Here is a 54495-nt window from a genome sequence, read left to right on the forward strand (position 1 = left end):
TCTTACATCAGATTTCTGGAAGGAAGATACCATCTGTTTCTGAAGTATTTGAGTTTTCATTATTATGACCACTATATTAAAAAATGTTTTTTTGGATTTTTGGGCCACATCCAGTGACACTCAGGGGGTGTACTCTTGGCTCTGTGCTTAGAAATCAATCCTGGCTTGGGGACCATACGGGATACCGAAAATTGAACCCGAGTCTGTTCTGGATCAGCCATGTGCAAGGCAAACACCCTACCACTGGGCTACTATTCTGGCCCCACTAAATTGAAATTTTAACATTTCATCTTTAAGTTCTATTAGAATAAAATAGGCTCTTATAAGGAAAACGGAAAATGGGATTTAAATATCATGACAATCAAGTACCATACTTAAATAGAATTAGATTTTTCTATTTAAATCACTTACTAATCATTTGAATTATTAAGTTATAAGAGTATTGAAACTAGGTTAATACAACTTTATTTTTATAATTCAAATGGCTTGATAACAACTAACTTAAACTTCTGCTTTTTTTGGCCTTTATTTAAAATTGCTCTGAGTCATTGATTCAAAACTAATAATGTATTCCTTTCATTTAATTTAGGTGCAAGCAGCGTCTCAAGAAAACTTAGACCAGTTAAGAGAGAATAATAATACTTGACTGAGAAGTATAATGAACTCAGAATTAAAAAGCTGGAATCTGAACTTTCTAAAATGAAAACTTCTAAGAAAGATTCAAATAAAATAGATTTAAAAACCTTTGCCGATATGGGGAGCTAAGAGGCCCCAAAACTAAGAATGCCTTCTACCGAGTTTAAAATGGGGCTATTGGGGCTTTTGCTCCTCCAACCGCCATCTGTGTTCTGCTATCTGGGTTTCATGGCCACCACTGGGCACCTTCCTGGAGGTGCCAGTGAGGATGGTGCCAGGGAGGACTTTAAAGAGGACCCCAGGCGTTAGCCTCCCTCCACCCAACACAAGCAGGGTGGGCTTGAGAATGCACTGGCAATCTTCCTCCACATGTCTTCATATATTCTAATTGTAATATATATTTTATATTAAAATATAGAATATATATATTACAATTACAATTTAAACCTAAAAGGTCAGATCCTTTTACTTCCAGCACACTGTGGTATTTAATAGTTAACTTTTTGATTATCATCTTTAGTTTATCACTGATAAGATGAACTTTATTTTTTAAGCAAAGCAAAACTTGATTCTGTCAGTTCTAATTCCCAGAGGAGATGACCAAGGTCACAAGCCAGTTTAGATAGGGAGGGGATGAGAAGGTTCTAGTTTCTTTTTTTTATATTAACAATTTTTATTTTGTCCTATGTGGTTTACAAATTATTCACAGTAGTATTTCAGGTGCATAGTGACATTGAATTAGAGGCATTCCCACCACCAATGTTGTCCTCCCTCCACCCCTATTACCAGCCTGCATCCCATATCGCCCCTCCTTTGCCTCCTGGGCTTCTAGTATAAGTGGTCCCTCTGTGTCTAGCATGTTGTAGATTGGGTATCATTTTTGATGATCTTTACAGTGATTGGCTATTGTCTAGTGTACCTTCCTATCTCTCCCTCATGGCCTTTTCAGATAGAATACCTGGTAATGCCAGATTGATCAGGGCAGTATTTATGGAAACTTAGGTTTGAGAAAGAGAAGCCTGATGTAAGGTCCTTTACAAAATGGCATTCCTTGTTCAGAACAGGATCCCACAGTCCCTCCTCCTCTTATGGGCCTGAGTCAAATCCTTGACTCTCCTTGAGGTTCCTCATCCACCTCCCTACTTATGGGCACATACTGGGACCTTAGCACAAGCATCTTTTGTTTGGGCCACACCTGGTTACTCAGGGGTTATTTCTGGTTATGTGCTCAGAAATAGCTCCTGGCTTGGGGGACCATATGGCATTAAACCTTGGTCCATCCTAGGCTAGTTCCAGAAAGGCAGATGCCTTACCACTCTACACCACCGCTCTGGCCCCAACACAAGCATCTTAATGGCACCTATGCATGCCTGAATAAAGTGGGTGCAGAAATTAATTACACAAGGACTTATTAAGAGTATCACAAAAAGCATATAACAAGGGTCTAGCCAGGGCAGTTATCAAGAATGAGTGAAGCACTGTTCATACTGAAAGGCAGAGTCTTTTCCCTCCTGCAAACTGGCCTTTACTTGTTGCAGCATGCCCCCAGATAACCCCTAGCCTGTTCCCCTTGGGCCATACACTGTTCACCTTATTCTTAAGCATCATGGGTCCAGACTCCTGTTCTGCATGGCCATTTCTGAGAAAGTGAGAGTGAGAGAGAGAGAAAAGAGAGAAAGAAATAGAGAGAAGAGAGCTCTAGAAGTATACACAATCAACGATCTTTGGCAGCTTCTGGGCAAATCTGATCCTAGGCTTTCTTCTGCTGCCCGCTTAATAATGATGGGTTTTCACTGGCACCATAGGCATATTGAACTGCTGGTTCCCTCTGTATTTGTCTTAACTGATGCTTCCCTACTAAGGAGTAAGTCTGGGCACATACTCTTCAAGGACCTACTGATTTGGGGCCAACACAGCTCTTGATAAAGCCCTCCCTAAACTCTTAGCCTCCAGGTCTGACTCCCTCTGAACTGCCAGGTAGCTCCCCTGACACATTCTTACACCCTATAGTGAAAGGTCACCTCTCCCCTACATTTTGGAGGTCTCTCTTCTGGACACGTAAAAGATGAGACTGCTCTCAAAGCAACTTCCCTATACCAGGACTCGCACTCATAAGGTGGTACCCACTTCTTAACACATACCTCTGTAGTGAGAGATCTTGTGGTGCATAATCAGAAACTCAAACAAATCACATAAGTCAAAATTTAAGTGAGAGATTCCTGTGGCAACAGTTTGACCCACAAACCCTCCTTCCACAGTTTGGGTAAGAGTTCAAGTTTAGTCCACAAGCAAATCAGGTGTTCATTCTTGCTAGTTGTCTTGCTGTCCCCACAGTCAGCAGGAGCAAGGATCCAGATGATCTGCATTCTGTTCTGGTCCTGGGAGCTGAGTCAGTGAATCTGCAGGGGCTCCTTCTCATTTGGGCTGTGACTCTCCACCACAGGAACAAGGTGGTTCCTGTGTCTTCTTCAATTCTGCAATTTAAAAGGCTGTTGGGCCTTTTAAATATATAAAATATAGGGCCCTACAATCCAGTTTCCTGAAGAGAGGGGCTGTGAGGGTTGTTTCCTTTTTTGCACTGGATCAAACAGAAATGCCTCCTGACATTCTTCAAAGAAGTATATCACACACTTTTGAAATTCATTTGGAACAATAAACACCCACGAATAGCTAAAGCAGCTCTTAGAAAAAAGAATATGGGAGGCATCAACTTCCCCAATATAAATTGCCCTAGCTGACTGTTAAGATCTCCATTCTGTACAAGGAGTAATCCCCACTACAGAGAGGAAACCTTCCTGTTTGTATTGATGCATACCAACATAATGCCATGAAGCATCAAAAATACTGAATGTGCTAAGAGAAAAAGCAATGTTTCTAAATTTACAGAATACACAGAACAACTCATGCATATAATTTTAAAACCAATTTGGAAAACCTTGATTTTCTGTCATTTGTGGGGGAGAATTTTTGGGCCACACCCATTTGATGCTCAGGGGTTACTCCTGGCTAAGTGCTTAGAAATTGCCTCTGGCTTGGGGGGACCATATGGGACACCGGGGGATCAAACCGCTGTCTTTCCTTGGCTAGCGCTTGCAAGGCAGACACCTTACCTCTAGCACCACCTCACTGGCCCTGATTTTCTGTCATTTCTAAAGTTCCAGCTTTCTAAGTGCACTATAACATGAACATCTAAGCTCCTTCCTATAGAATTCTTTGTACAAAACATTAGATCATTTTTTTCTTTTTTTTTGTTTTTGTTTTTGTTTTTGGGCCACACCCGGCAGTGCTCAGGGGTTACTCCTGGCTGTCTGCTCAGAAATAGGTCCTGGCAGGCATGGGGGACCCTATGGGACACCGGGATTTGAACCAACCACCTTTGGTCCTGGATCGGCTGCTTGCAAGGCAAACGCCACTGTGCTATCTCTCTGGGCCTGGTAGATCTTTTTTTTTTCAAGAGGATTTTAGTTTATTGATTACACATGATAATGGTACATACACAAACTTCATTCCCATCTATAATTTTATCTGATACCATAATTCAATTTAGGTATATTGCATAGGATGTGCCAACAATCATTAGAAACCAAATAAAAACTTCATTGACTGCTTGGGTGATCCCTTTCATTTTGAATTTCAGGGTCATAATATAGGGATAAACTGTCAGTTTATCTACACCAACGTTTCCGAAGACCATGGCTTCTCTGCCCAAGCAGGATATCAATAAATTTCAAATGGAACCTGCATCACCCTGAAGCATTCTAACTTCACACTGTTGGGTTAAATTTTTTTTATTTTAATTATGACAACAAAGATGCAAAGAAAGAGGACAGGGTAAAGTTACAGTGGAAGCTCAATCACCCATAAACAGGATTCTCGGTAGTCCTATCGATGATATCCCAGCCTTGAACTTTCAGCCAAAGAACATTAAGAAAAACAAAACTGAACCCATGTACAGTACAATTACTTTGTCCCTCAAATCCCCAGTTGTAGTACATACTATTTCTTAGCAGCACACCATATAATCTAAAGACATTAGACTTATGTAACTCCTTAAACATACAAACTACATTTATCTAGTTCCATGCACATGCTTACTGGTTTAAGTTAACCTCAAAAGTTTTAGTGGGTTGTTTTTCTTAAGGATTGGAGTCAAGGGAACATAGTAAAAAAAGATATTAAAGTGGCATTTGTTTGCATAAGCCCACCAAAACATAAGGGACATGGAAAGAAAAATTATGGTCTAAATACAAGGAGACCCTACCCCTGAAGTTTCCTGGCACAGGACTGACTCTAGGCTCCAGGCAAACTAGTTTGTCTAATTCAAGTCATCGTCTGTAGTAGCAATACACCTCCATTCCTCACATAGTCTCTGTTGTTGGTATCATGCTTCTGTATTAAAGATCCTAGAGTCTGCATATCCCATATTGCAGTCAGGATGGTGCAGAGCATCCTCTCATTTCACCTCACACTTACGGGGCAATAGAGAGAACCATGTCCTGTAGAGCAGGTCATTGTTGTTGTCACGTCTTCTCAGTGTAAACGGAAGCCTCTTTTTAGGAGGTCGATGTCCGACACTTGGTAGTGTCTTTCCTGGTAGAGGACTGCTTTCAGCTATTGCTATAAAAGACCTTGGATGTTTCGTAGATAGCTTGCCTGGTTCCGGTGTGAATGGAGGATGCCCATTCTTCTGAGGCCTGTGCCACGTCATTTTATCAAAGTTCAGGGTATAAGGTACATTGTACTGAGATTTATTAGATAAGAGCTTATCTGTATGTATAGTGTTTTCCCATTTTAATGTGTCTATGCAAACAAGGATCAATGCCATGAAGCATTATTGGTGCATCTGGAGGCAATAGGAACAAGACCAGCAATTTCCATGACATAGTTCAATCATAGTCATCAAACTGAGGGACAGTTCCACCAACAATCCTTACTGAACAGCTTACAAAGAAAAGACAAGATGAAAAGTGGATAGAAACATCATAGTAGAAGAATATAGAGAGAGTTACAGCAGTTAAAGAAAATACCCATAAAATATTCAAAAGATATATGTGTTCAATATGTGTTCAATTTGTGTCCTTCTAAATAGTTCTGGGATTTGTTAGATCTACTGTATGTCTTTGGTCAGAGATTAGAACTGTGTGTTACTGAAGTTAAGAAGGGTAAATCTGGGGTACTGATGGTTGGGAGGAGCATTTGTTTGCGCGGGGGCGCTAGCCCCCACGCAGTTTGCAAAATGTACACTGGTATGAAATTGCCAATGACAGCCTGAGTATAGCTGAGCAGTTATCTGCCACCCCCCAGATCAAACTCCACCCCCTAAGCCAACCTCTGGAGCCTGCCTGGGAGTGGGGAAAACCCAGGGTGCCCCATCAGCTCCTCCCAGAAACACACCTGGAGATCCGGAGGAAAGGGGGAGAGGGGGGTCGGGTAACCCAGGTCCGGGCCCCCCTACCCTAGGCCTGGCCAAGGGGACGCAGGCACATGCGGAGGTCTGCCAGCTGCCCGCCCATGCCGGCTAAAAATCCTGCTCCAGGAAGGGAGAGAGACCCTCCCAAGCCCGAAGGACGGGGATTTAAACTGTTGGGTTAAATTTACCAAGATGGCTTCAGAGTAGACTAACTTTAAAATGCACATAAAAAAAAGACATTTATTCAGCATAATGATCAGACTATTACATTTAGCAATCAACAGCATGGGTACAAAAAAAAATCTACATTGAAACCCATTTTTGGAATGCTTTACACTTTCCACAGTACAGAAACTAAAATAATCTGTTATACAATTAGTCACAAATACATTCCTTGAGGGGTTTTTTTGCCCATACACATGAATATTGTCTAAAACATGTCTTCTATGTAGCAGCTAGGCCCTGCCACCACTGTGCTTGGCTGAGTTCACAAATCTGTTGTAAATTTGTAGCTTCCCTGTCACTTCTCTGGCTCTCCTCTCTGCTAAGCTTTATTTCCTGGCAATTAAAACCTTCTGCCACTGCCATAGCTATTGCTACTGCTGGAACCACCAGAGCCAACTTGGTTGCATGGTTTGGCAAAGTATTGGCCTCCATCACCATAGGGGCCTGAGCTTAAACCTCCAAAGTTTCCTCTCTTCATGGGTCCAAAATTTGAGGACTGATTATTGTAATTGCCAAAATTGCTTCATCATTGCCAAATCCATTATAGCCATCCCCACTGTCACCATATCCACCACCACCTCAGCTGCTACCATAGCCACCACACCCACTGAAGTTTCCTCTACTGCCAAAGTTGTCATTCCCACCAAAACCACCAAAGTTTCCAGAGCCACTCGACCTCATTGGCTGGATGAAGCACTGACCATCTCTTGCTTAGACAGGGCTTTTGTTTTACTTCACAGTTGTGGCCATTCACAGTATGTTATTTCTGAATGACGATCTTGTCCACAGAATCATGATCATCAAATGTCACAAAAGCAAAGCCTCTCTTCTTGCCACTACCCTGTTCAGTCATGATTTTATTCACATCAATGTTCCCATACTGTTTAAAATAATCTCTTAGGTGATGTTCTTCCTTGTCTTTCTTAATACCACCAACAAAAATCTTTTTCACAGTCAAGCGAGCACCAGGTCTTTGAGAATCTTCTCTGGAGATAGCCCTCTTTTTAGTTCCACAACTCTTCCATCCACTTTGTGCAGCCTTGCTTTCATGGCAGCATCTTCTTCCTCCACTGTGGCATAAGTGACAAAACCAAATCCTCGGGATAGCTTGGTGCTGGGATCTCTCATTACCACACAGTCTGTCAAGGTGCTCCCATTGCTTAATGTAGCTTCTCAGATTTTCATCAGTCTTTTCAAAGCTCAAGCTTCCAATGAAGAGCTTCCATAGCTGTTCGGGCTCTTTGGGGTACAACTCCGACTTCACTATGATGGCTGGAGAAAACAAAACAAAACAAAACACGAAACCTCGATGATGCTGACTCAGAGGCGTCCATGAGGAGAAAAGAACATTCGATCATTTCTAATTTAGAGAAATACTAATAACAACCCAATTTGACCATAAAGTTTTTCTAACACAAACCTTGTGTACATTGTATATGTATTTGATTGCCAGCTCTGATACCTCTCCTATTTCATTTTATCCTAGAAGTTATTTCCCCAAGCGATTATAGTAAAATATTCAGTGGATTGTGTATGTGTGTATAGAAGCAAATGTCTATAATGGTTCTTGAAGAATTATTTTTAAAAATATATAAACTCATTTTCTGAACAAGTCAAGGATTCTATACATGGATTCATTACAGAAGGCTGCAAGTATTCCATGTTAACATCTACTTAGTTAATAACTGCCATACTTTGCATTAATTGTAGATTAGAAATCACCATAAAAACAGGACCCACAAAGGTGTGTGTGATAGACATCTTCCAATACACTGGCAGCATAAAAACACTTTTAAATGGGCAATTCTACTTACTTTGACCACTGAAAAATTAGAGGTTACTTAGGAATCATTTAAGGAACAAGGAAGCGGGAGTATTTGCTTTTTTGCAGTCTTCACAGAGATAATAAGAGGCTTGCAGAGATCATTAGCACTAAACTCATGGTGGAGAAACAGCAAAGCAGATCTGTGCTGAGTAGACTGCCAGGCCAGTTCTGTAGCCTACTTGTATGGGAAATATCAATAACAGTTCAGGGCTGCAGAGAAATCTGGCGCCAAGAGAAAACATCCTGTTTCCTTCTGCCAATCCACAGCTCCAGATGGCAGCACGGAGACTTTCTTATTCCAAGTTAGTTCTCATTGTCTTAGCCTTGGGCTTCAGATTTCAGATAGAAAACTTTTGTTTTAGATATCCTATTTTCTTTATACTTTTTCATAACTTTGCTCCCAGTCATCCTGAGACAAATGTATTATGATCAGTTATGTCAGTTATGATGCATTTTCTTTTAATAAATTTATTTAAAAAGAAAACTTTTGTTTTAATTAATTACTTCATTTAATCACTGTTTTCGTTTTAAAGAAAACTTATTTTCAAGTAGCTGAAATTTTCGATGTTAAATTAACTTATAGACACTAAGCAAAATTTAACCACTTATGCTAATAAAGAAAAGAGTTCAGAGAGATTGTAAAGAGGTTAAGGTACTTGCCTTGTATTCTGCAGGGCCATTTTGTCCATCCTCAGCACTGCACGTGGTTGCTTGAGCACCCTCAATCAGGGTGATCCCTGAGCTCAGAGCAAGAAGTAGGGTCTAAGCACAGGTGGTTGTGGTCCCAAATCAAAAACAAAAAACAATTCTAGGTTGAAGAGAGAGCTCCAAGGGCTGGAACACAAGGCTAGTGTGATTCAAAAATTCAAAGGATGGTCCAGAGATATAGCACAGTGGAGAGGGTGTCTGCCTTGGACATGGCTAACCCAGGTTCTATCCTGGCATCTCACATGGTCCCCTGAGCCTACCAGAGTTATTTCTGAGTGCAGAGCCAGGAGTAAGCCCTGAGCATTGTTGGGTGAGGCCTCAAATCAAAATCTAAAGACTAAACTGATAAAAAAGAATCAGAAAGCTGGAATGCATGGCCTGTATGATAAGAGAGTTTGATGCCCAGTTCCACATGATCCCCAATTATTACTGGCATTAGCTGTACAATACCACCAGGCCAAGATACCAGCCACTCATCCCTAAGATGAAGTGTCACTGGGAGTCAAAAGGTCACTGTCTATTTCATTGCTCTTTATTCATTACCTTGTTTGTGTTTTGTTTGTGGGACCATACCCAGAGTGCTCAGGGCTTACTCCTGGCTCTGCATTCAGGGATCAGTTCACGGATCACTCCTGGGGTCACTCCTGGTGATGCTCAGGGAACCACTTGGGATGCCGGGAATTGAACCTAGCTCAACCATGTCCAAATAAACTCCCTTCCTGTTGTGCTGTTGTTCCAGCCCCAAAGACCACATTTTAAATCATTATTAACCATTATAAACACGTGTTTTATTTTAGATGCAGCAAGAGTTGGAAAAGATATTACTAGAGAACTAGAAGAAGGTATGTTGTTCTAGATATCAATTTCTAAAATAAAGTAGAATAAGTTAAATTAGATATTGATTTATAAAATAAAATAAATTGTAAATAACATCCTTTGTATTAGTTGGACACTAAATTGCTATTTAAATAGCTAGTAAGGAAATATGTAAAAGCAAATATATACATAATAAATAGTATTCTTATTCCATACTTCATTGTCATGTTCCATAACTTAAAAGCAATCTCCTAATGACTGTGTATCTTTTTGTTTCAGGCTATTTACTTCTGCTATCATTGGGCCACCTTTCCCATTGTATACTTATCAGCTCCTCATCTTTCTAATAAGACCAAATAAATAATAAAAAAATGACTTAACACAAAAAAACAAACTAGACTCATCTAGTAGTACTAAAGCTATTAGAGTTTTTATAGCTGTCACTTCAGAAGTGACATTTAAACTTCCTGTTCTTAACTTTGTCTTTGGTTTAATTTTGCCCTCACTAGAAATTCTAGAATCTTTAGTATGTACCAAAAAGATCCAAATTAGGGGCATGAGAGATAGTACAGTGGGAAAGGCACTTGCTTTGCACTCAGCTTTCCTGGGTTCAATCTCTGGCATCCCTTAGGATCCTCTGAGCCCATATGAAAATGATCTGTGAATGCAGAACCAAGAAAAAACCCTAGAACAACCAGTGTGCCAGAAAAAATACACACCTACAAAATTAGTTTGACTCATTCTAAAATACATGGCCTTGTCTTATATTTTTTTTCTACTCTGCCCCTTTGCTCCAGCATCTCACTAGACTTGGCTATTGATAACGCCACAGTGAATCTCTCTACCTCCAGCTATTTGCCTATGTTTTTCTGTTCTCTGGTGTACTCTTTTCTTGACTTTAGGAAATTTGCTCATATACCATCTCCACCTTAAAGCATTAATACTGACATAAATCTTGGAATTTTCTCTTATGTGATCCTTTGGTTCCTATTTTGTGTAGATATGTGTTTTTTAGGTTTTCATCATTCTATGTAGAAATAAGATGAAGATAGTCATCATTTTGACAAGCTACTACAATGGCTGTGGTCAATATTTAACTTCACTTTGTTAGAATGCCATAAAATTCATTGTATCTAATTTTTAATTTTAAACACGGATTTACAGATTTTTTTCCCTCATGGAAAACTAAGCTATGCCAGGGGCTGGAAAGATGGCACAGTGGTAGGGCATTTGCCTTGCATGCGGCTGACCCGGGATGGACTCGGTTGGATTCCCAGCATTCCATATGGTCCCCCAGCCTGCAAGTGGTGATTTCTGAGGGCAGAGCCAGGAGTATCAGCTGAGAGCTGCTGAGTGTGACCCAGAAACTACTCAGTCAATCAATCAATAAAGTTTGAAAGAAAAGTAAGCTATGCCAAAGATTTTTCACCTTTTCTTTTTTTTTTATCATTGTTTGGAAACAGTCTTAGAATTAGAGAAAAGTAGGGGCCAGAGAGATAGCACAGCAGTAGAGTGTTTGTCTTGCATGCGACTGACCTAGGACACACCTTGGTTAGATCCCCCAGTTCCTATATGGTCTCCCAAAGCCAGGGGCAATTTCTGAACATATAGCCAGGAGTAACCCCTGAGTGATAACAGGTATGGCCCCAAAACACAAAGAAATAAAGAGAAAAAAAAAAACAATAGGATTAGAGAAAACTACAGGGACTTTTAGTGCTGTGGTTTACATCTGACCCAGGTTTGATTTGTGAAACCACAACTTTTGGGAGCATTTCTGGTTGTAGTCCTGGAACACCCCCTAGCATATCTAAGATAGCCCTGGGGATCCCTGATTCCTTAGAGCCAAGTCACATCACAGCCTTGGGCCCTCACTTTGAGCTGCCAGCCAGCCACACTTAAGAGAAATTCCTGATATTGTGTCATCTTCCCTGATTACAGTATTTTGTGTTTATTTTCTACAAGTGAGTACATTCTACATATCAGAAATTTTATGCTAAAATATCTATCATTTCATCTTCAAATTCTTTTGAAGTTTTTCCACTTGTCTGTAATATTTTTTTCTTTTTAGTGGGGGGGGGTGCCACTGAAGTTGGTACTTGGGCAGTTCCAAAAAAGTAAAAGTAAGTTGGAACTATGCCTAGGATATCACACATGAAAAGCATGAACTCTAGCCCTTGCTGTGGCCAAAAACCAAAGAAAAGAAAAAAAAGAGAAAAAAAATTGAAATTAATCTTGAGATATATCCTGAGTGGTGTACATATTGCTGTGAGGTTGGCATTGCTTTGAACTTCCCTCAGTGAACACCAGAGAAATAAATGATCTATATAAATATACGTACATAACTATTGTTATGCACCCATTAATCTATGGTACTCATTGCTCTTGCAAATGCTTAGTGGCAATTCTCAAGGCTTAAAATGAAGGTGGCTTCTTTTTGCTCTTGTTGGTTTCTGGGCCACACCTGGTACTGCTCTGGAGTTGTTCTGGTAGTACCTGGGAGACCAAATGCAGTGCTGAAGATTGGACTAGGGTTGGTTAAAAGCAGCCTTTTGCACAGTGAGGCCTTGGCTCTTTCACTCTCACTCCAGCTCTCTCTATATAAGGAAGTGCCTTCCTTTAGAGAATATTCACATTGACTTTTGCCTGTGCCTTAAACCAAATCCAAGTCTTCTGTCTTGAAATCTATCTTCCCTTCTCAATCAGAATGAAGACACATGTTTTTTCTCTTGCTTTTTCCTGCTACTGTTTTCCATAATAACAAAGCTCAATTTTTTTCCTACTTCCCTGAAGAAGATGAGAGAAAAGGTTGCTTTGGCTAATACCTGGGGACATATTTCATAATATCCAGTTTCTTATGGGCAAATTTTCCACACCTTGATTGGTGTGGGCCTTGTCTTCACTTAGGTTCTTCTCAAGATCATGCAACTGAAGTTCATGTGTGTTAGAATTAGAAAATGCCGGGTTCAGAGAGATAGCACAGTGGTGTTTGCCTTGCAAGCAGCCGATCCAGGACCTAAGGTTGTTGGTTCGAATCCCGGTGTCCCATATGGTCCTCCATGCCTGCCAGGAACTATTTCTGAGCAAACAGCCAAGAATAACCCCTGAGCACCACCGGGTGTGGCCCCAAAACAAAAACAAACAAAAAAAATTAGAAAATGCCTTAAAAAACGAAGTAGTTTTGATGTTATGATATTCTGTTTTTTTCTGGATTTTGTCTTTTCCATAGATATTTTGTACTATATTATCTACTCTTATAACAGAAAAATTATTATAGAAAAAAATTATTAGAGGCCTACAGCAATAGCACAGCAGTGGGTGTTTGCCTTGCAAATGTGGCCTACCTGAGATGAACCTTGGGTTCTATTCTGGCATCCCATATGGTTCCCCCAGCATGCCAGAGTGATTTCTGAGTTCAGAGTCGGAAGTAACCCTTGAGGGCTGCCACTGCCAAGATGTGGAAAAAAAATATTATTAGAAATAAATATTTGAATTTGGATTTGGATTTAAAACTGTATCCGGGAAAGTACTAAATCCTTGCTTGCCTAGTTTGCCATAGTTTGTTTTACCATTTCCTAAGAGGACATCCTGGATTAGTTTTATTGCCTTTGAGGGTATACTTATCCCTGAGTTATTGTGAAATATATTTGTTGTATGAGAGTTGGAATATAGTTATCTAAGCAAATACATCTTTTGAAAACATATTTTTGCTTTCCCAGAGCAGTGTTGCACTTATCAAAAAATCTATTGAAATTTTCTTGCTACCATTAGTAAACAGTTATGGGTTTAGGATTTTTCCCCCTTTGCTCTTTTTAATTTAACAATTATTTATTTGTACTTCATGTTTCCAAGTTGTTTATAAAACATCTGTTTTTGTTTTTCAAAGATAAAGTTGTTCATGTTTGAGTTACAGTTATACAGTGGACAACAACCTTCATCAGTGCACGTTTCCCAGCACCAATGTCCCCACTTTTCTACCTAGCCTCTCTTCCGTGGCTTTGGGGCAGGCTTTCTTCTTCTCTTTGTCTCTCTTCTTTTTAGACCATGTGGTTTGCACTACTGTTAATGGGGAGATGCCATACATGTCACTTTATACCCTTTCAATATTCAGTTCTTGTCCAAAGTAATCAGATCCAACCATCACTGTTACCATTGACCTTTCATTACCCTAACTGCCCTCTCCACTCTTTGTGGCAAGCTTCCTACCATGGACTGGTTCACCTGATCTTCATCTCTATTGTGTCTGGATATTAATACCATACGGTATTTTATTTTTCTTATATCCCCCAGATGAGTGAGATTATTCTATGTCTATCTATCTTCCTCTGATTCATTTCACTCAGTATAATAATCTCCATGCTCATTCATATATAAACAAACTTCATGACTTCACTTTTACTAATGGCTGCATAGTATTCTATTGTACCACAATGGAATTCTTTGGAAGGCACACCCAGCAATGCTTCTGGGTTAGTGTTCAAGAATTATTCCTGGAGGTTCATTGGATGCCAGTGATTAAACCTTGGCTGGTTGTATGCAAGCTCTCTATACTCTGTACTTTCTCCCTCACTCCCACCCTGTCTCCCTTCCTCCCTCCCTCTCTCTATCCCTCTCTCTCTCCCCCTCTCTCTCTTTCTCTCTCTCTTCTCTCTCTGCCCTCCATATCTGGCTCTTGACTTGAAACTCTGGCACAGTTGGCTGAGAACCACTGATAGAAACCTTCTTGTTCTCCTTCAAAAAATATTACTAAACATATTCAGCACAAAATATTTGTAAAATGAGCAGAAGAAAGAATACAACGGATATACAAAAACCATAGCCTATATTAAGAAAATAAAGACCTCTACATATATTTTGTTCTAAAAGTATAGAAATAGATGTAAACTTATTTAAATATGGATTAATTTTTGCATATTGTTTTCTTTCACTCCCAGATGCAAGGTTTAAAGATGAGTTTTAAGCTGACTTTTTTAAAGCTACTTTTTAATGTTTATAGACATTTTATATATCTTGTGTGTCTTTTTGGAAGGGACATGCCTAGAGGTGCTCAAATGTTACTCCTGGCTCTGCACTCAGAAATTACTCCTGATGGGCACAGACAACCGTATTGGATGATGGGGATCAAACCTGGATCCTCTGTTTACAAACAGACATCCTATTCTGCACTTAGATATCCTCTATGTCTTTCACCAAATAATTCACTGAACACTCCTTTCCCCTGGTGCCTTAACTGACATTGGATTTGAAACTTAAAAGCACCATTTTCTTAGTGCTATCACCTATCACCTGAGTTCCGAATTTTGGATATTTTTAAGTATTATAGGAATACAACTCTAAATAGATTTTTTTATGGTATTGAGGTATATGCTCAGAAATAAAACTGATGGGTCACATGTAAGCTCAATTATTAGTTAGTATTAGTTTTTGAACAGTGTCCATATTGTTTTCTAAATCTGTAGAACCAGTAGAGGATGAGGGTTGCTTCTTCTCTCCATGCCTACCAGTGCCTGCTGTTTTTGCTCTGTTTGAAGTTGTCCAGTCTCACTGATGTGAGGTAAAACCTTGTTGCTTTGATTTGCATTTCCTGTTGATTTTATGCAGAACAACTTTTTTCATGTACTTCTTGGTCATCTATATGTGTTCTTGGAGGAAATTTTTGATTGTTTGTTTTGGGCCACACCCGTTTGATGCTCAGGGGTTAATCCTGGCTAAGTGCACAGAAATTGCCCCTGGCTTGGGGGAACCATATGGGACTTCGGGGGATCGAACCACGGTTTTTCTTTGGCTAGCGCTTGCAAGGCAGACACCTTACCTCTAGCACCACCTCACTGGCCCCATGGAGGAAATTTTGTTGATCTCCTTTCCCCAATTTTTGATGGCACTGTTCTCTTTTTCTTGCTAAGATTTACAGATGCTTTAGATATCTTGGATATTCACCCTTTGTCAGATGAGTGGTCAGCAAATAATCTCTTCCAATCTAAAAAAAAAAAATCACTTCTTTTCACAAAAAAACTCACTTCCAGCAAAGCTCAAGGACTACAGTATATATTTGTCCTGCTGTGCATAATTGATAGTGCTGTTCTGGCCAGTGATGGCTATTAGCACCACCCAGGTAGAGGTACCATATGGTGGAGGGTCTCTGCATAAAATCTAACCTTTTAACTGATATCCTCTCTGTCTCCTCACCAATCATTCATCACCATTCATGCTAGTATATGTACTCTTTCCTCATTCCAGTAGTCCTACATCCCAGCAATTGGAAAGTCATGGATAACTTCTACACTGCTAAAACAAAATGATTCTTTCCTCACCCTTGTCTAAGCCTTTATTTTTTTGTTTGTTTGTTTGTTTGTTTGGGTTTTTGCCACACCCATTTGACACTCAGAGGTTACTCCTGGCTATGCGCTCAGAAATTGCTCCTGGCCTGGGGGACCATATGGGATGCTGGGGGATCTAACCACTGTTCGTCCTAGGCTAGCACTTGTAAGGCAGACACCTTTCTTCTAGTGCAAATGCTACAGTAAACCTCTGTTTTAAAAGGATTTTCAACAGTCATGTTACCCATTAACACTAGTTCATCTGCCTGTAAGTTCTGAATGTTTTCTGGAAATGGCTATATGAAAAGGACATCTCTTGTCTCAAAGTCAGAGGCAGAAGTCAACTAGAATTCAATTCTCTCTCTCTCTCTCTCTCTCTCTCTCTCTCTCTCTCTCTCTCTCTCTCTCTCTCTCACTCAAGCTCTCTGAGGAACTTCAAGCCTATAAGGAAGATGCTGGGCCAGCAACTATCATTAGGCCCCCATATTGATATATCTTCCATCTATTATATCTGCATGCACTAAAAACTCAGTTCTTAAAAAAATTCAAGGGGAGAGAAAATTCAAGGTATAGTCATTTGTAAGGAGAATCGGCTTTCTAAATTTTAATTATTTTAGCAGTAAGAATCAGCATATATTGGATGAATTCAATGAAGTCTATGATGAGAGAAACTGCTCCTCACCTAGCATTTTTACCTATCTATATAAGAACTGTTTTCTCTCAAGAATTATGTAGAAATACTGCCAACCTATCACTTTCATCTACCTGAATCATTCCAGAAATGAGGAAGCAGGAGTATTATTTGATGGAAGGTAATAGTTGCCCAACCATTGGTCCACGTTTCCCTGCCACTGAGATTAATGTATTTATCAGTGAGAACTCTTGCATTGCCTCTATCTTTCTCTCTCTCCTGGAGTCTGCTCAGTGTAAACCAGCTCTGAGATCTTCAAGCATCAGTTTGGGTAAGTGTTTATTCTGTGTACCAATGTAAATGCAGGTTTTAAAGTAAAAACTACAAAAAGTAATAGAAAAAAATATTTTTAGTCAAAGAGTCAAGTTGTATTCTAAACTAGTTTTACCAGGAATATTTTTGGATATATATAACTGATATCTTCATTTATTTATTTATTTATTTGCTGATGATTTTGTTTCTGGACCACAACTGGCCAAGTAAATACCTTCCCTGCTGTTGTATTACCACTTTGGCCTCTCTTTCTCTCTTTCTTTTCTCTTTCTCTCTTTCTTTTCTCTTTCTCTCTTTCTCTCTTTCTCTCTTTCTCTCTCTCTTTCTTTCTTTCTTTCTTTCTTTCTTTCTTTCTTTCTTTCACTTCTCTCCCCTCTCCATCTCTCTCCCTCCTCTCTGTCCCTCCCTCCCTCCCTCCCTTCCTTCCTTCTGTTCTACCTTTTTTCCTTCCTTCTATCTTTGTTGGCTTTCATTTACAGAAATGCTTTATGAATAATTTTATTTTTATGAAATTTTAAAAAGCACACTTAATAACACTTTTCCAAATCTGATTTATAGAACTTAACTCCAACCCCTTATAACAGTAACTCAGTATCTAATGCTACATTTATGTTCAGAATGCACAGAGTAGAGCAACGAACGTCTACGCCGAGGACAGGCCAGTATGTGATGAAGGCATGTCATTTTACAAACTGGGACAGACAAACAGCTACCTAAAAAAAGACAGATTTAGAAAAGCAGCCTCATCTGTAGAGGAATGAAAGCATGTTACAGACAAGAATTATACAAAGAACATTGACAAACACCACAGAAATTAAACTTTAGCATCATTTCCAGGGTAACAAAACCTTGCAAAATCTTTTTGCAAGTGAGGTATATAATTATGTTCTGGGGTCCAAGCAGATTGTTAAGTCTAAAATTAAGTACCTATAAATATAAGCATAGTCATATAACAACATAAATAAAAATATCCTTGAAATTACATTTCCACTTTAATAATATGAATATCCTTGATTCACATTCTAGAGTTGAGGCTTTGAGTAGTTGCTTTCTTTTTTAAAGGGCGAGTGCATTACACACATCAATACTTTCTATTGTAATTGTAATATTAGTTGGTTCCATATGGTTTAAGAAAAGCTGAGAGAAATAGGCCACTATTTTCCACTTAAAAACAAAACAAAACAAAACAAAAAAAAAAAAACCTTCTACACCTTTCTGCCCTGCTCAGGTTTTTTATCAGCCACTACCCATCAAGGATCTTGTGTCTCTATTGCCCTATTAGCTGCTGAGGCAGGCTCAGAACAGCAGGATAAATTCCCACATGTACAATGTATAATGCAAGCACCCCATGGTCCATTGGTAGCACCACCTGGCCATTGCATAGCATCATTACCACTTCGCAGGGTCTGGCGGCCTCTGGCCAGTACTCCTTGGAGTCAGTCCCTTGAGGTTAAGCACGCTTTCAATCTCCTCCCTGAGAACAGAGAAGACCTTGCCATTCTGCCAATTGCTGAAATTTTGTTTCTGAGATTTCTGAGCCTATATCAAAAGATCTTCACCTTCAGCATCACTTCATCATCAGAACAAATACTCAGAACATTTACCAACATTTCTGCCACCTTTTCTCCAACAAATGGCAAATACCAGGTAAAGACATCCATAAAATTGGGTAGCCAGTAAGGATGTGGAGAACAGTTAAATTGTCGGATATTCATCACTTTTTTTCACTTTAGTACTTTATTATTGTAGGCGTCTAAATAATTAGATGCCAAAAATTGTTATTAATAAAGGGAACTTTGTAGTTTGACTTTCTCTGTACATTCTATAGTCTACATCTTGAACTTCATGAGTTCTAATAAACAACAGAAAATTATTGTTTTGCCAAAATTCACACACACTTCTGGTTAGTTATAAAGATAAGAACAACCTCCAACTGTACTGTGACTAAAACGTTCCTGTGACTTTTCATGTCCAAAATCTTCAGAAGTCACACATTGGTCCAAATGCAGGTGGACCTTGAATCTATCTAATCTTCTAATATCATCCAGTGTATGTATGTCTGGTGAAAGTCCATCATGAACACAAGGAAATTAATTATTTAAAAGTGTGGCAAGACAGGGTATCAAAAGCTTCCATACAAGTTTCATAAACTCTTTCTGATTATTTAATTTGACATTTTTGCTTAAATGTAAAATATTCAGTTAGATGTCTACATTCATGGTTGTCTCTCAGAAGAAATAATGTACTTGGGTATAGAATCTTTAGGACCCATAAATATAAGACACACAGAATACTAAAATAACCTCTGTCCACATAATCATCAAGAAAAAGGTATCGTGTATTAGCAGGTGATCCTCCTACTTCAAAAAGTTTCATCAGATCAAAAAATTGGCCATGGATGTCACCACACACTGTAATTGGAGCTTCTACTTCTATCATGGTTTTCTCTCTCCAAAGGATGGCAGAGCCTTCATTGATAATTTTAAGTGTGATTTCTTCTTCTATTTGACCTTTGACTAAGTGATCTTTCAGAACATCAACCTTGGGTATTCCATCCACAACAAACACTTATTCAGAAGTCAACCAATTCATTGGGGGCGGGGGAAAGGACAGCTTTGACCACACGGTCCACACCTGTCAGGGATGGCTACAGGGCTGGGGAGGTGGGACCTAGACTGATTGGGAGGAGCATGCTATGCCTAACGTGGCTACCACAGCCCAGCACAGACAAACATGATGGCCACTCTTCCCAGACTCAGGGGTGAAGCCCCTTTGTTAGCTTATATCTAAATAGATTTAAATAACCCAGAGGTCTGGGTTATTTTTCTAAATCTTTAAAGCCCAGCCAACTCCTAGATTTGTTGAATGAGTTTGAATCCCTGAAAAGTAGACATAAGTTGTTTATCCCTGGTTAAAAAAGATTATTTTCAACTGTATTGTTGGCCAGAATCTGAGTCTGTACATTTGCTGGGGGGGGGGGGCAAGCATTCCATTCCATACAGTAATCTTCAGAAGAACAGGATGGAACAGACATTGTTTTCGTTTGTTTTGGACTATACCTGGTGGTGATCAAGGTTATTTATGTCTGTGTGCTCAGGGATCATTCCCGGTTTTATGTGATCCTTGGGATTGATCTTGGGCTGGGCATGGAAAAGACAAACATGCTGTGTACTGTTCTAGCTCCCTAGCCAAGTGAACTTTTAACATTTAGGTAAGAAGTTGTATATGCTTCTTTGTTGATACTTGTGTCCATGATAGAGGAATTACAAATATAAACGCAAGAAGTTTTTAAGTCAAACATTTAAACTCTTACCTCAGTAAAAGGGTTTCATATTTAATTGCTCAAGATAGTTTGCAATAATGACAAGAAGATTTGGAAATGATGACTAGTAAAAAAAAATACTTTTTTTGGCAGAAACAGGGAGTATAGTGAACAGGGCTCCTGCCTTGCACATTGCTGATCTGGGACTGATTCCCAGAAACCATGTGCCTGCCTGATTCTGCCAGGATTGATCCCTGAAATCAAAACCAGGAGTAAGTCCTGAGCACAGTCACATGTGATCCCCCCCCAAATTTAGAATTCCCTAAGCTTGGAGTTCCTTAATTGGAATCCGAATTCCCTATATGCACAACATCCACCCAAGCTACTCTTCATTATGTGGTAGAACCATGGGCACAATGTGATATGGACATAGTATTGTGAGGAAAATTATGATCTATATAAGGTTAGTTCAAAAATGAATGCAAAGTCAGGAATAAGCCAGGCTGTCCCCTCACCCAACCCAAATAAACCAAAAGCCTCTTCTGTCCAATATCTCTTCCCCTGAGGAGGCACATTACTGTTATTATCCAGTATAACATGTACAGCATGTACTACATGAATATCTTTACTTTGCCTAGAAGGGCCATTAGCCTAGTATTTGTTTGTCATTCAAACATCCTGGAAAACACCAAATAAATGATTTTATAATGTGCTGATATAATAGATGCAAAAGTGCAAAAGACTTATGAAGAATTGAGAGTTCTGAAGACTTTTGGTGAGTAAATTGAGTACTAGCCCAACCTCCCATTTATCAAACAATTCAAACACATTTGTTTTGTTGTTTGTTTATTTTGGGGTCACACACGGAGACGCTCAGGTAACTCCTGGTTCTGGGCTCAGAAATTGCTCCTGGCAGGCTTGAGGACTATTTAGATTGCCTGGGATCAAACTAGGATCTGTTCCAGTTCAGCCACATGCAAGGCAAATAGCTTACTGCTGTGCTATAGCTCTGGCCCTAAACATAACTTTTATTTATTTATTTATTTATTTTGGTTTATGAGTCACACCCGGCAGCGCTCTGGGGTTACTCCTGGCTCTGCACTCAGTCCTGGATTGGCTGTGTGCAAGGAAAACACCCTATGGCTGTGCTATCTCTCTGGCCCCCACAATTTTTATTGTTTACAATTTGATGGAAATTCAGGGATTTCACTTCAGACCTCTATGTGTGCCTCCTAACCACCACCAAATTTCCAATGCAATTTCATCCCCAAAGACCTCCATCCCTCCCATCCACTCTTTCCCCTAGAGACTCCCTCCTATGATTTTCATTGAGTTAGGAGTTGTTTTGTTGCTGTCAGTTCATTTGCACTACCAGTTATACTTCACATGTGCATGAGACTACATGCTGCTAGGAATTAACCACAGGCTGCTGCAAGCGTGTGTGTGTGTGTGTGTGTGTGTGTGTGTGTGTGTGTGTTTGTGTGTGTGTGTGTGTGCCTTTAGCCATCTTTCTGGTCTTCTTTTTTTTAATATTATTTCTCTTTAGTTTCTTGATTTTTGCTTTCTTTTTTATTCTTCAGTTGCCAAATGAATAGGACCATGGAAAAAGGTGATGAAGTCGCAATTGTGGGAATAGGATGCAATTTTCCAGGAGGTAAGAGTGATAATAGTGGAACAGCAGCAAGAACCTATGGCCTATGTATTGCCTAATAAAATCAATCTTTATTATCAGTAAATTATGCCACTTGCCATTAAAAAATGAGAAGTGCGTACCTGTGAGTTTACTTAGGGGCCAGAAGTACAATCAGTATGGACTGTCCGCAGTGAAATACTCACAGACATGATTTATGTCTTTGCTTTGAGGGAAGGTATCATGGCTTGGAGAAATAATGCAGTGGCTTAGAAAAGCCTACTTGATTTTTGGGTCACATGTGGTGGTACTCAGGGCTTACTTCTGGCTCTGCACTCAGGAATTACTCCTGGCAGGCTCAGAGATGCCATATGGGATACTGGGGATCAAACCTGGATCAGCTGCATGCACAGAAAGCCCTGCCTTACGGACCTCAGTAAAGTTACTTTAATAGATGGGGTCATGAGTTAAATGACTTGTGTACACATGTACCAAGCTCTATGCTGGCCTCTCTACTTGAGCCTGGCAACCATGCTCTGTGTTAGCCAAGATTCCAAGCAGTTTCTGGCTGCACCATTGCCAGGGTTATATAAGTGCACCTGATATGCACCAGAAATAGAAAGAGATGTGAGTGATGTGGGTAGGGAGTGACACCTCTGGGAACCACATCTGTGATCACTACAGTGATGACATTTTTTTTCTCCCATCCGACCTTCCTCCCTCCCTTCCTTCTTCTCTCCTCCCTTCTATCTCATCTCCCTTCCTCCCTTTCTCCCTCCCTCCTTCCCATCCTCCCTTTTCCCTTTCCTCCCCCACCTTCCTTCTTCCCTTCCTTCCACTCTCTCTTCCTCCTTCCCTTCTTCTAATCCTCTCTCCCTCCCTCCTTCTTTCCTCCCTCCATTCCTCTGTTCTTTCCTTCCTTCCTTCTTTCCTTCCTTCCTTCCTTCCTTCCTTCCTTCCCTCCCTACTTTCTTCCCTCCTTCCTTCTTTCCTTCCTTCCCTCCTCCCTTATCTCCTTCCTTCCCTCTCTACTTACTTCCCTCCTTCCTTTCCTTCTTCCTTCTCTCCTTCTTTCTTCTTCCCTCCCTCTTTCCTTCCCTCTTTTCTTCCTTCATTCCTTATTTCCTTCCTTTTCCCTCCTTCCTACCCTCCCTCCTGCCCTCCCTCCATTCTTCCCTCCTTCCCTCCTCCTTCCTTCCCTCCTTCCTTCCCACTCTCCCTCCTTCCCTCCCTTCTTCTCCCCTTTCTTCCCTCTCTACTTCCTTCTCTCCTTCCTTCTCTCCTTTATTCCTTTCTTCCCTTCCTTCTTCCTTCCCTCTTTTCTTCCTTCATTCCTTATTTTCTTCCTTTTTCCCTTCTTCCTTCCCTCATTCCTTCCCTCCCTCCTTTCTTCCCTCTTTAACTCCTTCCTTCTTACCTTTCTTCCTTGTTTTATATGTTTATTGTACAGCCAAGTGAGTAAATTTTTATGTTGCAATATTTTTTGTTTTAGGTCACACCCAATGACGCTCAGGGTTTTTTTCTGGCTATGAGCTCAGAAATCGTTCCTGGCTTGAGGGACCTATGGGACCCTGGGGGAGAGAACCATATTCAATCCTAGGTCAGCCAGGGGCAAGGCAAACACCCTACTACTGCACCATCACTCTGCCCCTTTATGTTACAATTTTTTTTAATAGGGGAAGGAGTTGATAATTTCTGGCAAGTTCTTGTGGAAGGAAAAAACTGCACAGTAGATATTTTACCTGAAAGGTTCAATATTGAAGAATGGTATGATGCAGATGAAACCAAACCAGGAAAATGCCGGACAAGGAGAGCTGCTTTCATTGAAGGGTAAGATCATTGTTGGCATTCAAAAATTATACTCTAGTGGCCAGAGTAATAGTGCAATGGGTAGGGTGCTTGCCTTGCATGTGGGCGACCTGGGTTCAATCTCTGGCATTCCTATCATTCTCCAAGCCCACAAGAATTAATTTCTGAGTATACAGCCAAGAATAACCCCATTACTGTCAGGTATGGCCACCCCCAATATATTATATAATATATAAAAATCTAGTATCTATAATATAGCTTTTTTAAAAAAAATATTATTATTATTATTATTCAAATTCTCAATGATTAAACTCTAACTTTTGTTTCTTCACCTATCATTTACTTTCTACCCAAATTTGACATCATTTTTTCTGACTATATGCATTCTCAATTTGCAAATGTTGTTTTTCAGTCTTTATTATTCTTAGAAGGCAAAACATGTTTGTTTGTTTCAAATACTGAAAACTGACATAAATATATGACTGCATATACAAATTCATGTTAGTGTACTGTGTGCTGAAAAATTGTACTTAGGTAATATTTAATACCAGCAATAGGTTCAGAAGCCATAGCCTACTTTATGAGGTATTAACTATCTTGTTTTAAACAAACTAAAAGGTAACAAATTATGGTCAGAGGGGGTGAAACTGTTATCTGAAAGTTGGAGAGTATCTTATGATGTTCATTTGCCTATCTAAGAACTTATTCTTAGGGGCCATTTAATGTCCTTTTGTTCATTGTAGGTTAAATGAATTTGACAACAAACTTTTTGGGATCAGTGACTCCGAAGCTGAGCGACTGGACCCTCAGCAGAAGCTGCTGCTGGAATGTACCTACCGAGCTCTGGAGAGTGCCGGGGTTCCTGTAGAGGAGGTGGCTGGCTCCAGGACCGGCGTCTTTATTGGTGAGAGAGCAGCAAAAACCAAAACCACAAGAGCCTAAAGTCAAAATGTTAGATGAAGCTTAAAGATACACAGGAATTACCCAATTACCCAAGGAAGGAAGTACGTCCAGAAATAGGGATTAGTGTCAGAGTTGATTTTACCCCGAAGGCAAGAAGGTAAAGGAGCCATGTTGAACTTGGAGTGGAAAGTCCAACATGACCAGTACTGGAGTGATATTGAATAAACAAGTCTGAATGGTTGGTGGCAGAGGCTGAAGACTTAATAAGGAGTCAGACTTATGTTGAGGAACAAGAGGAGATGACAAAGCATTTGGAAGTAGCAGAAAAGCTACTTCATTGGATCTCCATTTTCCTAAGGCCATTTTGGCCAGACAGTAAAATGGATTGAGGGACCAAGGGAGAGAACAAGGAAGGAGGAAAGTATGAAAATAATTCAGGAAAGGAAGTAAGATGCTCACTACTAAGTCTTAAAAGTTATAGTTTTGAGAGAAGAGAACCAAATAATGGACAAGACATGCTAAGTAATTAGATGTGATGTCTTATGAATGGATAAGAGTCAAGAGCTTGGCTTTTGTTTGGTTGAAGAAGTCATACTGTTAGTTTGGGATTTTTCTTCTGGAGAGTGCCACATCTGGCAATGCTCAAGGGTTACTCCTTATGGTACTTGGAGGACTATATTAGATGATAGATATGGAGCTTGGGCCAGCCATATGCCAAGTAAGTGATCAGCCTGCTGTGCTATTGCTCTGTTCCCAAAATAGTTGAGATTTTTAAGGGGTGAGAAACAGAGTTCAGTTTTGGATAAGTTTGTTGATATCAAAACATGTGAGTTTTGAATGTTTGTGGACTGTCCAAGGAGAGATGTCAGGTATACTTTAGAAATGTGTTTCTGGGGGCCCGAAGAGAGAGCACAGTGGCGTTTGCCTTGCAAGCAGCCAATCCAGGACCAAAGGTGGTTGGTTCAAATCCTGGTGTTCCATATGGTCCCCCGTGCCTGCCAGGAGCTATTTCTTAGCAGACAGCCAGGAGTAACCCCTGAGCACTGCCGGGTGTGCCCCCCCCCCAAAAAAAAGGAAAAAAAAAGAAAATAAATGTGTTTTTGGAATCTACCAAGAGAGAGATATGGGCTGGAGAGAGATGATATTGTGAAGTGTCATTGGCACTATATGGTAACTGAAGTCATTGGGATTGAATATGATTTCTCAGATCAGTAAAGAAATGAGAAGATGGCAGTCTGCAGAGATAGGACACTCCATTTTTAAGGGAAGTGAATATATTCAGGGTGTTGAATCCATGGTATTTAATGAGAATGCCAGCTCACCTCAGTCTGAGTGACTTTAAATTGATTTCTTCAGCTTTCCTAAGCTTCACTTTCCATGGTTCTAAGATAGCACTAGAAACATCTCTGTATCTATCCTTTAACCATGAAAAAATATGAAGAAGTCAGGTTAGATGAAAAAACTTTGTGTATCAGCTTTAGAAAACAGATCTGTGAGACCGAAGAGACAGTATAGCAGGTATAACTCTTCCCCTTACTGGCCAACCTAGTTTTGATCCTTAGCATGGTCTCCTGAGCTCTACCAATAGTGATTTCTGAGGACGAATCAGGAGTAGCTTTGACCAGTACCTGGTGTGCCCCCAAAAATCTAAAAATAAAAATTACAGCCAGAGTTAATGTACACAAAAGATACGGATATTTTGGGGGAAGAAAGCATGGTTTGGGCCACACCCAGCAATGCTCAGAGTTTATTTCTGGTTCTTCACTCAAGAAATACTCATGGCAGGCTTGGAGACCATATGGAATTCCAGGGATCAAACCCCATCCTTGCTATATGCAAGACAAATGTCTTGAACACTATACTATTGCTCCAGTTCCAACATCTCTTAAAATATCTATTGTAAGAGTAGGATTTATGTTATTATGATTTTATTCAACAAGAGCCTTCTAGACCTTTACAATATTTTTTATTTTGTTAACAATTTTTCTTACAGGTCTTATGAATAAAGACTATGAATTTATGTCACTTAGAAATCCAAGAACTGTAAACCATTATACTTCCACTGGATCTGCAATGAGCATTGCTGCTAACAGGATTTCTTACGTGTTTGACCTAATTGGACCATCTCTTGCTATAGATACTGCATGCTCGTCTTCTCTTGTTGCACTCTACTATGCCTTTCTTGCTATTAAACAAGGTATTCAAAGGTTAAATAACCAAAATATTAGAAAAGAAGAACACCAAATGTGAGTATTTTATACTCAACATAGAGGGCATACACTCAGAAATTATACAATTGATTTGACTAATAGCAATTGAATTATAAGGGATTCAAATTGACAAAAACAAGAGAATGATGAAAATAGGTCTCCCAAAAATCTCTTGACAAGTTCTTTAAAAGAAGAAAATTCTTTGATAATGTTCAATTTATATTTGCATACTGAAGTTGTAAGTCATATTAGAGCTCTTGGTTTAATCTATTTATTCGACAGCTCCAAGGAAACAAAGTCCAGGAAAGAGAAATGATGTGAGTCATATCTGGTTCTCAGTGGTAACCAAACTAAGGATCCCAATCACTGAGAACTCTCAATGCTGGTTTTCACAGGAGTTGAACCAGACAACATTCCCACCAAAAGTGGATGAGAGTTTCTCTTTCATCACATACCCACCAACACAGATTGTTTTCTACTATTTTTGATATGTGTCATTATCCCTGGTGTGAGATGATATCTTAGTGTTGTCTTAATTTGGATTTCCCTAGTGATATGTGATGCTGAGCTCTTTTTCCTGTGCCTATCGGTGACCCACTTGTCTTCCTCTGAGAAGTGTCTGCTCATTTCTTCTCCCCATTTAAAAAAATTAATTCTTTAAAGAATCACCATAAGATACACAATTACAAAGTTGTACATAATTGAGTTTCAGTCATACAATGACCAACAGTCTTCACCAGTGCACATTTCCCACCATGGAAATTCATATCATGGGAAAAGCTCCAGAAATCAAGTTAAATTATAGCAACTCTTAACAAGCTAAGACTATTCCTTGGAGGTCTAGATGAGTGAAATAAACCCACTAAGATAATCTAAGAATCAGCTCACTAGTCTGCAACTACTCATCTTAAATTGCTTGTGTGATGTGCATTATGATGATGCAAGAAGACAGGGTTTGTGTGTGTCAAATCCTGTTTTTTCTCATCTGGTTTACGTTTTGCTTCTTGGTTGCAGGTGACTGTGAAGCTGCTCTCTGTGGTGGAGTGAGCTGCATGCTAGACCCTACAATTAACGTCATGTTCAGTAAAGCCAAGATTTTGTCTCCAGATGGGATGAGAAAACCCTTTTCTAGAATGGCTGATGGATATGGACGTGGAGAAGGGTGTGGTGTTATTCTGTTGAAGCCTCTAAGAAAGGTCTGTCAGCTTCGAGAGCATTCCCAGAGTGATTCTTTGAATAGTTACTGAATGTGGGTGAAGGATGCTCTAGTCTGACTCTTTCCAATATTCATTTGGACTCTCCAAAGCTTTACTGCTCAAAGTTCTGTTTAGGATCTGGCTACACAAAAGCCAGGGTAGTATCATTAATATCACTAGATACTTGTTAGAATCTCAAGTGTAATCCCAAGACATACTGCATTTTTTTAAAGTGGTCTCACTAGGTGATGCATTGGAGGTACTCTTGACTCAGTCACTTCCAATGGTGCTTCGGGATTCTGCAGCATCAAGATCTGCAGCATCTGGGCCTACTGCTTACAAAGCATGCACTTCAGCCATTGCTCTATCTCTCTGGCCCCAACACTCTATTCTAACCAAGTCATTCCTGTGCAGGTTGAATTTCATAATCTGATGGTAATGCAGGAGTGGTGAGGTGGGTCTCTCTCAGTGTTGGTCCATGATTCTGGACTCTTCAGTATTATCAAGATTGAAAATATTGAGATACTTTGACTCAGAGTTAGACAGTGGAAAATTAAAAAAGAAGGAGCTCCACATATGGGGAGGAATTTAGCACAGAATTAAGTTAAGTTTAGCTCATTTTGTGGGGAGGGGTTTAATTAGAAAACTGAGTCTTTGTGTAGGCCTTAAAAGTCTCTTTGCCATTTTTTGGGGGGGGCCACACCAGTGACGCTCAGGGATTACTCCTGGCTATGTGCTCAGGAATCGCTCCTGACTTGGGGATCATAAGGAATGATGGGGGAATCGAACCACAGTCTGTCCTACGTTAGTGCATGCAAGACAAATCCCTACCACTTGCTCCACCACTCCAGCCCTTTTCATTCTTATACATTAATAAGAATGTTACAAAGAACTTCACAAAGGTTCCTACAGTGTAGTATAGTTGGTCAGGGAAATAAGCTCTTTCTAGCTGGAGATAAGCAGTGCCTGCTTGTATGAGTGATGAATAGTGCAGCCAAATGAAACTATCCTTTCTTTTTTTCTTTTATTATTGTTATTTTTCTCTTTTTAATTTGAGATTTATTAATTTATATCACTCTGTATTTTGGTGGTACAAGTTCACAGCACTCCTGTTTTCCTGGTGTGACTATTCAAGGGACTATTTGTCCCATTGTGTTGTTTCTCTTTGGTTTTTTGGGGTTTTTTTTGTGTGTGTGTTTTTGCCAGTTGGATTACTATATTTCTTGGTGTTGGTCTGTTAGAGTCTATTTTATTAGGGACTCTTTTTGCCTCCTGGATTTGTACAGGTGTCTCTTTTCAGAGGGTGGGAAAATTCTCTGCTAGTAATTCCCTCACTACTTATTCTTCTCCTTTCCCCTTTACCTCCCCTTCTAGTATTCCTACAATTCATAGGTTATTTCTTTTATCTTTGTTCATTAGTTATATAACTTTTTCTTCCAATGTTTTGTCTCTTGCTTTCTTATGGATTTCGTTGTCATTGTTTAGTAATCTTTTCGCAAGTTCCTTTATGCGTTCTTCTAAATGTGTAATTCTGCTATTATGGCTTGCTAACATATTTTTATTTCCCTTAGTTCCAATTGTATGTATTCTTTCATCTTTTGTAAAAGTTCTTCTTTGCATTGGCTGAATTGTTCATCTATAGATTTATTAATCTCACAGGCTAGTGATTCCTTGATTTCCATTGCTAGTGCATTCGTTGTCATCTTTACATTCTCATCTATTGGGCTCGTGCGTTTTGGTGGACTTGGAAACTTGATAGGATTTCTCTCCATTTCCCCAGTTGCTAGTGTCTTCCTTAGTTTACCCATATTTCTTTGCATTTGGTGGTTTTGAATGTTGAGTTTTCTGGTAGTTTAATAAAATGGTCTGCTATACTGTTTGTAGTAGGGGTGCTTGAATTAGATTTAGAGTTTTTTTTTTTTTTTTTTTTTTAGCCAGGTGGCTTGTCTAAGTATGCTAGGAATATTACAAGCTGCTTCAGTGTTTGCTATTCTGTTTTATAGGCTGTGGATTATCTGAGGAAATTGAATGCTAGGTCTGAGCTGAATAGACCTATGTGGTATAAGTTAGACTATCTGGTACATTTGGGTAGTTCGCCATCTGGGGGAGAATGATGGGCGGTATCAAACCTGCTCAAAGGACACAGGCCAAGGTGCGCACCTTTCCGGTCCTGTGGAGTGGTGGGGAGGTCTTAAACCTGCCCAAAAGTTCCCAGGCCAGATGAGGCACTTCCTGGTCTAGTGGAGGGGGGTGGCGGTCTGTCCTATTGTATTGTTAAAGAATTTTAGGTGGACTCTCAAAAGTTTTCCAGAGTTGTATAGTTCCTTAAAGCAGGCTAATAGTTCATATTTTTAAGGGCATAGAAGCTGAACTCCTCTGCTCTTTTACTTTGATGCTGTTTCTCCCAAGGTTCACAGATATTTAATTTCATTCAAAAATTTGTGAGCTGTTATGCTAGAAGAAAGGTGTTAAATTTCTTGAACTACCACAATTCCTAGTCTTAACTATCAAAGACTGCTTCATTATTTACTTATTATTACTCTTACCCTTAAAAAATGCATTTTTGAACAGGAAAGCTGAAATGTGTATAATTATCTCCTTTCAGGCACTAGAGGACCATAACACAATCTGGGGAGTCATCAGCGCCATCGCGATCAATCAGGATGGACGGTCAGTCACTCCCATCACCAGACCCTCTCAGAAGCAGCAGGAGAAGCTCCTGCAGAGTATCTATTCGGCTCAAGTTGACCCATTAAGTGTTCAGTACATAGAGGCTCACGGCACAGGAACATCTGCTGGAGATACCACTGAAGCACACAGTTTGGGGAATATTGTTGGAAGAAACAGGCAACAGGGGGCCTCTACTCTGATGATTGGGTCTGTGAAAGGCAATATTGGCCACACAGAATCTGCAGCGGGAATGGCAGGCCTCATCAAAGTGCTTCTTATGATGCACCATGAAAGGATTGTTCCATCTCTGCACTATTCAAACAGTGTAAGCAGCATTAACACTCAGAAGTTAAATCTGTCCATTCCAGTCAGCCTGAAGGTGTGGGAAGAATCCCATGACTTGGGAAGAGGAGCTGGGATTAGTGGTTTTGGATTTGGGGGAACCAACGTTCATGTAGTCATTAGGCAGTTGAAGCAGCCATCACAGAAGCTTCCTGTGAGAAGACCCTATGAAATGTTTTTACTTTCTGCAGCCTCCTGGAAATCACTGCAGCTCACAATGCAAGACACAGCTCATCACCTGGGCCAAAGTGTCCATGTATCACTACCAAATCTGGCCTATACGGCAGCTTGCAGAAGGAGCCACTTGAGATACCCATACAGGAAAGCCTTTATAACCACTTCCTCAGAGCAACTAAGGCAACAGTTAGAGTCTGCAGCCAGGGAGGAAATGGTTCCAACAAGGGAAACACCTCAACTGATATTTGTATGCTGTGGAAATGGGCTTTTCTACCCAGGTATGGGTAAAGTCTTGCTCAAGAACGAACCAGTGTTTAGAGAGAAATGCCAGGAAATTGCCAAATTGTTTCTCCAATATGATCCCAGAAATTTTCTCGAGCTGTTAGACAATGAATACAATGATTTTTTAAATCCGGAAATTGCCCAACCTCTCCTTTTTATACTTCAAGTAGCTTTGGTGAGCATCCTAAAATTCTGGGGTGTTGTGCCTAATGCCATAATGGGTTCCTCAGTGGGAGAGGTTGCGGCTGCCCACTGTGCCGGTGTCATTTCTCTTGAGGATGCTGTAAAGGTGATCTATTGCCGGAGCAAATCACAGGCAAAGGTTTCAGGAGGGAAAATGCTGGTGGTTGGAAACATTCCTATGGAAGAAATCTCAGAAACTCTAGAGTCCCTCTCCATCAAGGTGTCCATTGCTGCATTTAACAGTCCTTGTTCCTGTACTCTGTCAGGAGACGCAGCTACTATAGCCATGTGTCAGGAAGTGTTGGCTCAGAGGTATGGACAAAGAAATATATTTCTATACATCCTGTCAGTTTCGACAGCTTATCATAGTTACATGATGGATCCAATACTCAAGGATTTTGAAGAAGATATTGGGGTTTTAGTGAGGAGGAAAGCAGAAATAGAAGTTATTTCAACAGTGACAGGAAAAACTGCTTCCAAAGAGGACTTTACTACTGGCAAATACTGGTCCAGGAATATTCGAGAGCCTGTTAATATGATTCAGGCTTTTACAACTGTAGCCACAGGAAGGGAAAATGCCATTTATGTTGAAATAGCTCCTAAGAGATTCCTCCAAAGAAATATCAGGGAAACTTTAGGAGAACAAATAAGAATTTTTCCTTCTCTGCAGCCAAATAAAGAGTATGAAACTCTTTTCCATCTAGTAAAATCTCTCTTTGAATTTGGATATAACCTTAATTGGCCATGCTTTTATGAAGGATTGAAAGCAACTCCAACAGCTTACCCAAGATACCAGTTTGATCACAAGAATCTTAAAACTTATATAAAAAGTCTTCAGTTGCAGAACAAAATTGCTTTTCTCAATCACCCTCTTATTAGTAGTGCTAATGGAAAATTAGATTTCTCCTGTTTCATAACTCAGGATATGGTGCCTTATGTTTTTGAGCATATAAACAATGGGACTCCTTTGGTTCCTGGTTCTTGTTTTGTGGAACTTGGTTTAGCAAGTGTGAGGGACAGTTTGAAACCTTTGAGTACTTGTCAAGTACGAGTGGATTTTTTATCTCCTTGTGAAGTAAGCCAGGGATTCTTAGATATAAAAGTGCAGTTGGAATTAGGGGAAACAGAAGCAAAATTTGTAATATTATCTCCATCAGCAATCTATGCAACAGGGGAAGTTATAAAAACTAAAAAATCTTTGAATGAAAAACAACATATTTCTCTAGGAAACATCTCTCGAAGGTGTAAGACTGTTTTAACCCAGGATGAATTTTATAAGAAACTTTTGGAAGCTGGTTTTCAGTATGGAACCATTTTCAAACAGTTAGGTACCATTTCAATTTGTGATGAACTAAATGAAGGTATGACAACTATCAGAGTCAGTAAAGATCTTCAAAAGGAAATGTATAAATATCATATCCATCCAGTGTTGTTAGACTGTTATTTGCAAATAGCATTTGTTGTGGCCACAAAAGATGTTGAAATTGGAAAAAAAGCTAGTTTTCCATCAAAGATAGGAAAATTGACAGTTTTCAAGGATCTGGAAGAAGAAATGAATATATATGTAAAAAAGACCAAAAGTACAGAAAACTCCTTTGAAGTGTGTGGCTTCTTTACAGACACATTTGGATTTATTTTAGCAAAACTGGAAGAGATAAATTTCAAATCTGTTCAATTACAGTCTACTGATAACTTCCTCTTGAAAAACACCTGGAAGCAAATATCACAGATTGAGATGTTGGGGAGCCCTAGTGAAACAGCCCCTTTACTAGTACTAGCTGACACATTTGGAATAGCTGAACAACTTAAGAAATATTTGCCTTATAACTCCAAGTATATTGGTTTTCAGGAATGGGAAAGCCAAGATGTGATGAGAGTCGGTGATATGATCAAAAATGAAATTAAGGACTTTCCTCGTGTTTTATTTATGTGGGGAATTAAAAAACTAAATGAAGAGATTTCAGAAATACTTCTTCAAAATCTAGCAAAATGCTGTGAGGCATTTCGTCAAATTATCTTGGCCTTAAAAGACCAAAATGCTGATTATTCTGTAACAGTAATAACATACAGGACAATAAAAAATATAGATCATATAAATCCAGGATTTATTCTAGCTGGCATGACAAGAGCCTCTTTGATGGAAGTGCCAGGCATCACATTTCAGATGATAGATATTAGTGGTACAACTCCACAGGATATAGCAAGGCTAGCAGAGGTTATTATTAAGTGTCATGGGAAGGATTATCCAGAACTCTCTATTGATCAGGGGAAGATATTTATTTCTGAGATCAGACATACTTCCTTTGAAAAGATTAATGATAGCAAATATCTGGAAATCAAACAGAACTCAGAGATATTTACTCTATATACCTCCAATCCCTACAATGTAGTTGAGGTGACAGCCGAGACAGAAAATGATAGACAAACACTGCTTGAGAGCCGATATGTGGAAGTTGAGATAGACAAAATTTGTATCCACTCAGAGGATTATTTTCCTATTAGCATCTCTAGCAGTAAATTTGGCAATTCTTTGTACTGGGCTGCTGACACAACAGAGAAACACAAATTACTGGCACTGGATTTTAGTGGTACAGTAACTGCCATAGGCAAGGATGTTCAAGAAGTAAATATTGGTGATCACATTGCCACCTGTTTTCCTGTTGTGGCATCCTCCAAGGTCCTAGTTCCTGACATCATGTGCTTCCAAAGCAAAAAGTTTTTAGTATTTCAAAGTGTACCCTGTGTCTCATACTTCATAATAGCTTGGAAAATTCTTACCCAGATATTACCAAATGCCTGTCAACTCTCTTTGCTTGCTGTCCTGTCCTCACAGCCAGGGTCAGTTCTAGGTGAGGTATTGACCTTTGCTGCTAAGGAAGTTGGTTGGGAGGCTACACTTCTCTTTCCCTCTGCTGATCTACATAAACAAATAAAGCAATGCCAAGCACTTATTTTACTGTCCTGTCAAGAGGAACTCTTTAGAGAAATACTGTCTGACCTTCCCCACCTCCAAGATGTTGTATTCCTATGTGGCCAGGACCAGCCTGCATATTTACAACAATTTCTATATAATGGTCACCCTCAAATCAAGATCCACATTCTAAATCTTAGCCAGATTTTACAGAAATCCTGCCTAATAGCATCAAAAGGATCTGTCTGTAAGTGGCTAAAATCAGTGAATTTCAAAAGCAATTTCAAATTGGCTTCCACTCTTTTTCAACCGAAAGCACTGATCAATCCTGCTTTGAGTTCATATTTCACATGTGTGGCCATTCCTCTTGTTGTGTTGAAAGCCAATGTTTCAGAAGATCAACTTTCACCAATTCCTTTGTTTAAAGCAAAGAGGAAGCTTTTTAAGGCAAATGGAGTATATATTGTGTCAGGAGGACACTCTGGCCTTGGATTTGAAACTGTGAAGTTTATTGTACAGAAGGGAGGTGGTTCTGTTGTGATTCTTTCAAGGCAAAGTCCAACATATGAGCGACAGAAAGAAATAAAATTTCTGGAAAATCAGAACCAAGGATGCAGGATTATCAGTTTACAATGTAATGTTAGTTTTTATTCCGAGGTGGAAGATGCAATAAATTCCATAGGAAACATCTTCCCAAAGAGTAATATCAAAGGTATATTTCACAGTGCGGTAGTCTTGGATGATGGACCTCTTGAAGTTCTCAATATCTCTAGATTCGAGAAAGTGTTAAACCCCAAAGTATCTGGTGCAGTAAATCTTCACCTTGCAACCCGAGGGCAGCAACTGGATTATTTTGTGTGCTACTCATCTGTTTCTGCTTTTATGGGTAATGAATCACAAGCAAACTATGCCGCAGCTAACTCTTTCCTGGATGTCTTCTGCCATTACCGCAGAAACTGTGGTCTTGCAGGACAATCAATTAGTTGGGGAGCCCTGAATCTTGGATTGCTGCTAAACAAATACCATCTTCAAAGTGTTTTGGCTACCAAAGGAATACTTACTCTTCAAATACCAGAAATCCATGAATACCTTGAAAAGTGCTTAATTCTGAATAATTCTCAACAAGCTATAATCAAATTTGATTTCAGAAAATTACAAGATAATTTTAGCCAGTTTCCATCACTCCGAGTTCGTTTTTCCAAGCTTTTCCAAGATGAATCCCATCTTCCGAAAGTTTCTTGCCTAACTTGTACTCAACATTCCTCTCAGATGTCAACAGATGAGTATGTTACTTCCTTAGTAAGTGAATTCGTGAATACAGACATTAAAGACATTACAATGTCCACATTACTTACATCATTAGGCATTGATTCAATATCAGCTATGACAATTCAAAGTAAACTATTTAAAGATCTAAAGATTCAAATTCCTCTAATCAAACTGCTTGATCCAGACACAACTTTGGAAAAATTAAAGTTGTTTCTGGATGAGCAATCAAATCATGCTTGAGGGAAGAAAAAAATCAACAGGATTCATCAGAAACAAATGAACAAAATTCCTGCAGACTTTCAAATGCTTTAGAATTAGATGATAAGGTCCAGAGTGATAGTGATAGATAGATTAGTCATTTGCCTTGTACGCAGGTAACCCAGGTTTGATTTCAGACATCCTGTAGCATCGCCCTCAATCTGTCAGGAATAATTCCTGAGTACAGAATCAGAAATAGAAAAAGAAAACTACTTTGTTTTGGCTCAAAAACAAAACAAAACAAAAAAAGGAGAATTAGACTATAGAACAGTTTGCTAAGGGAGTAGATGGATTTGTGGTAGGGGACCTTGAGGCATCATTGGTGGAGGGACACTGACTCTGTGATGGTGGGTGTGATATTGGAATATCATGCCAGAAATTTTATTAATTGTAAATCATGGTGCCTAAATAAAATTTAAGGGGAAATAAATTTAAAAAGCAACACTGACCAAAATATTTCTTGGTGAACTATGGTGAACATAAATGTACAAGATTAAAAACAGTATCTAATAAGATGTGTGGCTTTTTGTTGTTATTTGTTTTATTGTTTTGTTTTGTTTTTAGGCAATAAAGGACAGCACTCAGAGATTGCTCCTGGCTTTGCACTCAGAAATTACTTCTGATAGATTCAGGGAAACATATGGGATGCCGAGGATCAAACCCAGGTCAGCCATGCACAGGGCAAACACCCTACCTACTGTGCTATTGCTTTGGCCCCAAGACTTATGTTAAACTTTACATTTTTCTTGAAAGTTTTAGAACAGTAATTATTATTGAATAGACATCCTAAATGAAATTCAATTAAATTTATAGAATTCAGTAGGTATTCTTTCTCTGTATTAGCTAACTTTATTAGATAAGGCTGTATGAAGAATAGGGGGGTGCGGAATTATAGCAAAGCAGATAGGGCATTTGCTTTGCACTTGGCTGACTCAGGTTATATACCCCCAGGTTTGATCCCAGCATCTCATGTGTTCCCCTGAGCCTGCCAGGAGTTATTTCTGAGGGCAGAGCCAGGAGTAACTCCTGGTCTATTCCCCCCAAATTTTAATGAATTTTAATTAAAAATTTAAAATAATTTTATAAAATAAAAATTTTATGAATTTTGATAAAAGTGATATTCAATGAAAAATTAAACTAAAATTTAGCACTTTTCAAAATAATTGTCAATCACTTATTTGTACACTGAAATTTCACTAAAAATAAATTAGTAGTAGGAATTAATGTTAAAAAATAAAAATATGGGGCCAGAGAGATAGCATGTAGGTTAGGCATTTGCCTTTCATGCAGAAGGTCATCGGTTCAAATCCTGGCATCCCATATGGTCCCCCGTGCCTGCCAGGAGCAATTTCTGAGCATGGAGCCAGGAGTAACCCCTGAGCACTGCCGGGTGTGATCCAGAAACCACAAATAAATAAATAAATAAATAAATAAATAAATAAATAAATAAATAAATAAATAATAAAAATAATAACCTATTTATCCAACTAAAAGGAAGACATAAGCTATCATACTAAATGAAACACAGTTAAAAGAATGTCAAAAGAAGTTCATGGCATACAGGTTCCTGTCAGAGAGCAAGAAATGCATTAAATAAATAGTTTTATCTCACATAACTAGAAAAGACAGTAGTGAATGAGTATATAGGAAATAATAAAAAGCAGAGCAGAAAGGAAACAAATCAAAAAGACCATACAAAAAAAACTCAATGAAACAAAGGTCTTTTTCATCAAAAGGAACAAGACACCCTCATTTATGCTCACTATAGAAAAAAATACAAATAAAATATAAAACATGCTAATACATAGCATCAGAAATTAAAAGGGAGAAGTTAAAATCAATATTAAAGAATTATAAAAGATACAAAGAATTGTAAGAGACTACTAAACCACTTTCACCATTAAGTTGGAACAACTAGAGAAAAAATATATTGTAATTTCTTATAATTATACAACCTCCATGAATAATACAGGAGAAAAAAGAAAACCTGAACAGGAAAATGATAAGCAAGGAAATTTAAACAGTAATCAAAAGTCTCCAAAAGCCAAAGATCACACTATTAGATACTTTTACTAGAGCTCTTCTACATATTCAAATATAACATATTAATAATCATTTACAATCTTTTCCAAAATATTGAAGACAATGAAATTCTTCTAAACACTTTTTAAAAATTTTTATTGGAACCATTGTGAATTACAAAGTCCTTCATAGTTGTATTTCAGGCATATGGTGACAGTGAATTAGGGTCGTTCCTACCACCAGTGTTGACCTCCCTCCAACAGAGTTCCCAGTATGCATCCCACACCTCCATCCTTAGCCCCTGGCCTGCCAATGTAACAGACTCATTTTAAGTTTAGATTGTTATAGTTCGGGTCTCTTGATTCTATTTTAGTTAACTTTGGCTTGAGTATAGTTCTGTCCCTTTTTTTCCTCCACCAATGCACTTAAAACCACTTGGCCCCTGGCCCCAATTCACTGTCTTTTTCTCAATTTTATAGAAAAATGCAGAAATATGAGGTAAAACAAAGTAATTCATGTCCCAAGGTTCTATGAAAAAGTCAGGAGTCCCTATATATAAGACAAAAATAAAAAAAATAAAATAAAATAATTAAAAAGGGGGGTGGCAGTTTTTTGGCTTTTTTTTTTTTTTTTTTGTGGATAGGTACAGAAAACGTTGGGGAAATTAGAAAGGAAATACCTTTGGCATTAAAAACTGGGTGTCTCTACCCATGAAGCATTTTGTCATAAGATTGACTACAGACTAGGGTCATACTAATAATCCAACCCCAAGGTCTTTCTCCATGGTACCAGAAAAAGTTTTCAATCATGATTATCACAGTCAGGCTTTTGTAATTAGAGATCATGGTTCTTGCACAGATCCTATGTTGAGGTGTCACGGTGAGTCTTCAGATTTTACCTCATAGTTAGGAGATGAGGCAGAGAAACCTGACCTAGAAGCAAGTTGTTAACCAAACACTTTTTCAATGAGGTAAACTTTTTGCTATACTAAAAGCAGACATGATCATTACAAAAAAAATTATAGACCAATATTCCCAAAAACATAAATACAAACATTTGTAACAATATCTTAGCAAACAAAGTTCAACAATGTGTTAAAAGGATTATATTAATGTAAATCATACACCAAAACAATCAAAAGTTAGATTTATCTAGGGATATACAGATGTTCCATATGAAAACCATATGGTTTTCATTATCAATGGATGCATATAAACTTTTGTCAAGATTCAGTATTATCCATTATTTAAAAACAACTGAGAAAAAATAGACATTAGAAAAGGTCATATACAACACATAGATGATACCATACTACTCAATTTTGAAAAAAATCAAGCTTTTTTCTATAACCAGGCACAAGATAAGGATGTCCACTCTTAACACTATTATTAAACAAAAAGTTAAATGTCCCTAGCAAAAGCAATATATTCGATAAGAGAATTAAATACAAGGCATCCAAATTGGGAAAGCTGTACTGTCACTGTAATCACTATCACTATCATCAAATGACATGATAATATAAATAGAGAATTATCAAGAACCCACAAAAAGCCATTAGAAGCAATGAACCCAAACATCAAAGAGGCAGGCTACAAAAATCATCGTACAAAAATTTGTTGCATTTCTAAAATAATCCAATTTTGAATTATATGCATATCACATGAGAAAGAATTCAGTACCTATAAATATCCTTAACAAGCTATATGAAAAGTTTTGTACAAAAAGAAAAAAAAGAGAGAATATGGATCCGGAGCAATAGTGCAGCAGTAGGGCATTTGCCTTGCATGCGTCTGACCCAGGATGAACCTTGGTTTGATCCCTGGCATCCAATATGGCTCCCCAAGCCAGGGGCGATTTCTGCGAGCATAGCCAGGAGTAACCCCTGAGCATCACCGAGGGTGGCCCAATAATCAAAAAAAAAAAGAGAGAGAGAGAGAGAGAGAGAGAGAGAAAGAGAGAGAGAAGACACAAGAAAATAGAAACCTAGTTAATCTTTACAAATTAGGATAATTAACATTATTAAAGTAACCATCTCTTGCAGATTCAATGCAATCTCCATAAAAATTTCAATAACTTTTTTTGAATTACAAGTCTTTCACAGTTATATTTACGGTACATAGTGACAGTGAATTAGGGCAATTTCTACCACCAGTCTTGACCCCCTCCGCCACTGTTCCCAGCATGCATCCCATACCTCCACCCTTAGCTCCCTGGACTGCTAGTGTAACAGGTTCCTTTTGTGTATAGCTTGTAGTAGTTTGGGTCTTTTGATTCTATTGTTGACTTTGGGTTGGGTATTTAGGTATGATCATTTTTTATTTTCACTCAATGCTCATGAGACTACTTTGTCCCTAGAGCATCCTTTTTTTTCTCAATTTGTAGAAAGACATAGAAATATGATGCAAATCAATATGATTTATGTTCTATGGTTCTGTTCAGAAACAAAAAGCTAAACAAAACAACAATAAAAAAAAGTAAGAAAGAAAATTAAGAAAGAAATTTATTGTGCTGAGTGAAACAAGTCAGAGGGGGAGAGATAGACACAGAATAGTTTCACTCATCTATAGATTTTAAGAAATCATTCTTGCAATAACTTTCAGAGACAAAAGAGAAAAGGGCTGCTGGAAGTTCCAGCTTACTACATGAATCTCACCATAAAGAGTGATGAGTACAGTTAGAGAAATAACTACATTGAGAATTATCATAACAATGTGAATGAATGAGGGAATTAGAAAGCCTGTGTAGAGTACAGGTGAGGGTGGGGTGGGGAGGAGGAAGATTTGGGACATTGGTGATGGGAATGTTGCACTGGTGATGGGGGGGTGTTCTTTACATGACTGAAACCCAACCACAATCATGTTTGTAATCAAGGTGTTTAAATAAAGATATTAATTTAAAAACAGAAAGCGAATGGGAGCCCCAATCTAGAAGATATAAGTATAAATTTGAAAGAAATAAGAGGGACAGGGGCTATAGTGCAGAAGTAGGGTGCTTGCCTTGCATGTGGCTAACACAAGATGGGCCTGGGTTTAATCTCTGGAGTCCCGTGTGGTCTCCAAGCCAGGATCGATTTCTGAGTGCAGAGCCAGGAATAATTCCTGAGCATCACCAGATTTGGGGGGTGGGGGGGTGGAGGAGTTGGTGGAGGAGGGGAAGAGAAGGAGAAAGAAGAAAGGATGGAAGGAAGGAAGAAAGAAAGTAGAAAGAAAATAAAGTATGAAAGAAAAAAGAAAGAAAGAAAGAAAGAAAGAAAGAAAGAAAGAAAGAAAGAAAGAAAGAAAGAAAGAAAGAAAGAAAGAAAGAAAGAAAGAAAGAAAGAAAGAAAGAAAGAAAGAAAGAAAGAAAGAAAGAAAGAAAGAAAGAAAGAAAGAAAGAAAGAAAGAAAGAAGGAAAGAAGGAAAGAAGGAAAGAAGGAAAGAAGGGAAGAAGGGAAGAAAGAAAGAAAGAAAGAAAGAAAGAAAGAAAGAAAGAAAGAAAGAAAGAAAGAAAGAAAGAAAGAAAGAAAGAAAGAAAGAAAGAAAGAAAGAAAGAAAGAAAGAAAGAAAGAAAGAAAGAAAGAAAGAAAGAAAGAAAGAAAGAAAGAAAGAAAGAAAGAAAGAAAGAAAAGAAAGAAAGAAAGAAAGAAAGAAAGAGAAAGAAAGAAAGAAAGAAAGAAAGAAAGAAAGAAAGAAAGAAAGAAAGAAAGAAAGAAAGAAAGAAAGAAAGAAAGAAAAAGAAAGAAAGAACGAGAAAGAAAGAAGGAAAGCAAGAAAGAAGGAAGGAAAGAAGGAAAGAAGGAAAGCAAGAAAGAAAAAAGAAAGAAGGAAAGAAAAAAGAAAGAAGGAAAGAAAAAAGAAAAAGGGGGTACTGATGTGGCAAGGTTTTTTTGTTGTTGCCTTTTTTTTTTTTTTTTTGCATAAGCACAGTAAGTATTGGAGAAAGTAGAAAGGAAATTCCCTTGGCCTTAGAGATACAGGATGTCTCCACCAATGAAGCATACTGTCATGAGAACCAACTATAGGCTCCGGACATGTTCATTGTCAAACCCCAAGGTCTTTCTTTATGGGGCCAGGAAATGTCCTGCCCATTTGTGGTTGTTAAAGTCAGTCCTCTGTAATTAGAGATCTTGGATTTTACACAGATCCTAGGATAAAGTCTAGGATAGAGGTCTTTCTTTAAAGTTCCAGAAGTTCTGCTCAGTTACTGTTGTTGTACTCAGTCTTCTGTAATTAGTGATCTTGGTTTTTGCACAGATCAAGGATATGGTTACTTTAATAATGTTAATTATCCCAATTCACAAATATTGGCTATGTTTCCATCCTCTTGTGTCTTCTCTATATCTTTCTTTTTTTGGTTTCATCTCACTGTTAGGTGATGAGGTAGGGCAACCTGCCCTTAGATGAAGTAGCTGCTGTTTCCTTGTCTATCCAATGACATTTATTAAGGAGCTATAACAAACATTATTCAAGTTTTCATGGACTCACAGAAGACCTAAGTGCTCAAGCACTTGAATTATTTCCTTGTCATTAATTAATCATTTCTTTTATCATTTTGTCTTGGATTCCTGCTTGTACTTAGTATGCCAATTTCCAGTTCTAATCACTTTTATTAATTACTACTTTTATTTAAACAACTCTTGCTTTCTTTAGAGAAAGCATAGGAAAGACAAAAAGCCAAGAATTTCTTAGATGAATTTTTACAAATACACATTTTATATTACATATATTTTAGACTTGTAAAAATGCACATGTAACCCTTCTAAAGCATGTAGATATTTTATTGATTTATACATAATTTTATAATATATGATCCTAAAAACAAAATGAATCATGACTAAAAGTTTATATTGTGACAATTTAATTTTTTTATTTTTTTATAATTTTTATTTTGCCCATATTGACCTACATATCTTTCACAATAGTATTTTAAGTACATATTAACATTGAATCAGGGGAATTCCCATCACAAAATTTGCCCTACCTCCACCCCCGCTCCCATCCTGCATTTCATATCCCCCACCCTCACCCCCCCAGGGCCGCTAGAATAAGTGGTCCCCTCTATGTCTAGCTTACTAATTAGTGATCATAATTCTGGTTGGTCCTGGTACCCTCCCTTATTTCCCCCTCTGTTTGAGAGGTGGAACTAGATAGTTCAAGTTATGTGGTTTTGTTTGAAGAAAGAAAAAGCAATAAAGTGGAGTAAAAATCAAGTAAGCCGAAAATGGGTGTAGTCCTTTTAGAGGCTCTCAACCTTAGTTTGAGAGAGGACAGGAAATAAGAAATTGAAATACCACAATGATACAAAAAGAAATATCGAATAAAATATCCTGTGAACACTACAGCACTAAAGGCAAGCACCACTTAATAGTCTTGGTCCTGGAATAAAACCATGCCAGAGCGCAAAAAGAAAGAGAAAGAGGAAATAACATAAAATAAGATTGGGGACATCAACTTCAATATCTACACCAAAACAAAGAAGTCAAAAAAGATAAAAATAGAAGATAAATGGGGGCCAGAGAGAAGCATGGAGGTAAGGCATTTGCCTTGCATGCAGAAGGATGGTGGCTCGAATCCCGGCATCCCATATTGTCCCCTCTGAGCCTGCCAGGAGCTATTTCTGAACATAGAGCCAGAAGCAAAACCCCGAGCGCTGCCGAGTGTAACCCAAAAACCAAAAAAATAAAAAAAAATGTAGATAAATAGATAAAAAAACTATTTTGTGCTCCCCCTGTTTTTTTTTCCTGCATAGGCATAATAAAAATTGGGGGCATTAGAGAGGGAATTCCTTTGGCCTAGGACGTAGAGGGTCTCTCCATCCTTGAAGTATATAGTGTCATGAGATTAACTGTAGACTCCTTGTCTGTTCATTTACTCTCCCCTTGGTGCTTTTGTGGTGTATTGAAGACTTCTGCTTCATCATGGGTGATAAAATCAGACCTCTGTATCTAGAGATCTTGGTAGCTGCACAGGTCAAGGAGTGAAGCTTATGATAAAGCCTTCCTTTCTTTGTGGTTCTAGAAGTTCTGTTCCTTCCATGTCGTTTTAATTCATCTTCTGTAGTTGGTGGTCATGGTCATTGCACTATTCCTAGGATGGAGCCAGAAATATAGTCTTTTGTTATGTTTCCAGAAGACCCGTTCAGTAGCAATTGTCTCATTCAGATCTCTGGCATTAGAGACCTTGTTTGTTGTACAGATCGTAGACCAAACTGTCAGCTAGAGCTTTGTTGTTGGTCCCAGGATGCATACTTTCCAGTCCAGTCCAGTGTTGTTGGTCCCAGGATGCATACTGTCCAGTCATGATTGTAACGACCAGTCATCTGTAGATAGCAATCTTGGCTTTTGCACAGATCAAGGGATGACAAGTCTTCTGATTTTGTCTTATCGTTGGCTGATGAGGTAGGACGACCTGCTCTTGGATCAAGTGGTTTTCATTTCCTCATTCTCAGGATATCATTTTAGAACTGGTACATGTTGGTGTCAGAGCAGTATTAAGGGTGCGCTGGAAGGGATTTGGTTTCTGGAGCTGTTGTGGTGAACTGTGGTGTTTCTATGTCTGGGATCTAGGAATCAAGGCTGGACGGTCGGTGTCTAATTCCATGGGGTCTAAGTTGGGTCAACATGACATGTAATCAAGGTGTGAGATGCCTGTGTTGTAAAAAAGTAAGAGTTCCTATCCCTAGTAGATAGAAGCTTGTTTATGTATGTGAGATTTCCCCCTTTTTTTAGTATGCCATTGCAGGAAGAAGTGGTGCTACATTATATTGCTGGTGCATTTGGGAGTGAAAAGAGAAGAAAACAGGAATAGGACAAAAAATAAAATATATATGTATATATATATATGCTTACATATATATAAGAAAAAAGATTTTTTTTAAAAAATTCAGTATAAAAAGTAATTAAAGGAGCAAAATGATGCAGGAGATTACCTTGCATATGGGGAAAAACAAGTTAAGAGGTAGTGTTATATAGGTCTTATACTTATAATAAAAGTACAGGCTTCCCCATTGTCTTTTGGGATTTTCTTGTGGGGTGTGGGCTCCCAGGCATCTTTTCATCACACACCCTGGGCTTCTTGAGATTTAGCAAAGATTTGCTGCTGGGAGGTCTTGGGTAGAGTTCTTGCAGTGGGAATCCTTTTGGACCTAATTCTGCTATCAAGCCACAGTCCACGTTAGGGAGAGCTGATAAGGAGGGCCACATTGCATGAGTCAGTAGGGGTGCTGGTTGAATTTTCTTGCCGGGAACAAGGTGTGGGTTGGGTGGGTGTCTCTTCACTTGGGTGCTGGGTACTGGTTTGTTGGGGTAGGAGGTTGGTCTTGATACCTAATGGATTAAGAACTTAGGGTGAAGAGTTTAAATAAGGTGGGAAATCAGGGGGTGGGATTGAGGGGTAGAGGGATAGTTGAATCTCTGAAGGAGGGAGGGGTTAGTATATGGGAGGGGCTACATAGGCTATAGGTATGGGTTGTTTATATTTTAGGTTTGGCTCTCAAGGAGGATTTTTATCTCTTTGTGCCCTTGCCCACATATACACATATAGAAGTTAGCTTAGGTATATATTATTGAAAAGAGATGGGTAGGATAAGAGATAAGCTGAATACAGAAAGATAGGTAAATATAGTACGTGTAAGGTAAAGAAAGTAATAGATCAAGATTTGGATACATATAGGTTTTGCATCTTGAGTACTAAACAATGTGTTAGTGTTGTCTATCTATATAGGTATTTACCCTTAGTAGTATTGTCCGCAACACCTAATATATCAGCTTTCCATTCCTATAAAGGAAGCAACACTGTGGTTTTTATTTGACATGAATTGAATTGATGATAATGAGGATGAAAAGGTAGAAGAAGAGGGAGAAAAGAAGAGAGAAAATGAAAAGAAAAGAGAGTTGTGATAAGAGAGGAGGAAAGAGCAAGAGAATGTTAATTTGTTTGAACATGTTTGATGAGTATGCCCTGTAGTATAAGTTTGTAGATCATAGTTAATGCTTCAGTGGTCTGGCTGGTCACGTGCTTCAGGTCCTAAAAGAGGGCATAATCTAGAGATAAAGGGTATGTTAAAGAGTTTTATCAAGACATTTTTATAATGCAATCTTGATGTGGTATCTCGTGTGGCTGAGTACCAAGATGCCACACTAGGTTGTCCACCTTTTGTAACTAAGAACCCCTATGTACAGAAAAACTGAGAGGTTATTATAAATATAGTAAGGTTAAGGCATTAAAACATTGTTTTGAAATCTTTCAGTATGGATTCAGTAATTTCCCATCATAATTTTTACCTGTGACCCTGTATAAGATCCCTAAGAAGTTATTATGTGCCTTTGTAGTGAAAGGCTGATTACATATCTGTTCTCTTTATGCTGCCAATTCTGCTGTTGCTGGTTTCATTATGGTATAATGTGTAGTCAGGCATTGTGTTGTTTCTCCTCCCTTTGTTTCGGGCACTACTCCCCAGTATATGTTGATTATTACAGTGTTTAGTATTTCTATCCTGTTAATCCCTGTTATTTGATCATGGAGTATTGGTTGTATATATGGTATATATTCTAGGTACTTCAGAATAGTGCCATTCTGTGTTTATCTTTCATCTTCTGGCTTACCTCACTTAACATAATATTTTCTAGGTCCATCCACGTTGCTGCAAAGTCCATGATTGTATCATTTCTAACTGCCATGTAGTATTCCGTTGTGTATAGATACCACATCTTAATGATCCACTCATCTGTAGTTGGACATCAAGGTTGGTTACAAGACTTGGCTATAAGACTGAGTGCTGCAATAAATAGTGGGGTGCACACATACTTTGAGATGAATGTCCTTCCAACTTGGGGGTAGATACCTAGGAGAGCAATTGCTGGGTCAAATGGCATCTCAATTCTGAGTTCCTGGAGCATTCTCCAGACTGTTCTCCATAGGGGTTGGACTAGGGGGCATTTCCATCAGCAGTGGATGAGAGTTCCTTTCATACCACATCCCCGCCAACATAGATTGTTCCCATTATTTTTGATGTGAGCCATCCTCACTGGTGTAAGGTGATACCTCATTGTTGTCTTGATTTGGATTTCCCTAATGATGAGTAAAGGTGAGCATGTTTTCATGTGTTTGTTGTCCATCTTTTGGTCTTCCTCAGAGAAATGTCTATTTATTTAATCTCCCCATGTTTCTATGGCTTTATTTAACTTTGGGGGCTCAGCTTTCCGAGTGCTTTGTATATTCTGGATATCAGCCCTTTTATCTGACATGTTGAGCGCAAAGATTTTTTTCCCATTCAGTTAACTCTTCTTGTTTTAAATTGGGTTTCTTTCGCCATGCAGAAGCTTTTTAGTTTGATGTAGTCCCACTTGTTTATGTTTGTTGCTAAAGTTCTTGCTATTGGTGCTCCATCCTCAAAGACTTTATTGATATATAGGTCTTTGAGTGTTCTGCCTATTTTTTCTCAATAAACTTTATAGACTCGGGTCTGATTTCCCTGTTTTTAATCCATTTTGAGTTGACTTTTGTGTAAGGAGTGAGGTATTGGTCAATTTTCAACTTCTTACAGGTTGTTTTCCAGTTGTGTAGGGTGGTTGTTGTTGCAATCGGGGGTTTGCATTATGTAATTTGTCTCTGAGTAGGTCGTTTAGGATCGGTTTTGTTTGCACAAATACTACAGGTTCATTTTTGTTTGAGAATGTTTTTAGCCTACCCTCCCATATGAATGTGAGTTTTGCTGGGTATTGGACCCTAGGTTGGAAATTTCTTTTATTCAGTCATTTAAATATGTCATTCCATTGTCTTCTTGCTTGAATTGTTTCAAATGTTAGATCTGGTTTCATTCTTATGTCCCTTCCTTTATACTTGAGGGTTTTTTCTCCCTTATTGCTTTTAGGAGCTCATCTTTCTCTTCGCTTTTTTCTGCCATTTGAATTACTATATGTCTTGGTATTGGTTTACTAGGGTCTATTTTATTAGGGACTCTTTTCACTTCCTGGATTTGCACCGAAGTCTGTTTCCAAAGGGTGGGGAGGTTTTCTGCTATTATTTCCCTGACTATATGTTCTTCCTCATTCTCTATTTCCTCCCCTTCTGGAATACCTACAATTCTTAGATTATTTCTTTTGTCTTTGTTCATTAAATATTGGACATTTTCTTCCAATGCTTTACCTTTTATTCCCTTGTTAGCTTCTTGGTCATTTTTTGTTTGCAGTTTGTTTTTTTTTTTTTTACAAGTTCTTCTATGTGCTTCTCCAGCTGTGTAATTCTGCTCGTATGGCTCTTTATGGTGTTTTTTTATTTATTTTAATTCCATTTGCTTGGAATCTCTCATGTTCTGTAATTCTTTAAGTTGGTTGATTTGTTCATCCATGGATTTTTATACTCAATGGCTATTGATTCTCTCATTGCCTCCAATTCTTTTCTCATGTCTGCTTTTAAGTCTTCATCTTTTGGGTCTGTGCGTTTTGGTGGACTTGGATATTTGTTAGGATTTCTCTCCAAATCCCCCAATGTTGGAGTCTTCCTTAATTTACCCATATTTCTTTTCATTTACTGGTTTGGCTTGGAGTACAATGTCTTCAAATTTCAGCCCAATTTTGTGTTGGGTGAGGTGACTGAGGTTCCGCCCCTCTCATGTCTTCCGATGGATCCTGGTCAATTACCCTCTCCCTCTTCCTGCCAGCCAGTGCAGTTCTGCTCCTGGCCACAATGGATGAGGGCGCTGTTGAGCCTAGCTCTCTCGACCCCACCCCTACCTACGAGTCAATGGAGCTCCACCCCCTCCAGAAGGCCCGACCATTTCCCTAAGCCCAAATACTCCCCTCAGCCCCTTGGGTTCCAAGCTGTACTTCAGGGATCATGGGGGCAGGCTGTCTTTAGCACTCGTGGTCGTGGGAGGGGAGCAGTCCCTTGCTCAGCACTACCACCCATCTGCAGGTCCCCGGGGGTCAGGGAGACTCAGGGTGAGCAGGCGCAGAGTGCCCAGGTGCACACATGCCGAGATTCCTGGATGGAGGGAGGCAGAGCCGACCAGGCAATTTAATTTTTTTTATTTTTTTTATACATAAAATTTTATTTTGCACTGCCATAACAATTTCATTATAGACCAAGGGAGAAAAAGAAAAAGAATAAAACCACCACACTTAGTAAGTTACTAGAGCTTTTCTACTTTTCTACAGGATATTCCATCTGGTAGATTTATTGTCATATTCCCTTCAAAACAGACAAGATGCTTACCATATTTTAAAGATTATAGGTTGCCACTGAAAGAAAAATTTTACATAGTCATTGTACATCAAAGTTGAAAAACTGTCCTGCAAGAAAATAGAAATTATGTGAGTTAAAAAAAAACATCATTGTTAAAGGAAGAATTAAATGTCCTCTAAATGGACATTCATTCTTGGAGTCGCTTGGAGGGAGTTCTTGCTTCCACCCTTTCCACTTATTATACTGTGTGTTCTACCTAACAGTGTTCATTAAGGCAAACAAATCCTTTTCTGAAGAGGTCTTAAAGAAATTGTTGACAAATAGCAAACTTTTGGCATTAAAACAGGTTAATACACACATAGCCTTTATTAATGTACATTAAGCGTAGTTTTCTTGGACTAGTGACAAGAAAAGATGAACATGCTTGCTAACAATGTCAAAAAGTTTAAAATTCAGTGTCCAAACAATTCCTAACAAAGCTTCTGTAGCTTTATGCTCTAAACACTATAGAATTTATGCAAATGAATTAAAGAAATAAATGAATTAAAGAATTAAAGAATTGGCAAATTACACCCAAGCAGGTTATTAAACTATATATACAGAAAGTAAATGGTAAATACAAAATTCAGAATCCTTCTGTTTTTCCTTAGAGCCTTGAAGATCGACAAACTTGTTGAGGACAGTTCTATAAGATTAAACATTAGGTAACCACAGGTGTTGAGAAACCTAGCTACACAAACCCATTTAAAATACTTCAGATGACTTTTTAGTGTTTAAAACAATTCAGTTTGTAGGTAAGGGCACAAGACAACATTTAATGAAAATAATAACATCAATTGACCTAGAAATCAAATGCAAATAGGTATGAATACAATCTCCAAAATCTGTTTCTTTTTTTAAGTGAATATTAACCATTTATTCAAAGTTATACGAGAATTTGAAGGATTAAAGTCTTCTGTGACATAAAGCCATTTCGAATAGTATCATGTCTCAGCTGAATAGGAGTGAAACAATAGGTGAGTAGGCTCCATCTGAGTAGCAAGACAGTGAAAATGGACTCAACAGCAGCCTCCCCCGGCCTGCTGACTTCCCTGATTTCATGCATGTGTGGCATTAGTAGCAGCATGTCAAGGGCCAATTTTAATGCCATTTGGCTCATTATTAATGTCAAAGACTCCTTCTTGAATTTTTTCAGAATGTTTTTTGCTGTATTGATAAATGCCTCTTCTACATTGGAAGCAGTCTTAGCAGAAGTTTCTATGAAGATAAGACCATGCTCTCATGCAAAATCTTCACCTTCCTCCTTTTTTACTTCTCTTCTAGATTCTAAATCACTTTTATTTCCAATAAGCATAATGACCATGTTGGAATTGGAATGCTGGCGAGCATCTTGTTACCAGGTTGTCAAGTGGTTGAATGTATCTCTCCTTGTAATATCATACACTACTAAAGTCCCTGCTCCACCTCTGTCATATGACCTCGTGATGGAACGAAAAGACTCTTGTCCTGCCGTATCCTATATCTGGAGTTTTATCTGTTGTCCATCAATAGTTATCATCCAAGCACCAAATTCCACACCAATAGTAAGGTCATGCACTGGCTGAAACCTCTTATCCGTGAACTGTAACAATAAGCATGATTTACCACGAGTCACTCGGTGGCAATTTACATGTGGCAAGTAGGCAACGCCAAATCTTCATGCCTTAAAAGATGCAAGGAAAGAGTTTTCTTTCCTCCTTCCAGCAGTAGGGTAAATGAGATGAAACTGAAGGACTTGGGAGGCTAAGACTGGGCAACGGAACCCAACCCTAAATAAATAAATAAATAAATAAATAAATAAATAAATAAATAAATAAATGTGAAAATCAAAGCTCTTAAGGGTCCTTTCGAAAGATCTGTCCCTTTTCATCAGCAGCAGGCAAGCAGGCTAGTCTGTCTGTCTGTCTGTCCATCAGTCCCACCCCTGGGCATGGACACTGCGCCCTGCCCCGCCTGTGCAGTAAAGAAGTCGGTAAAGGTCGGAGGAGAAGGCGTGGGTTGGAGCCCCCCACCACCGCCTCCCCCACTTCATTTTCTCCCTCCGCCTGAGGCGAAAATCAAGGGCCTGCGGGATCAGGGCCGGGATCAGGGCCTCGGAGAAGGCTTCACTCCTGTCAGGCATTGGATTCCCTGAGGTGGCAGCAGAACGGCCATATTGTGGCAATTTTTTTTGTATTGTATTTCTTTTTAAATAATTTTTTAATGCATAATTTTTTTTATTTAAACACCTTGATTACATACATGATTGTGTTTGGGTTTCAGTCATAAAAGGAACACCACCCATCACCAGTGCAACATTCCCATCACCCAAGTCCCAAATCTCCCTCCTCCCCACCCAACCCCCGCCTGTACCCTAAACAGGCTCTACATTTCCCTCATACATTCTCAATATTAGGACAGTTCTAAATGTAGTTATTTCTCTAACTAAACTCATCACTCTTTGTGGTGAGCTTCCTGAGGTGAGCTGGAACTTCCAGCTCTTTTCTCTTTTGTGTCTGAAAATTATTATTACAAGGGTGTCTTTCATTTTTCTTAAAACCCATAGATGAGTGAGACCATTCTGCGTTTTTCTCTCTCTCTCTGACTTATTTCACTCAGCATAATAGATTCCATGTACATCCATGTATAGGAAAATTTCATGACTTCATCTCTCCTGACAGCTGCATAATATTCCATTGTGTATATGTACCACAGTTTCTTTAGCCATTCGTCTGTTGAAGGGCATCTTGGTTGTTTCCAGAGTCTTGCTATGGTAAATAGAGCTGCAATGAATATAGGTGTAAGGAAGGGGTTTTTGTATTGTATTTTTGTGTTCCTAGGGTATATTCCTAGGAGTGGTATAGCTGGATCGTATGGGAGCTCGATTTCCAGTTTTTGGAGGAATCTCCATATCGCTTTCCATAAAGATTGAACTAGACAGCATTCCCACCAGCAGTGGATAAGAGTTCCTTTCTCTCCACATCCCCGCCAACACTGTTTATTCTCATTCTTTGTGATGTGTGCCATTCTCTGGGGTGTGAGGTGGTATCTCATCGTTGTTTTGATTTGCATCTCCCTGATGATTAGTGATGTGGAACATTTTTTCATGTGTCTTTTGGCCATGCGTATTTCTTCTTTGTCAAAGTGTCTGTTCATTTCTTCTCCCCATTTTTTGATGGGGTTAGATGTTTTTTTCTTGTAAAGTTCTGTCAGTGCCTTGTATATTTTGGAGATTAGCCCCTTATCTGATGGGTATTGGGTGAATAGTTTCTCCCACTCAGTGGGTGGCTCTTGTATCCTGGGCACTATTTCCTTTGAGGTGCAGAAGCTTCTCAGCTTAATATATTCCCATCTGTTAATCTCTGCTTTCACTTGCTTGGAGAGTGCAGTTTCCTCCTTGAAGATGCCTGTAATGTCCTGGAGTGTTTTGCCTATGTGCTGTTCTATATATCTTATGGTTTTGGGGCTGATATCGAGGTCTTTAATCCATTTGGATTTTACCTTTGTACATGATGTTAGCTGGGGGTCTAAGTTTAATTTTTTGCAAGTGGCTATCCAATTGTGCCAACACCACTTGTTGAAGAGGCTTTCCCTGCTCCATTTAGGATTTCCTGCTCCTTTATCAAAAATTAGATGGTTGTATCTCTGGGGAACATTTTCTGAGTATTCAAGCCTATTCCACTGATCTGAGGACCTATCCTTATTCCAATACCATGCTGTTTTGATAACTGTTGCTTTGTAGTACAGTTTAAAGTTGAGAAAAGTAATTCCTCCCATATTCTTTTTCCCAATGATTGCTTTAGCTATTCGAGGGTGTTTATTGTTCCAAATGAATTTCAAAAGTGTCTGATCCACTTCTTTGAAGAATGTCATGGGTATCTTTAGAGGGATGGCATTAAATCTGTATAATGCCTTGGGGAGTATTGACATTTTGATGATGTTAATCCTGCCAATCCATGAGCAGGGTATGTGTTTCCATTTCCGTGTGTCCTCTCTTATTTCTTGGAGCAGAGTTTTATAGTTTTCTTTGTATAGGTCCTTCACATATTTAGTCAAGTTGATTCCAAGATATTTGAGTTTGTGTGGTACTATTGTGAATGGGGTTGTTTTCTTAATTATAGTGGCTTACATATCATTCACATTAATATTCCAGGTACATATTTACATTGAATCAGGGGGATTCCCACCACCGAATTGTCCTCCCACAACGGCTCCCATCCTGTCTCCCATATCCTCCACTCTTCCCCCCCCCCGCCAGGGGGTGCTAGAATGGTCGCTTCTGTGTCTAGTTTATTACTTAGTGGTCTTATAACTGTTTGGTCTTGGTGCCTCTGTTACTGCCCCCTCCAATTGGGAGGCAGGACTAGAAAGTTCAAGTTATGTGGTTTTGTTTGAGAAAGAGAAAGGTAATATAATGGGGTAAAAATTGACTACACCGACTATGGGCAGAGTCATTCTAGAAGCTCTCATTCTTGATTTGAGGGACGATGGGGAAAAAAAGAAGGTGAGACACCACAACAGTTCAAAAAGTGGAATCAAATAAGATATCCAGTGAGCACTGCAGCAATAAAAATATGCACCGCATAGTTGCTATGGTCTTCAGATAGGAAATATGACAAGGCACAAAGAGGAAGAAGAGAAAAGAAGAAAGAAAAAGTAAATATATAATTTAAAAAATGAATAGCTACTTCAATATCTACCCCAAAACAAAGAAGTCGACAAAAACTAGATAAAAAATAATAAAAAATAAAAATAGGGGTGTGCTGAGAGCCTTGATAGGCTCCCAGCCTTCCCCTCTTCTGCCGGCCTCCAGGCCTTCTGGGGTGGCAGCCCAGGTGGCCAGAGAAGGTGGGTGTCGGGGGGTCCCTCCTGGATGGGGTCCCAAGCTTTCCCTCCCTTCCCTCAGCTCTAGAGTGGGAAGGGCACAGGTTGTAGGGCGGGCAGATCCTGGCTTCCGGTTCTCTCGATCCTCTCTTGAGCTGGAGGCTAGCTCTAGCCGGCATGAGGTTGGGGGAGACCCCATGTGCAAGGCCTTCTCCCTAACTTGGGTGCGCTGGGAGCCTTAATAGGTTTCCAGCCTTCCCCTCTTCTGCCCCTGGCCTCCAGGCCTTCTGGGCTGGCAGCCCAGGCTGCCAGAAATGGTTGGTCCTAACTTGGGGTGAGCTGAGATTTGCTCAGTTGCACTAAGTTTGTCACTGGCAATTTCTGACCACTCTGCATATGGAAAATTGCGTGGGAACACACCCCCATGCACTGCATGTATTAAGAGTATTCCTTATCTTTATGTTATGTT

General features: G+C 39.0%; 2 pseudogenes; both read right to left on the reverse strand.

The window, feature by feature from the left end:
• Positions 1-6611: 6611 nt before the first annotated feature.
• Positions 6612-20002, reverse strand: LOC126014227 (serine/threonine-protein phosphatase 2B catalytic subunit beta isoform-like; annotated as a pseudogene).
• A 30309-nt stretch (positions 20003-50311) lies between these two features.
• On the reverse strand, positions 50312-51345 carry LOC126014229 (ras-related protein Rab-2A-like; annotated as a pseudogene).
• Positions 51346-54495: the final 3150 nt, after the last annotated feature.

This window comes from Suncus etruscus, chromosome 7 (genome assembly GCF_024139225.1).
Source record: "Suncus etruscus isolate mSunEtr1 chromosome 7, mSunEtr1.pri.cur, whole genome shotgun sequence".
NCBI lineage: Eukaryota > Metazoa > Chordata > Mammalia > Eulipotyphla > Soricidae > Suncus > Suncus etruscus.